This window comes from Electrophorus electricus, chromosome 3 (genome assembly GCF_041902795.1).
Source record: "Electrophorus electricus isolate QZ-2024a chromosome 3, ASM4190279v1, whole genome shotgun sequence".
Classification (NCBI taxonomy): domain Eukaryota; kingdom Metazoa; phylum Chordata; class Actinopteri; order Gymnotiformes; family Gymnotidae; genus Electrophorus; species Electrophorus electricus.
This window is the reverse complement of record NC_137499.1, coordinates 35,002,319-35,066,990: the sequence shown is the minus strand read 5'-3', so window position 1 is coordinate 35,066,990 and position 64,672 is coordinate 35,002,319. Positions and strand designations below refer to the sequence as shown.

General features: G+C 41.1%; 2 long non-coding RNA genes across 2 annotated transcripts; one reads left to right on the top strand and one right to left on the bottom strand.

Annotated features, from left to right (window-relative positions):
* Window positions 1-4,187: 4,187 nt before the first annotated feature.
* Window positions 4,188-39,919, bottom strand: LOC145653819 (uncharacterized). The gene is made up of 3 exons (XR_014120009.1): window positions 39,721-39,919; window positions 25,856-25,944; window positions 4,188-4,343 (listed from the first exon to the last, which is right to left on the bottom strand). It is a non-coding gene; the product is annotated as an uncharacterized LOC145653819 (long non-coding RNA).
* On the top strand, window positions 15,920-16,404 carry LOC145656947 (uncharacterized). Its single transcript, XR_014122627.1, has 2 exons — window positions 15,920-16,120; window positions 16,251-16,404. It is a non-coding gene; the product is annotated as an uncharacterized LOC145656947 (long non-coding RNA).
* Window positions 39,920-64,672: the final 24,753 nt, after the last annotated feature.

The window sequence follows — 64,672 nt, the reverse complement described above, 5'->3', positions numbered from 1 at the left end:
GCTCCAGGGAGGCCTCGTTTCCAGCCCTTTACCTTGAGGCGAGGGGCTAACGACACCAGCTACTAGACAGTGCTTCCTCACCTTGCCAACAGTTACCGTGACATCACCGCCGATGGCTGCAGGAGGCTTTGCTGCTGGTCATAGGGCCAGTGTCCTGAAAGAGGAATACGTGGCCTGAGATGTTTGGTCCTCATTCTCTCTCTGTCTGTGCACCTCAGTAGTTCCTCTACTCCGTCAGTCATCGCTTGTCGAATCAGTGTCAGGTTAGGGCCTTATCTCTCCTCGCGCTGAGTGTCAGCTCCTTGGTGGGACGCCTCGGATGCTGTCAGCTATCGCTGATGAGTGTTTATGTGGTGTGTGTGTGTGTGTGTGTGTGTGTGTGTGTGTGTGTGTGTGTGTGTGTGTGAGGGCACTGTCCCTCAAGGCAACAATGTGCTCCCTTAAATCAAACTGAAAAGAGAGAACTTAGAAGGCAAAAGGTCAAAGTGCATGTATAGTTATGGACTTGTATGAATATCTGTATGTTTGTATGATTGTAGGAAAGCATGCATTTGATGGAACTTGCACTGTGTGTGTACTGTACAGTGTGCATTGTACAAGGAGATATGAAAACTGGTGTATATGTGTATTTATGAGAGAGTATTGTGTGCTTGTGTGTGTGTATGCATATGTACATGCAGGCATGAGTGTGAAATGTAAGGGTTCAGCAGGTTTCTCTCATCTCCTGCTCATTAGCCCACAGGACTTCCACTGCAGCCGGAGGGGCAGGGCTGATTACATTATGATTGTTTTCCCAGCGTCTGGACACACAGTTCATTCCAGCCAGTGTCACTTCAAAGTCCAACTGGAGGTGTATACGCAACTGTCACGCATGCACCGTAAAGCCTTACATCTCTGCCAATGTTACTGTAAGTGTCACAAAGTAAAAAAAAAAGAAAGTGGAAAAGATATATTTTACAAAAAAAACATGGGGGAGCTACTCAAAACCTGAAAAGATCACACACAGAAAAGTAAAACCACCAGGTCGATTATTCTAGAAATCACAGTTTAGGATGTTCACTGTTTCATCCATTTCTCTGTTAACCTTTCACCGACTGTCTACAGCTCGGCACTCTCCAACTTTTTTTCTGTCCTCAGGCCAAAATGTATGAGCTATGTTCAGTGTTATCATATTCTCCCACTCCCCCCTCTTTTTAAGCTAACTGAAAACAGAGGAGACCATCATCGTTGGGAGGCATGTGGAGAGCTTCGCCAGTGAACTTTTCCACCAGACTGCGGCGTGCACATCTCCTCTCCCCTCCCGTCCCACCACCCTGGCAGGGGGATGATGGAGTGAGTGTGGTCCTAATGGAGGGGTCGCTAAGAGTTCAGGGCGGGATGGCTAGCCTCGGCGCATGCGCGCCGGCCTGGCCCTCCGGCTAGCCGTGTGTGACAGGTCGAATGATGAGCGCGCCGCGTTCCTCCTGCTCATCCGGCTGCCCACGCCACAGCCCTCAGGCCGGAAGCCGGCGGGGCCAGGGCTCGTCTCAGGCGTGGCATCCGGATGGCAGCCCAGCACGAAATCGATAGAAGGCCGTTGTTTGGCCCCCTGCTGTCAATCAAATCACTGGTATTTGGTTCACTTCCCACCCAGGCAAGCAGAAAACACAAGCTACTTCAGTTGCAAATTGTGTTTGTCTTTTATTATAATTCTATTTAATATATTATCTACTGTATAACCTTTTAAAATGTCATAGTATTCATCAATATAAATGGAAGTAAAATGTAAATGGAAGTAAAATTTAAATCTACAAATTACTCCTACATATTTTGGATCTTTATCTGGCACCATTTCAGTTTGAGATTGATTTTATTCCCATTTTATGAGGTCAAGTATCTTAAGTCATTTAAAACACAGTACAATAAAGCATCGCTCATATTTATGTATATCAGAAATAACTATCAAGACATAACCCACAACAGAATGAGTAAAGCCGAACACGCTGACCTGAGATATAATGCGACCCAGCCTAGGTCTCTGAACACCTGCAGAAGGAATCTTGTACTGAAATTTATTTTATTTTAATTTACATTAACATTGACCATCAGAGCTGTTCTCTTGCATACAATATGGAGATGACCAGCCTTCCAGCGAAGTGTTTTTTAATTTAATTACATTTTTTCAAGGTATAAGTGCAATTTGTGGTGTCTTTAAGCTTTGTGTGTGTCACCTTGTCTCTGTTGTATTATGCTGGCAGTTTGAGTGACTGGGTTGAAGTGGAAGGTGCTTCTGCCCACTGGTGGCATTTAGCTGAAGCAACCTAAGAGATCTGACAGCGGCAGAGCTTCTAACATTACAGCCTTACAGTCGTCCACTGACACTATGACACTTTGTCAGCGTAACACAAAATGGGCAAGACAAGACAAAGAAAGAGCACTGGTGTGTGTGTGTGAGAGTGTCAGAGAGAGAGAGAGAGGGACAGAGAGAGAAATAAAGATAGAGACAGAGACAGAGAATGAGAGGTCTAGGTGAGTACCCATTTAAGTTTATCCAAGGCATAGAACTATGATCCACTTGAGCAAGACAATATGCTTTGTAAGGGAGTGTGTATCACCTGGACCTCCTGTATGTGTGACTAACCAAATGCTTGTATGTGTGTGCATGCATGTGTTTGTTTGTGTGTGTGTGTGTGTGTGTGTGTGTGTGTGTGTGTGTGTGTTATTACCTTAACGTGAAGGGAGGTCCCCGGCTGTTTCACGGGGCATATCCATCACTACACTCACAATTCCCCCAGACGGCAAAACTCACTGCATTGTGCAGTCACTGGCATGCGGTTTATTATATGAACATTTAACGTGCTACATTTATGAGTAGGTCAGAGCTTGGACTGTAAATCTAGCACCATTTACTCCCAGGTCACATATCATGATATAATGACTATGATAATATCCAAGATAATGGCTATGATGATGTTTGTCACCTTACTATTGCCAATATCATTAAATTATATAGGCCTATGATTGAGCGCAATATGTTGGGAAAAAAACATACAGCATTTTACAATGGTACACACACATGTGTAGTCACCTGTGTAAATACAAACACCTCAGCAGACAGCTGAGCCAGTGCTACTGTTCCAGCACGTCCATCGCCAACCGCGCATCCCATGAATCATCTGCTTCATTTTTGACTCCTGAATTATGGTCCATTACATCTCCCTCAACCTTTCTTCATTTTTTTCTCTTCTTCTTTTTCCCAGAGATCTGGCAGATGAGTGCGAAGCGGCCGAGCCACAGAAGTGGACAAAGAAGAACGAGCTCTAATGAAGGCTCAGGCCGGAGTTGCTCACAGCATGTCAGGGGACATCAGGCCCTAACCGGATGATGAATACCGTCCTTTTTAGTCGCCGATAAAAGGAATATCTGCTGCGATGTAAAACCGTCAGAATTTAATTGCGCATTGGGCTGCAGCGAAAGTGAGCCGCTGTCAGATGCATCGGCCCTTCGGACAGCCCCGGGCTGACACTTTCTTGAGAGCTGGCACTAAAAAGACAAGTGCCAAATTACAGTATGACGCAACTTGGCATTAATTGTGGTCAATACTACAGTCAGCACGTTTCGCCTCCATGTAGAAACATGACCTGGAGTCAAAACCATAGATCTGGAGTCAGACAGATGGCCATCACTCGCTAATCTAAACAGACAGGATGCTGGGTAGGAAACTACTGGATTTCAGATTACCAAGGTACGGTCAGTCACAGCACATTCTGAGCTGCAAATGACATTACATAAACGAAGCAAAGACAAATAGAAATTCACAGGTGACATGTGAATGCCATTCAGCAGGTGATTTGCAAGCAAAGAGAGTGAATATTCTCATGAGGAGCTTTCATCCTTATCAAGTGAGATAGACATGCCTGAAGAGCGTTTTGCATGTGCTGAGTGAATGTCTGATGTATGACACATGCAGGATGTTAAACAGCATTTATGAATGTACATTTAGTGCCTGTGTGCATTATGCTGTAGGATGCAGTCAAACCCCCCCCGCAACACTCTGCATGTAAAACGCCTGTTTTTTCAGCTGGCTGCATGTAAATGTCAGTGTATGTGTGTGCATGCTCTGCATACATAGAAATTATCTGCAAACACACACACAGACAGACACACACACACACACACTCAAATGCAAATTTCAGGAAATGCAATATTTATTCCCAGTTCTGTGTTGTATGCAGCACTGTTGACAGTGGCCAACGCCTCACCATCACTGCTTTATATCACACTAATTTTAGCTCAAGTAGGTCAGTGAAGTCATTCTCCCTCTTCCCCACTCTTCCTTTGCTCTCCAGTTAGTATGCTCCACTCTGTGAAGAAGGGAGAGAGTGTGTGTGTGTGTGTGTGTGTGTGTGTGTGTGTGTGTGTGTGAGAGAGAGAGAGAGAGAGAGAGAGAGAGAGAGAGAGAGAGAGAGAGAGAGTTATTTTGCAATTACTCATCTGAGGCTGTTTGTGAGGAATAATTTCTGCCGCTCTACCAAGCTCTAACAAGCAGTGCCCATGACAGCCTTTAAATCCGTCCTCATTCTATCTCCTATTTCTAGAGGAGGACACATATTTCTCTCTCTCTCACCCTCCCTCTTTCTCTCTTTCTCTCTGAAAATTATGTGTAGATCCAAGTTTTGTGCAAGTAAATGACACAGGGAAGCTACTGATAATTAGTCATCATAGTTAACGTTGTGAACACTACTCACAAACTGTTTTTATGCCTAAATAAAGGACTTTTAAAACTCAACTCCCCCCCCCCCACTTCCTATCTCTTTATTTCCAGGCTCTGTATCATTCTCTTCTTCCCACCCTCTCAGCAGCCGTTTTAACATTTCAGATGATCTTTAACCTCTAGCCTGCGAGAGCCAGTCATGAGAAGCACTTTGTCATTCTTTCTCTTCGTTTACATTTCTTCATCTTCTGCAATCCATCTCTCTCTGACTCTGCCATTTATCTCTCTTGTTCATTTCTCTCTCTCTCTCTCTCTCACTTTTTCTCACTCACTCATTCTCTTGTTGGCTCTCTCTCACGTTGGCTCTCCCAAGTATTAAGTCCACAGTAAGCTTTTATTGTCTGCCAACCATAATGCTCACTGCCAGCATCAGTTACCACTACATTCATTAATCCTCATCAATATTCATTATCTCTAGTGCGCTCACCTTTAAGAACAGACTTAAAGCAGTGCCACCAGACTTTCTCCAGCCTCTTTTACTAAACTGCACCATCAGACCTACTGAAACAGCATGTCTGGTTTCAACCTATAATCCAAAGGGGTTTGTAGACTTTGCATACCCAGAGCAAGAGAGAAGTAAACGCTTGATTTTATTCCAATTGCACCAGCTAATGGGCAGAATAACTGCATGTGGATAGGTGTGCACATTTTTAGGAAATACACTGGATTATTTTATTCCCATATTACTAAGGCAGTGCCAACCACCTAATCTGTATTCTGAAGTAGGCACATCTTTGTGAAGAAGATGTAAAGGAATACACCCCATGTAGGACTAAAGATGTAATCTGAATGGGCTTGTACTACCATCAGGTCAGGTCAAGTTGGTATATTTGTAACAATGTACATCTCCATAATATTTTGTGATTTTTTTTCTGAATTGATATGCATGCAGGCTATCAAATTCAAAACTGAAATTGAATTTCAGTAAAATGATATTTAACACCAATATCAACAATTATATTTTGCAGTTACAGTCTTCTCTCTAATCAAAGGTTAGTAGTTAATTTTTTTTTCATTTGATTCACATTGATTCGTTTGATTCTAGCCTGTATTAAAGATGCTTTACAGCCCCTGAATGTAAATGCAGAGACTCTCTCTCTCTCTCTCTCTCTCTCTCTCTCTCTCTCTCTCTCTGTGTGTGTGTGTGTGTGTGTGTGTGTATCTAGTTGCATGTCTCCTGGTCCCAACCGGGAACATTTTCATGTAACTAAAGATGAGCATAAAAGATTGCCTGTATGGCAAAAGCCCAGTTTGCTTCGCACAGAGAGTTCCCAAAGTCCAGCCAGCACATAAAGCTAAGCTAAAAAGTCCACTTTAAACATCACCACAAAGCCAAGCAGGGAACAACGTTTCCCTCTGCTTCCAAACCCTTGGCTTGACTGCGGGAAAAATATGAAGCTTGCGGCAGCCGCTTGACTGATGACGCCAAGCTAAATCACTCTACTTCCTGTCGCGCCCCTCGCTGTGATGCCGAGGTTGTGAATTATTATGATGCATTATTACACTCCAGCACTACATGACATCATGTTGTCTGCCAAATTATGCCTGAGTGATGGGTTTATCTCATTAATTAATCTTGCTAATTCATATGTCGACTTTGTGTTTTTAAGATATACTGAATTTGTAAGTGCTGGTACACACAGAGCTTGTGTTATCCAAAGAAGAATTACTTTGTTTTGTGCTGCATTGGTTTGTTTGATAGATTATGAAGTCTTGTGTTTTACAGTCCTCAAGTGTAAGATATGTAGTTTTATTCCACCAGTTAAAGACAACTGGTGGGTGAACACCCGTCTAGTTGCTGTCTAGAGTCCCCTTACAACTGGGCATTTTGGAGAATCCATGTATGTGGGGAAACTGAAATTTTAAAATACATCTCCAACCCTCTTTAGTTGTCACCACTTTTCACATAAATTGCTTTAAAAACATTGCGAAGTTTCCATTGTTTTTAGGTAGCTACTACTGGTTACAAATAGGAAGTAGAAATTATAAATTGCACACACCAACACAGTAGGTGTCAGGACCATATGCGTTGACTTCATGGAGCAGTTGTAATCTGATATGTCGGAGGATTCATGGCCAGTTCAAGGCCTTAGCTAAAGAAACGAAGCACACTGCACTGCCCCTTAATGGTCAGTAACAGCAACAGCAGCAGAAATCACCTCCCATCCCCCCCACTGGTCGCTATGACCCAAGCTCACCACAACAGGACATTCTATGCAGCGAGAACTGTGTCATTTTTTCTACTGCATATGAAATCCACATTGTGATACAGAGGCAGTGACTATATCATTTTGTGTTAAATACACACTAACACACAATAAATGCAAAATGTTTCCTTTTCTTTACAATATCAAAGAAACTTATCCAGGCAAACTCAAATACATTTAAAAATAGCCCATTCGTCTACAGATATCAAAAACTGATGCTGATGCTGACTTTACTGCAGGGCAAAAGGAATTATCATGTATTTTCAAAACACAGCTCTTTTGCATGCTACAATCAGTAATATTCACAAACTGCAGTAGGCATTATATACACGCACTATTTGTACTCTGGGCAGTATACAGTGTTTCAGTCACTATGAGATTCTTAAAGAAACACACTTATTGTAGGCATGCCATCCATGCATCATATTTCTCACCACACTGTAAAATACAGTAGATCTCCTTGGAGATGCTACGGTAACTGGGTCACCTATGATGCAAACTTAAATATGTGTGTGCGTATGCTGGTGATACACACCATTACCACAGTCCGTCGGAGACTTAACACATATAGAACTCTAACATGACAGTGTGTACCACTAGAAGCACCCTACTCAGCATTCTAGCATTTCAGAAGCCAAAAATATAATTTTATAAATCCCCCTTAAAGATTTTGTTGGTCTTTTTTGCTTATAATACCAAGCATTAGCTATGCTATGACCTGCATGCTACATCTGTACTAGATCACTGCTCTAGTTAGTAACAAATGCTTTAAGCTATTGTTGTTCGTAGACCAATTCCACCATGTCTGAATAAGAACAACACTACATAGATGTTTACAAATGTACAAAGCCTACTGAAAAATGAACAAACGTTAGAATACCATCACACAGCCGTATGTAAAGATGTACAAGCTAACTTATCATCTGATTGGCTTCTCAGTCTCACTGTGACATTTGTTTGGCTTGGAAATGTCTGCCTATTCAAATGGTAGTTCAGGGTTGGCTGCAAATGATAGGCCAGGTTTTGCTTTTTCAGCAAGAGATCACTGATTACATTGCTGCAAATCCTGCACCTGCTAATATGTCGGAAAGCCTGTGTTCTTCCGAAAGGCCAGGAGCAGCCCTGGCACTGCTTCGCAATTTCAGCAGCAAAACAGAGCTCATCTGCCATGCTTCTGTTCACAGAGAATTTCATGGGAAACTTTGAACGTGCACCAAAACTATGCTTCAGAATTATGATTTTGCAGCAGTGTGCCTGAAAATGAACATGACAAACAAACAAACCAAACCTACAACTCTATCCAATATATACAATACAGTACTAGCTCAACAGTCTCATGACCCAGTTAAAACAGACAGATCCCGTTGAGAGAGATTAACAAATTATGAAATTATCATTTACCAGTTCATTGGCGTTCTGAAACATCAGCCTACAGGTGACAATTTTTTTTAAAGTATTACTTTCTTCACTTTTTTTGAAAACGTCATTTACATCAGATTCGTTATGTTTCTGTATGTGACACTCAGATTTGGAAAACACCCTTTACCTGTAGTCACCCATTCATTGTCATGAACATTCGCACTTCCTTGTTTGAAGTTCAAATCGTTTGTTGCCTGTTTATGAATTGTTATGTATTCATGAAATATGTTGTTAACTTAAATTGGCCTTTGCCCATTAAAAAAAGCTAAATATCAGTAATTTCTTACTTCATCATTTGAGGTCAGAACCTTGTGCTGCTAATCTGGGTTATCAGGATGTGGCCGGGCGGTGCTTGTCCTTGATGGGTGAGAAAGAAAAACGTCTGCCTTTGCAACCCTGGCACTAATTAAACCTTCTTTCAACAGAAGCTCTCCACGTGAGACCTGTTACGTCTTTACTCCGCACAAAAGGCCCAGAGAAAACTGGGTGCAGGCTTGTCACTCACAAAGTGAAAAACACACACAGCTTCTCCCCTTGACGGCTTGCCCGAGCGAGTTCTGCCAGTGTCCCATCCAAACAGGCCTTTAGCAGGCTTTGTTCTCCCCCGCCAACACCGAAAGGTTGCTGTTGACTTTGCTCCAAGCCGCGGTCCCTGTATTTATCCAGGGCGTCTCATTCGATGGCGTTTTTCTTCTTTGCCTCTCGATCTGTCTTTTCTGTTGCCATTCGTGTTTAATGAGAGGGTACAAGTGCTCATTGACCTCCGTGAATGAGTTGTGCCAAACCACAGAGCCTTAGAATAACTATCAGAATTGACCTGCGATGATTTTTGTCCACCACATTTTGTCGGATTAGCTACACCAATGCAATTCAAAGGCAGATTTGCTCACTCACACAGCGACACATTGTGCCTGTAGCTGCTGCAGGCTTACTCTTGTTAAAACACTGATGAAAAGATAACAGACTTATCTTTTGGGGGGGCAAGTAGTGTCAGGTCATGAAGCAAAATATTAAAGCTTATTTAATTCTCATTATTGTTATATTCACTCACATTCACTCACATTCTTTTTCTAAGTCATTCAAGAGTTTCAAGATGTAAAAAGGCACTATTTGTTATTTAAGTGTGTGTCCAATAAATGCTTATGTAAACAGCCTTTTTCAATTCAAAGGATATACACCCAGACTCACTGACAATCCATAAAAAGCTGATCTGTTCAAAACATGTAATTGTGGACAATAATAAAAAAAAAATTTAATGTAATATAATGTCAATCTGGAACAACCAGTTAACATTAATGAGAATGATGAGTGACACATAGTTTTCCATTTTTTTCTCATATGCTTAGTGCTTTAAAGCACATTGTTGTTATTAATTGCTTCAGACCACAATGCTTAACTAGATCAGTGGCTGTAATAAGCGATCTACTGCATAAAATCCCCACTGTCCATCACTCATTTGGAAGCAACTTCTGCCCCTAGTGGGAAGCCTGAGGAACCAAACATCCTGTACAACTGATAGGAAAATTCAAGCCTGTGGTTCTGAGACATGTACATGTTTTTGCAAATGTCCTGATCTAACATGTTATATGGGCAAAACTTTGTCAGTGCACATTAAATATTGCCACAAGAAGGTTTATCTTGCATTAGAGCAGGGACATTTGTAATGGTTCATCACAGTTTCAAGCAACATGTAAAGAAATGTGCAAAGAACATCTGAGGAACCATCTTCTATCTAACCGAGTGACGGAGATAGGTATATCTATGTGGCCGGTCAGGTGCTCCTGATAAAAAAGAATCCCCCATCGTCTTTGCTAGCAGAGCCTTGAGGACAGATTGGTCAGACCACCCAGCCATCCGCCTGCAGCTCGGAGCCGTTCCAGCAGGGTTTTCTCTTTCACTGCCCTCCTTTACTCTGTCCCTTCATTTTGTCTCTCATTTCCAAACCCGCCAACATCCCTCAGGATGGGTTACATGAGCGTGCGCTACTGAAATATGGAAAAGGCTCGAAGTTTTCATTGAAGGCTTTTCTGGAGACTTTTCAGTGGGCTCATGCCCTGGGGAGGATGCGCGATCCTCCGCTTAGCATATGTGCTAGCCGCGTCGTTAATCATTAGCATCGGGGTGCACTCGCTGTTGCTGTATCTTTACACACAGTAGCTACTTTTATAATTCCCCAGGAAAGAAGAGGTGACTTGAATTTATCTAGCAGAGGGATGAAACTGCCACCATGGAGAAAAGTAAGGCAGGAGCAGAGAGCGCCGGGGGGGGGGGGGGGGGGGGGGGGGGTCATGACAGACATGGGAAAGTATGTATTTCTGTCCCAAAGCTAAATATAACTCCCTGTCTCAGATTCTCTCTGTCTGCATTCATCTTCCTCATGAGTTTTAGTGTAACTGTGGGGCCATAAGTTTCAGCCTGGCTGACATGTGTATGCTGCAATGTTGGAAGATGTTCAAGTCAAAGCCTGTCCCACTAACCATAGATCTCCAATCAGGCCTTTGGTCAGGGGCAACGGTAGTGGGTAGCTAGAGTGGAAGGAGGGAAGCTGATTTGTGGTCAGTCTGATATAGAGAATTGTTACTGTGCTGTCTGGCTGTCCCACACTGCCCCTGCTGGTTATACTTCATTATACTTCATTTCAAGGTCCTGGTCCAGGTCTGGTACTTCTACTTCTACTTTTCTTTAAGAGTCTAAAGTCTGGACAAATAGGCACACTTTGATTTTTTATTTTGATTTCCTTTTTAACAATGTGTTGCATAAGTCCTGATATACTGAGAAATACTGAATGGTCTACATATTGCTCTCCAAAGACAGAAACAGGCTTGGACACTGGTAATTAAAGAATACGGATTTATGACATATTGCCATTTTATCATTTGATCTGAAATAAATGTTACTTAATTATTAGGTTTACTGATCTTAAAGTAATCTGATCTTTAGTGATCTTAAATAAAGAGTTTGCCTGCAGTATACACTGAATGCTAGATATCCCAAACTGTTCTGCAACAAACATTACAATTCTTCATAGCTGGTTAAGATTATATGAACAGGCTGAAATTTCAGATTATGTCACACTTATGTATGGAAGCGCTGTCAGGTAAATATATAATTATAATAGGCAAACGCTTACAAATGATAAACGTGTTCATTAGATCAAAGCAACATGTACATAACATGTACATATTGTCCTTCCAACAGAGGCCTCCATCTAGCAGATGGTGTTTATCAATTCAGAATGTAATGTCACGCGCTATGTCTTATCAAAATGACCACAAATGAACATATATTTAATTACCATAAACTGCTTGGAAAATGTATCTAAGTAACTAACTACCTTTAAACTGCTTCATTATAATTATTAATTAATGAATAACATCTATTTTATTGGCAATGACAACAGTTAGTAGATCAGAATTTGCCCTTTAAAACATTTTATTCAGCCCCATAATATTCATAACAATCAATCACCACACAGTTCGTCCTTTGAACTGGACAAAAAACATTATCAAGGTACTTTGCTACTTGGCAGAAAAAGTAACTAATTTCCAATTATGTGTTAAACATTTAAATTATCATAAAGAAACATATAAAGAAATGTAGCTATCTTGGTTACCTGCAATATACTTTGTGTGTGTGTGTGTGTGTGTGTGTGTGTGTGTGTGTGTGTGTGTGTGTGTGTGTTTGTGTGTGTGTGTGTGTGTGATTCTAAGTAATCGCTTACATGACTGTTTATTGGTCAAATTTACCTCAGCGTCTTCCTTTTCTGTGGCCCCCTGCTCTGTCTACATGAACCCAGCAGTCTGCAGGAGATCTGTTCTGGGCTTTTGCGTTCGCCCTGAGACAAACGATGACTTTGGGAACTTGTGGACAGTTGTTTATGCAGAGAGGACATAATTCATTTCTCGGTCAATCAGGGGCGAGATAACGGCTGAATAATGGGCAGAAAATACTGATGATATCTCTAAAGCTGTTTGCTTTAAACGCTTGTTTTAGAAGCAAGAGAAAGAAAAGAGAAAAGAAAACAGAGGAGGCTACACTTCTCTTATCGGTGTGCAGACTGGAGCTAACAAACGCAAAAGAAACACTCAGAAGGTAATCAGTGCTTTACAGAAAATGGCCATGAAGGAAGTAACTTAATACCCAGTATGTAATTCTGCAGGTACACGTGTGGTCCCAGCATGCTAAATGTAATAAATGCTTCCATTTGTTAGCATTTAGGGGCTTTCAGAGGGGGAAACGCAGCGGCTTTAAGTGTCTGAAAGGTTTGTTTCCACAAAAAGTGCAAGGGTCATTATGCTATAATATTTCTGGGTTGAGCAGGCCTGTTGACTTATTGTAATATTTGCCCCACATCCAACTGGAATTAAATATTTATACTGGCCACTTTCATATTGGATGTCCACTGAGAGAAACATGCTTCTCCAGCAGCAGGAGACACATTTCCATGCCCTCTTATCTCACCTGTGCCAGACTGCTGCTCCCACTGTGTCTACTGGCAGAAGCCCCATTAGAATTCAGCATGCCCCTCTCTTCCCTGGTTTATGGCCCTATTTAAGATTAAGAGGAGCTCAAACCAAACCTATTTATGGGCTAATTAATGGTGCCCATTACTTCAGTCTACTGAAACAAGGCTACAGAATCTACAGAAAGCAAAACGCTGAAATATGTCTTTCGGGCTGAAGGATGCTATGGGGTTATAACACAGAGCTTCCCACTACTCTGAAGATGAAAGTCCAAGGTAATATGAGGAGGTATCAGTAGGATATAGACAGTCTGCTTTCATTTTCTGCAAAAGGATGGTGAGCAGAAAGGGCAAATCCATTCCTGGTATCTGGTGACACAGTGTCAGCACGAGCAGTGCCTTAAGTGATGCCTTATTCCTGTGAATGGGCACACTAATTATTCCTGGGTAGTTTTATCGTAGCATGCTTGAGATAAGTAGTGGAGTAAACCCCATTGTGTAAGGCTATGGATTAGACTTTCTGACCTACTTATCCCCTGTTTTACCCCTGTGGTCAAGTGCTCTTCTTATGGTTGCGTCCGTATCATATCATAACACTCTGATAAGGCCCTGTCCAACTCTGTATCATTTGACAACAGTTTATTTATATTCAAGTCAGAAAACACTGATGTTATATATACAGTCCAGTATGTACAAGACATAATCTTCATCACTTTTGATACCATGAGCGTTTTTTAAAGGAACTGAGAACATGAAAAGAGGAATATGAAAAAGAGCTAAATATGTGAAACAAAGTTTTCATTAGGCAAAGGCCTAAATGTTCAATAAAATGAAAAAGGTACAAACATTTGTTTGTTGCAATGCAAATAATGTAAAGCATTCCAAAACTAATTCAACGAAGGCAGTGAAACAGTTAACATGATTCCGAGTAGACATGCTGTTAGTATTGTTTACTGCACTGCCCCCTACTGGTCTCCTTTAAGAATTCTAAGCCCTTCAAATCACCAGCGCTTCTGTGGCTTTTGTCTGATTGGCTGCACTTTCTTCAGCAACCAATCAGAACTGACAGTGTTCTGATTGAAAAATGTCCCGCTGAAGGTGGATCTAATTGGAAGAGCTCCAGTTTGTAATGTAATGGCATATTAATGGATGACTTCAAAATATGAATTAACCTTTGTTTATTGAAGTGCTTTGAAATCATACAAGAATGCATGAACAAATAAAGAGAAGTTGGATATGTAAGCACACCCACTATGTTCACATATGCACTATATAATGTGTGTGTTACAAGAATCTATAAATACAAATTTGTTTGTGTTGATTACGTATTTTTTTCCACTGCTTGCTCAAGATGATTGCAGACCATAAACATGTTAGTGTATTTGTATTGGTTCCACCCACATATAACAGTCACATACATCACAAATCATGTGTGCTTGTGGTGAGCTGTGTGTGTGTGTGTGTGTGTGTGTGTGTGTGTGTGTGTGTGTGTGTGTGTGTGTGTGTGTGTGTGTGTGTGTGCCCGCCCATGTGTGCAGCACTGAGGCAAAGACCTGATGGTTTACAGATTCATCATTTGGGAAGCTATATGAAACCAGTTATGCACAGATGCATTTCTGGCGTGTGTAGAGCTGCACAATCCCTTTATCTTCACTAGAGTGGGAATGGGAGGACAGGGGTGTGGAGGAATAGCAAGACAAAGGTTAGTGGTATTATGTGTGTGTGTGTGTGTGTGTGTGTGTGTGTGTGTAGGACAGACAGGTTTGTGGTTGTACACAGTATGACTCAGAGTGCAGGAACTAGGCGGATGTGCGGAGCTGAACCCCCTCCCCTGTGTGATTGGCAGCTGAATAACACTCCTGCTCTCCACTCATCACTCCACTCCTTTATTTGCTCTTCTCCCTCCATCCTCTCCATGGGCTACTGCAAACATGCATGGCCAACCCCCCACGCAGACATACAAACACACTCACACCTATATATGTAGATAGGTGCAAGAACTTGTGCAACAACTTCCCAAAGCCAACACATTCAGATTTAAGTGCAATGTACACAGGTGCACACATGCTTCAAAAAAGAAGCATCCAAATTTGCACACGCGCGCACACACACACACCTCTCTCTCTCTCTCTCTCTCTCTGTATAATTATATCTATATATATATATATATATATATATATATATATATATATATATATATATATATATATATACAGGTGCATGCCCACAAGTGTGAACAAAGGCAAGCAGACTAACAAAGGAGTGGAGAGAGGTTTGACCTTTCCAGGTAAACACTCACCACAGAGGATTTGAGTGCCTCATGAAGAAAATGTGATGTGCTCCCATGTGATGTGCTACCATGTGCAGCAAGGCACCCCCCCCCCCCCCCCCCCATCCATTCTCAATACTGCCCCTGCACTCCTACCACTACTGCAGTATTAAATATCACCTCATCTGCTTTTCAATTTTCTACATATTTAGTTTCTTACTTTCTTACTCTATTCTCTACCAAAACAATTTGACTAAATTGTAGTGAACGAACGCATGGAAAATACCACCATCTGTTATTGTCAAATAAGCAAATGTTTAGTTGATCTGTTTAAAAATGGTGTAAATGAAATAGATGAAGATGCTGTCCCAAGTGACTGGAGCAGGGGCACAACTGAAGCTTTGCCTCAGCTAGATTTTAGTAAAGTTTGTGACTGTCTCCACATGCCTCACTTCCGCTTCCCAACATGTTTACACACAGCAAATAACAAAAAAAGCAGGTAACAAGAAAACGGCAGCTAAGAATCTGTTAATAAACTAAAATATTCATCGTAGCAACTAGGCCTCGCGTTCCCTCGCCCACTCCATTCGTTCCCTCGCGTTCCCTCGCCCCCTCCTTACGGTCTCCGAATATTTCGGCACACATTCATAAACGCCTCGGCCTGAGCTTTATGGTTTGGAAGCGAGTTTCATGTTTCTGAACGAGCTTGTTTGTTTTAAAAACACACCGGGCGTTCCCAGAGGACGTAGCTCTGAATGACCCAATTGAAATGCCGGACGAGGAGAGCAGCCGGGCGGCTCGTCGTGCTCGCGCTCCGAGACGGAGAGCTCGTTGATTCCAGCGATTAATTTTAATTGCATAGCTAATGCTGTTTACAGCGCGGCTGAGTGGTGCGCAAAACAGCCCAGGAACGCTAACGGGCACACTGAAAAGTCGGCACGGAAACCTCTGATGGATATTGGCTAGAGCGAGTGGCTAATTTGATGCGCAAATCTTGCCATTAAAAGAAGGTGAAAAGGAGAGAAGGGATAAGCCTGGAGCGCTAATGCCAAAAGGGAGCATATTGCTGCCCTTCCAATTAACCTTTGGGTTTACTTTTTACTGTACACAGCTTTCTCATTTTGCCTTTTCTTTCGGTAGGGCGAAGAAAACAGCTTTTTGTGCTGACTGCGAAAGGAGAAAATAGCTCTTAAGATCTGTCAGCTGTGGTCAGACAGCTCCCGCATGTCATCAGGGAAAATTTAACAGCGGCTAATAAAGTAGCAGCACAAACCAGTCAAACACAGGCTATGAATACAGGTGTCTGTGCCCATGTCTATAATGTGTGTGTTTTTCTGGGCCCTTTCTTATGCAGATCAAGATTTTTTTTTTTTTTTAATTTTGTTTACTTGACTGCAGAAGCAAGGTCTGGTTAATCTCTTTTGAAATGAGGAATGTAATGATTTACTGCCCCTAGAGGCCAACTACGCAAAAACAACCTCAACCATTTTGAAGGTGGCTTTGTCCACTCTAAAGGGTTTAACAGTGTGGAACCAGGAACTAAGCCTGATCGAAACGTAAAGGACGCACCGAGTAGATGTGCCTAATTTTCAAAACCGTAACAGCATATTGCAAGCTGTTTTCCTCTTCTAAACACATTTCACACACACACACACACACACACACACACACACACTCCCTCACTCTCTCTCTCTCTCTCTCTCTCTCTCTCTCTCTCTCTCTCTCTCTCTCTCTCTCTCTCTCTCTCTCTCTCTCTCTCTCTCTCTCACACACACACACACACACACACACACATGTTTCGGGTTTTCCCTAGTCTAGACACAGCTTAAATAAATCTTCCCTCTTTGCGTGGAAGGCATACAAGTGTAGGTGGTAAGTTGAACGTCAGCAACAGTACAAAAGACCACCAAGATAATGCTACCTATTGCCTGTCATGAAGCCTGTCTAGCCAGATAGCTAAAACATTAAGTGTTAAAATTAACATTTTATAATTTTATAAAATAAAATTCACAATTAAAATTTTAATTAAGAAATAAGTGGGCATTGGTGTTTAAATCAGGTTTTATGAATTAAATTAATCTGATCCTTTGTGTGATGTAATACATTTGAATTTATTTAAAATGTAAAAATGTTAAAATGTTTTAAACATCAAGGGCCAAAATTCCAAAAAATTAAATCATATTTTTTTGGAGTTGCCAAATTCACTCAAGACTCAAACGTCAGATTCTATATTTTTTTGTATATTGTGTATTTTTCGTATTTTTCCCTGAGATCTTCATCTTATCTTTGTTTGTGACCTTTAAAGCAAATTGAGCAACTTGAATAAGAAATTGAAGAAATTAAATGTTAAAAAAGCTTATTAAATTCAGTTTAATTACAGTCACAAGTTAAATAGTTTCATTGATATTCACACCAAGATTAAAATATTGATAATATAATAAGATAATCATTATCAATCGTTAATAAATGATAAATATAAAATTCAAAATGTCAGATGCTACCTGTCTATACACCTTTTGCTTTACCAAACTGAGTGCTTTGGTTGAATATTTCGGAGAAGTCAAACTTTCCCCAAAGTAGTCAAATGTCATTTTACACTTGGCTCATATTACACTGTTACACTTTCTTTGATAGACTTTTATTCTTTAAAGCTGCTGTAGGTGATCTGTTTCATTCTTATGAGATTGGCAGGCATATGCTATGACAGATGGTAAACCTATAGGGCATCCTTGCACTCTGTGTTTCCGGGATCTCAGCCCTATCCATCCATCCTAAGGAGCATTTGTTTTCTCCTCCCAGTGTCAAAAGTAAAGTCTGTTTTGCTTTCTTCTGAGCCCAAAGCCCCCAAGCCATTGGACTGACTCTTTTGATTCTGACTCTTTTTGCTGGCACACACACACACAAAGGTAAACACCTGGACCTGCCCACAACTAGATCTATTTATTAGGTGTTGTGGGTAATTTTCCCACAGTGTGTGTGTGTGTGTGTGTGTGTGTGTGTGTGTGTGTGTGTGTGTGTGTGTGAGAGAGAGAGAGAGAGAGAGAGAGAGAGAGAGAGAGAGAGAGAGAGAGAGAGAGAGAGAGAGAGAGAGTTGATTCCTTTTCGGTGTGTTGTATAGCTCTCTCTAGTGGTTCAAGACATAAACTCCCTCTCTTTTTGGCAGCATGTTATAGCAGTACCTTCTTCGTATTATCCTCAAAGTGACTTAAACATGACATAGTTCCAAAAACACAATCTGGATGTCTTTCTACACAGTATGCTAAATTAGTAGGCTAGGAAATGATATTCTTGAAGACGAACAAACAATGAAACAGAGAAGGTCTGGCACAGGACTCATTCTGTCAACTCCGACGCTTTGAAGGAGTGTGCACTCTCATGCACTCTCACACCCTGCTCTTGCACTCTTCCCGCATGCCTCTAGGATAAGTGCCTACAAAGGGCTCGCTACTAGAGTTCCAGGGCGATCTGAGCTTCATTATGCACTAATCCACTAACTGAAACTACAACAGTGCATGTTTTTGATGCCCTGAGCGAGTCTGGCAGGCCGAGTGGCTTCGCAACTAGAGCTTGTGACACTGTAGTAACAACATAAATAAATGACAGGTGACCCAATGACTGTGTGCTTTTACAGGGCTGGGCACACCACACCTGCATGTGACAGCTGGGCTTTCGTTGAGAATGTTTTATTAGGGCTAAAACTGTTTCCTCAATGTGCCTCATTTAGGATGATAAACAAACCTGGTGAGGCATGATGTGGTATTTCCTCTGTTAGTGCTGAAATGCATAACTTCTTCATAAGATAAACGTCACTACATAGAATATTTGCAAATCTCATTTAGAATTCTTTATACCTTTCATATTCTTTAGAATTTTAATTTTCTACACACAGCACATTCAGAAGCCTTCAGGAGCACTTTGTGTGGGATTTCACCTTGTTCTAGAAGTTGGATTATTTTTTGTTCTTTTTTACTTTCTTTCCTATTAGCTGCTTAGATATCTTGTTGCATTTTTATATGCTCATATAATACTGGCTTATAAACATGGTGATTAGGTTAATCAACCCCCTTTGTTAAAAAAGCAACTCAGTTACAGGGAAGACTTATGCAGATTTTTAAGATGGCCTGGGCATGTTAAGAGTGGTTATATTTATAAGGCTCTACTGTCTAAGATCTGTTTTTACCGTTGGTCTTCTAACAAAGGCAGTTACATGGTGAGCAGAGAGACCTCCGACTCTTTTAACATGCAGACTCCGTTTTTAACAGCCCGGCTCTTCTGCTAACTACTATGGGTTGAAAGAAGTTATGTCTAATCTGCACTTAGGTAATATCAACTCCACAGCCGGCACACGTCTCTTATCCAGCTAATCAGTCTTCATCGCTAATGCAAACATTACTGGACGCTAATGCTAATAGCTAACGGCTGCGTCTTGAGCCCGCTTCTTCATGTCTTTCTCCTGGTGATGAATGGCGAGGGAATGGAGGACCACTCGAAGAGAAGGAAGACAAGACGAGCTTTGGTAAGACTCTGCATAGGAAAGCTTTTACTGTACAGCTCCTCGTTACTGCTATAGCGTTGAGAGAATGTGTGGGAAGGCTCGGGCTTTCTTGAGAGTGATGAGGTAGGATCTGCTAGTGCCCCATGGCTCCGTCTGTCGCTCATTGGCTTTTGCTCATGTAAAATGGCCAGTGCCCTTATCATGTGCTCCTCCTCACATCCATCTGCGGTGAGAGGAGGAGAATTGCTCCCTCACACCTGAGTAGCTGTGATCTGGAGATGGACGAGGGCGTGCGGAGCTCCATTCCCCTACCCCACCCCTGCTAGCCTTCCCCCGCAGGCCTGCACCTTCCCAGTGTCACGGCCAGGACATGTCCAGCCCACTGACTAACTGATGGATGAATGTACACTAATGTGTGTGTGTGTGTGTGTGTGTGTGTGTGCTAGCATATCTTTGTCTTTACATTGTCTTTATCCAAAAATATCATGCTCATGCAGATGAGAAGAGTGACAGACAGAGCAGACAGCACCTTGTGTGGTAGTGAGACGAAAGGGTACAGGACTCACAGCATTGCAGTTTAATCTCGCTCGCCAACAGACTGAAAGGCGCAAAAAAAAAATAAAAGAACAGCTGCTGTAGTAGCATGTGCTGCTTCTATGGAAACGGGGACAAAAAGTAAATAAATCAAAGGGGAAAAATAAGATGGAGAACGATCACATATAAAAGCAGAGTGCGGGGAAAAGGACATAGAAAGCAGGAACAACATAAAGGATGCCCAGAAACCTCAGACAGGCAGCCTGGGTTGCGCTCAGGCGATTAAAGCCAGCAGCGCTGGCACTGCCCCGCACGTAGCAGCCCGCATGCCATGCTGGCAGGACCAGGGTTGCCTGCTGTGTGCCCATAAATCCTACACGGCTGGCGCAGAGGAACTGCTTTCACTTACACAAAGCACTGACCTGGGAACAGACTGGTGGAGGTTCTACTTGCAGTTATGTTTAGGGGTTCAGAACAGTTAAAGGGAAATGTCTATTCCTGTCTTCCAGCAACCTTGACCAAGCTTCAGGTGGCATCGATTAGCTGGATCTAGGTTAGAGCTCAGTTTTACAGGAAGTAGTCTCATCAACAATGTAGACTTTTATTTATTTATTTAATAATAATCTATATCAGGTGTGCTTTCCTGCTCAAGCTTTCTTTTGACAGCAAGTTGACATATGCTACCAACAATCTAAGATTTTATACCAAGCACTCAACATCAGAAAATGTGGTTATATTTATATAGTTATAGTATTATTTAAATATATATATTTACCTTCAGGGATGTGTGCATTATCTGACCCCCCTCCCCCACCACATCAAAAATGGTATCAGGTATTGCCCATACTGTATTTGTTCTGCTCTACACAAGCTGGAAGACCCACATGTTTTGCTAGGCACAAGCTGGCATGCTTGCATCTGTGGCTGATGCTTAACATATTAGTGCTAAGGTATCTGTATCTTCTGTAACTGTGGGCTATATTCCCAGCCATTTATCTACTGTATCTGACAGCATCTAGTGTCATGATGATACCTTGGGAACTTCACAGGGCTCTCTGGACCTTTGACCTCTGCCCTCCAGGCACTGGGGACTGATTCTCTTTGAACATGAGTAGCAGGTGTCCCCAGGTCCAGGTGGCCAGTTTTGGGCCCTTGGGGTGGGTATGTGTGTGTCCGAAGATCATACATCACATATGATTACACCTGCATCTGTTAACTTCTGTGTTCAGCTCTACATCCTCTGAGCTCTTCACATCCCATCCCAGCACATGACCAAAAAAATATGGTATGTCAGATATTGCTAGAAGCACCTGCCCATTTAAAAGAGATCATGCAGTGTTCTCTTCTGATCAGAATGACTTCAGGATGATGTTGTGACCCACTGATTTTGATATCATCTATTATTTTATACACTCCGTTGTGCAAATGAGGTAAAACTAGTCAGCAGTAAAAAAGACAAAGAGAAAGGAGGAGGGATGTAACAGAGCCATGTATTACATTTTTGTCATCCTGAGTTCTTGTGATCATGCCACAGCCTGAGCGCTGTTTTACTGCTTCTTATTTGCTTGTCTTCGTTTCCCTCACTCAAAAAAAATCTCAGAAAGATGCATGAGGTCTCATTTTATAGAGTCAGAGTGAAAAAGACCTTACATTGTGAGTAATACTTCATAATGTCCGAGTGGTGCTCATTTGAGACTCCTGGGCCATAAGCCACTTCAGTAGTACTTGCATCACAAATGTTTTCCATTCTACACAGAGGTATTGGTATTAGTGATGAGCTGCTCTGAGCTCACATGTCAGGTTGGGAAGCTACGGAGGCATGCCGACCTCGTCAAACACCTTCACTGTCTGAACAGCGTCTGTGGAGACAAAGATACTTTTGTGCTCCAATGTTTGATCTGTACATGCATGTTTGGCGTGTATGTAGGTAGGCATTGTACATGTGTGTATGTGTGTGTGCAGGTATGTGTGTATGTGTTTGTTAAAGGAAGGCCTAGGGTATGTGCACACACGTGAATTTGTATGTTAAAAACAAGTGCAGAGTTGCCACTTGCCAGTCAGACTTAGCTCCACCCCTGTGTAGTCAGGGTAGAGCATGTGAGGCTAACCACTAACCTATCACGTTGCTTTGGGCTTTTGCGTTGATGTCTGTTGTGAGGACAGAGTAGCACTTTCCACACCATGCACCCCCCCATCTCACCCACCCTCAAATGCACATAGATACACAGGTTTGTTTTGCGCAGTTACAAGCAACACCCAACCCATTCTAATACTGCCACCCAATGGCTGAGTCATGCAACATCTTTTGAGCTGAGGTCCCTCTCTCTCCTCCCTCCCTCTCTCTCCTTTTCTCTCATCTCTCTCTCATTTCCCTCCTCCAAGCAAATCCAATCTGATTCGTGAAAAACATGCAGGAAAGATGGCATCATTAGAACGCCTACCACCCCCAATCAAACACACAGCCGCATACACTCCCTTCCGCAGAGGGCAAACAGAGTTCAGAGTTCATTTGTTGTTCACCACCCTCGCCAAATGACTGATCCATGCATTTAACCCCCAGCCCAAGGTGTTTCATTACAGCCTATATGTGTGTGTGTGTGTGGGGGGGGGTTGCGACGACACAGAAGGGGCCGAGGAGGAAAAAAAAACAAGTGAGAAAAGAACAGCCTAACCTCATATGAATATGAATCTGACCAGAATCACGGCGCAGCTCCATCACGGATCAGTTCAACCCTGCTGTGGCCAATAGCACAATGCCATCCACTGCTAAACACTCAGAATCTGTCAAAACGTTGCACAAAGGTTATAGGCTTAACAAACCACTCTCTTTCAGAATCTTTTGGAGCTAAGAGTGAAGAGCTACATGAAGGATTCGGCAGTAAAGATGAGCATGTGCATTTGTGTTCATGTGTGTGTGCCTGTGCATTTGTGTTGATGTGTGTGAGAGTGTGCATGTGTCTGTGCATCTGCATGAGCCTGGGTGTTTGTGTTTGTGTGCATGAACCTGTGCATTTGTCTTTGTGTGCATGAGGCTGTGCGTTTGTGTTCATATGCGTGAGCATGTGTCTGAGTGTATGCATGTGTATCGCTGACCTGGTTGTGGTAGCTGAATTGTGACCCAGCTGGTTCAAGTTCAGTTCACCAGATCAGAGCACATTCAGAGCAAAGAGTACAACTGGTCGCTGTACCATCTCACAGACCCTTCAGTGTAGGACTATGCAGAATGCCCAACACTGCTACACCTGCACCAGCACACAGCAGCGCATGCCACCTCTCAGACAACATGCACAGAAAGGCTAGCACTTAAGCGTACATTCTTCTTTTATTATAGCTTAATCATAAATTTGATAATAGCGAATAAAGTTAGACTAAGTGAGGGAAAATGGAAAAATACAGCTGAAAACTTTATTAATTCATATATAGGCTAAGTTGTACCTGATACGGAAAAATACAAATAAATAAATAATACAAGATTTAATAAAATTAACTTAAAAATAGTCCATATTTCTAAATTACCTAACAAGTGCATGAATTGAAAATGTCCATGGGGTAGCTACCATTTTCTTAAATGTGATAGAACACACTGGCCTTGGTCTTTTTTGATCAAATGGCAACTGCAGTTTTTTTATCACAAATTCCTCAATCACCTGTTTCCACCAGGTAATACACAAGAGAGGAAAAAAGGCAAAAGAGGTCCTCTAAAAAAGGAAATTGTTTGTCGCACTGTGGTTGATGGAAGACTGAACCAGCTGAAATTGTTTATCGCACTGCTGTTGGTCAAACAAGCTGATTTTCTTTGAACAGACAAAAAAAATGATGTGACCGAGGCCAAACACAGTTCATGGGTTCAATCACTGTTCACCAAACTGCTCCCTGACTCTCCCTGATCAGGAATTCACTGAACTTATATCTATATGAGTTTGTGTGTGTGTGTGTGTGTGTGTGTGTGTGTGTGTGTGTGTGTGTACAGGAGTGTTTATGTACGCATTTGTACTGCAGTGGGTCTTCTGTGTCTGAGTTAGGGGATGTGTGTATGTCTACCCTTAAAAATAAAAGAGTGTGTGCATGCGTGTGTGTGTCAGTGTGCATGCACGTGTGTGAGAATGCATGCTGTCGATCTGTACCCGCTCTACCAGGACAGGGAGCGATGGTGGCCGTGTTTATCAGACGCGCTTTATCCTGCTAATGGCGCAGCCCTGTCGGCTGCAGCCAGCCGGGTGACACCAGATTTGTAACGGGCGACAGGAACAGATGGAGCCGCCATTGTGGCTGGGAAGGCAGGCCTATAGCACAGCATGCCCCGCCCGCGCATATGCTAATGTGAACTGGGTTTCACCCACGCCACGCCAGCACTGACCTGCCCATGGCCCTCTCTGGGGCTTAGCTGACATGTGTCAGTGTACAGGCACATGCATGTGACTAGACATGCTGCAGGTGTGTATTTGTACATATAAATTGTCCTGTATACTGACAGTAAGGGATGCACACACATGCCCTGGGTGTGTACAGGAAAATCCACTTTTGTCCTTACACACATGCACACAGAGGCACACTTCCTCAAGACAAATGAATGGACGTTTAACCTGGAAGCAGTTTAGTCATAGATCGACCAATGGTGTGCTTGAAAAAACGCTGGAGGTGGGGTTGGGGTCCAGGAATGACAAACATGGCAGCATGATACAGGGTGCCTTCACAAATATCCCCACACAAATCACAGAGACGTCAAAGATCAACTAAAGACATGCCAAGTGTAGAATAGGTTTGAAGAGGAACTAGCATTTTGTTTCTTTAGCTACTGGTGGAATAGCAAGAGAGATTACTGTGCTACTATGGGTGGTAAAGGGCTCTGCCTGTTCTGCTTGGTTGGAGGGGACTCATTAAGCGCAGGTGTGTTGGTATAGTACTGCCCCTGCAGTGGAGGAGTCCAGTAAGCCTGTCTGAGCAAGATGCCGCTCTCCTCCATAGCTTTGGCTAGATAGGCAGTCAGGAATAATCTTTTAAAAATCTCTGACCTTTTCATCTCTGACCTTTACTACAAAGCTGAAACTTCCAGATTTGCTCCAGTACACTTCATCAGACTGAGAGGTGAAAAAAGAAAACATCCAAACATGATGAATCAAGTGAAAAAGCAAGGCGTGTTTCCAAATGCAAATCAATCAGCCTATCTATTGATCTACCTCTCACTATCTATTAGCAGTGTCACCCATTACTTATTTAATCATTTTGTGACATATTTAGTGGTCATACGGCCCCTTCATCATGTCACTGCTCAGTTTATTCTGTCAAAAGCCTCCAAAAAGCCTACCAGCTAGGGGTTAGAAATGTAATAACCAGGTTTCCCAGATGGTACATGTCACAAAATTTATAATACCCAGACCTGATGTATAAATGCCTCAATAAACTGTCTACAAAAGTGAATAATAAAAAGCATATAAAGAGAAATATTTAAAAGTATACAACTTGTTATTTGGAACCTCCATGCTTCCAGGTTAAATATCACTTTATATTACCAGCAAAGTAAATAGAAATACAAAGGTGACTGTACCTTATATGTAGTATTATGTGTAATTTTACATTGAAAGACAATATTGTATCCTTGAATTATAATTCTTTATTATGTAATTATGTATTAAAAGTTTGCAAAACATTATAATTAAAATCATTAAGTTTTTACTGTGCTTGTAATGGTATTTCTTACAGTATCATATGCTCTCACCTTTTAGATAATGTATGGCTTCCTTCTGCATCTTATACTTCCTGATAACCAATCAAACATTACCCATTTGAAGAGTGTCACCAGTCTTCCTGTAAATGACACATAATATATATTTATCATTATCACACATTGTCATAAAAATATTAACATAAAACTGTACCTATCAAATTCATGCTTTTTCAACTGCAGTTTTAAAAAGTCGAATAGAATTCTTCGTTTTTTGTCGGTTGGAATAATGGGTCTAAAATGATCATTTTACAAGTTCTCTTAGGTATGAAATGAGAATCTTCAGTTCAGAATGCAATGATCTCCTCATAACCCCTTAGCACTATACGAGTGGCACTTAATATAAAGACACAATAATTGTAATATTCATAACAAACAATATTTGAAAGATATTAATTGAGTATGGTGTAAATAGAGTGGGGGAGAACAGGCTATATAACTTCAGAATCACAATGGATTATGTCTTATGAAAAATTATAAAAATAAATTAAATTATTCTGCTAATATTTAATATGATAGTCATCTTTCAATCAGTGTGAGAGTGTCCAGTAGGAAAATCCTATAATAAATAGACCACATTATTATATTTATTATTATTATCATTTGGCCAAATGCACATGCTGAAAGTCTCTGCGCTGTAATCTATCCCATCTGTAAAACTTTCAAAAATTAATTTTGTGTGTTTGTGATGAAGTCAAGCTAAGGGACAGCACATTTGAGGACAGGCCCTACTGCTGAACTCCTGACCGGGGTCACGACCTGACCTGTCTGACCTCTGACTGGTGTGACCTGTCTGCATGGCTGACCTTGCAGCCATGACAACCACAGAGGTCACACAAAGTGGGAGCCAGCAAGAGACTCGGTTAAGGAGATTCCTATGGTACTCTTTTCTTTCTCTTCCCACTCTCTTGTTCCTATCCTCTGTCCCTTCGACACATCCACTTTCTTTTGTTCTGTGTGTGGGGATGGAATGGAAAATTAGCCTGCTCCAAACTGAACTATGAAATATCAGACATTCCATAATGATATAATTCCGTTCCCTTTGTTTCCTTGATTGAACATAAATAAGCTTAATCCCAGCTGGTTGCCGTGTAGTGGCCAAAAGACCTTGGAATCTAAAACTGAGTTTGTTTCAGTCAAAATGGAACACCTGATTTTCCTAAATAAAAGAAGCTTTGGAAAGAGGTGCCGATCATTTAAGCGTAATATTTCAAGATGAAATTCCACGAAAAGCATCCTCAAGCCAATAATAAAAAATATACATAAAGGGAGACAAATCAATGCACTTGAAGGGTTTGAAAAAAACAAAAGCAGAATTATCTGGACTAAAATTATAGCATGGATAAAAGTAGAAATGGAACTAAGGATAGTAAAAAGAAATACAAATACAGAATGTCTCAGAAATCGAATTTTATTACACATGAATAGATAGCAAATATCTCTGCTATTTCCACTACTTCTGCTATCGTAGTGCCCACATTGTTGCTATAGAATTTAGTCTTTTCTGCTTTTGCTGTTTTAAGTGGGAGAGAGACTGACATTCCCAGAGAGGGAAAAGTGCAAAAGCCAAAGAGTGAGACAAAGCCAGACAGAGAAGGAAAAAAAAACATGTGTTTTCTCTCCATCGTTGTGCAGGACTGAGTTAATGGACATGAAAGTGCAGCTTTTGAGGTGATGAGGGAGTATGAAGCAATCTCGGCTGAGACCACCCCAACTTTCTGTGTATGTGAGAGTGTGTGTGCCTGCCTGTATGTGCATCCATGTAAATATGATTTTCAAACATCAAAATTTATATAAAACTAATTAAATGTGGTGGTATATACAGCCAATGCTGTTTTTAAAAGTTTAGATACTGGTCTCTCTCTCTCTCTCTCACACACACACACACACACATCTGTTATAGGTCTTTAACGCTGTGTGTGTGATGAAATTGTTCGAACAGAAGCAGCTTTTTCTTAGCACTGGCTGTTATGACTGGAAAAGTGATATGCTAGAAGTTTCAGTCCACAGCCACTCAGCCAAACCAGGTTGGAGTTAAGAGCACAAGCTCAAATGTCATACCCTTCATACCGTCGAGTCTCGATATGTAAGCCGTTTACTCTTGATTGTTATGCTGTTTAGCATTTAAACTGGCTAAGAGTCCACTATTAGCCATGGTTATTCAACTAGCCTATTTCTAATTCAACAATTAATGTTACTTGACAGGAGTATTTTTATCGCTTATTTTTTATTCTAGCATATCTCAAATGAATTTGAAACTAACGTTCATATGATATAAGGAAGTCACAAATCCCCTGCTTATTATTATTAATCAATTTGAATGTCAAATTTGCAACGGGAATGCAGTCAAATGCCTTAGCAATTTACCTGTGAATGGACGTTCAGGATTATCCTAAGTTTATTATTCTCTAACAGCCTCCCCCACTTAGCCTACATTTTGTTTAGCACTATTTACAGGTCTAACTGTAATCGTTTTGCTTATTTTCGATGTTAGCCGATGATCACCCGGCTCTTTGATTATTTTGAACGCTTTCAGGTTCCTGCTCTTGTAATACATAGACGGATGGCCGGTTCAAGACAAATGCGAAACAAGTGTAAATATTGGCAGCCATCAGTGTAGTTATCTTACTCAGGGGGTGCATTTAATTTCGGAATGCTGGTTTTCCGACGGAGGTCCACGCAAGCAGACGATTGGGTTAGCTCGCTCAATCTCTTGCAGATAAAACATGTGCGACTGGAAGCCGAAGGGCGAGCGCACGCCACTGTCGCGCGTGCTGGCCTCAGCGCGAAGGCCAGATCTGCTTCTAATGGCGCGCTCACCCGACACTCGTGCGCAGCGTTTATTTATTTGCCTTCAGCTGGATGGTGTCCAACGCGCACATTTGTAATCGGAGACGCTGGCCATTAGTCGAAGTGTAGCGAGTCCTAAGAGGGGGGAAAGACGTACACTCTGTTAAAAAATATGTTGTTACGACACTTGTGAGCTTCCGTGGCTAACCGAGGTGCTGTTTTTATCGTCAAATCTATTAATCAGTAAATCTACCCATATAAAGTCTTATTTGTGCTTCTCGGTTGATAAATGTGTGGTTGGGTCATTTTTCAGACATTGTAGCCTACTGTTGGAAAGACGTAAGACATCTTAGCGAAGCACAAACAACAATCCCCACTAATAAAGCATGAAAATAATTCATTTGTACACCTTCTTTATTAATTTAATAACATATCTTTGATTGTCAGAAAATAGTGTTTTTCCTCTGAACACAGGTGCTCACTGATTTCTTTCTGTGCATGTGTGTGTGAAACGGAAATACAGACAAAGCTAGAGAAATGGAGTACAAATTATTCTAGTTAAAAGTGGACCATCAGACTAAACTATCCTGAATACTGGCATTTTTTTCGTATGTAGAGTGCATCCTTGGATTGCCAATTAATCTCCTATAAAGATTAAACAAGCGTTCGAGCTTTCAGTAGTTCCGCTGGAGTGAAAATATGGCATGAGCCCTCCCAACAAAACCTTGTCTTGAGGCAGTGCTTTGTATATGTATCAACAGCACTGCTGAGCCATGTCTGAAATATGACTGGCAGGAGACCACTTGCTGAGACAACTCCACATAAAATGTTGCAAATACAAGTAGCTCACACAGTAAGGAATTAAGATGCTGGTGTACTATATTATGTAGTATGTTGTGAATAGCACAGAAGCTTGGGACAAACAGGCTTGGTTCTGGAATAAACGGCTTTAATGCAGGTGCTTCGCCGTCTCCTGCACTAGTCGCCTAGGTAACAGTGCTCCCGGCAGCTAAAAGGAAATGAAAGTTTGAGAGGATGAGCCGCAGGTGTTTCTCACTGTTTCAGCCCAGCAGCTGCGTGTTTCATTAGGACACTTTAAAGTGGCCAGCTGTTTGGCACCATTCAGAGACAGAGGAGGAGAGGACAATGAGAGTGTGACAGCTTTGTATGAAAAAATATGAATAGGCTCATAAAAGAATACTTTAAAAAGGATTTGAGGGAGTGATGTGCTTTATTGTATATTGTAGGACTAGCAGAGCTTTTTGTTTTTTTAATTGTATGTTTGTCATAAGTCAGTAGGGAGATGGATTATGCATATGATGTAATGAGTAATTATGAATTAACTAGAATTTGTAAATCTTTTAAGGGATGTGTGATTTGCTGTTGTTCTCAATGATGTATATGAAGAAAAGGAGAACAAATCATGTATTAGACCCACCCACTCTGAAGTTACCCTGAGTGGATATTTTTATCAAGGAAACATTGTGTATGTATGTATGTATATAAAGACACATATATGTATGTATATAAAGACACTGCCTTTCTTTCTTTTCAGGAAGCTTTCTGCACATTAGGCTTTTTTGTCATTCACCCACAATCAACCCTTAATTTTCTTTATCCCTTTATCCAACAAAAAGAGAAAGGGAAAGAGAAAGAAAGAGAGAGAGCAACCAAAGAACCAGAGAAAGAGTGAAAGGACATTAATATTCAAAAGAATGCATCCGTGCATAGATCCAATAAGCCTCCGAAGGTATCCTCCATTTGCCAGAGCGCATGGCGAGTGGTAAATGGCTTGGGCTTCTTCTGATGATGCCCCCTCCTCTCATCTCCTCCCTTCCTCTGCCTCTCCTCCTGCACTCGGCCCTCCTCCCTCCCTCGCTCCCTGTCCTTAATGAATGGAACGAGACGGAGGGCAGCGCAGGGAGCAGTCCTGTCCGGCAACGCCCACTCTTCTTGACGTGACCCGGGTTCAAAAGTTCACCCAGCACCCTGCAGGCAGGTCCGGGCCACTGCTCCCCACACCTCCGCTGCTTCTCCCGTTACCCCTGCCCTGCTCTCTGCCGACCTCACCCTTTATGCTGTGCGCAATCTCATCCTCTCTGCGCTTCATTTTTACCCCCTCCGTCTCTCTCTCTCGCTCTCCCTTTCTCATTTTTCCCTCTATTCTTTCTCTCTTTTCTTTCGTCCTCTCCCTCAACTGAAAGAAAAATGGATAATGAGAAGCTGTAGTGGGTTTTTCCAGTTAGCTGTTACCTACACACACAGCACACGGTCAACTAAAAAACACTTCGCACTGCAACCATGCTGAAACTAGAACAAGGTCATAGGATTCTGCACATTTATCACTGAAATCCAAGTCATATTAATCCCCACTACAGTGATGAAAACCTTGTGCACAGCAGACTACCCTAAAGCAGGTAGTTTCAGTATAGCCAGGAGGGTGGCCCCACTTCAGCAATGACAAAACGCTTCCATCTGGTGTTCCTCCAGAGTCTAATATTATTGATCCATCAGTGCTGCAAAGCAAGCAGTAGAAGCCCGTGACCTCAGTTGTGCAGCTGATGACTGACAGGATAAATAAACGCAAATGTTCTCTCATTTGCAATCCAAAATCCCTGCCAAGGACTGTAAGCCATGGCTCACTGGCCACTTTATTAGAAACGCTGACTTAGCAGAAAAACCTTGTAGGAGTACAGTTAAAGATTACTGCTCATAGGAGTACAGTTACAGACTACTGCTCATAGGAGTACAGTTACAGACTACTGCTCATAGCAGTACAGTTACAGACTACTGCGTGTAGGTTTATAGTTACAGACTACTGCTCGTAGGACTACAGTTACAGACTGTTACAACAGTTACATCTGTTTCCTTGTAGTGCCTGTGTGAGCCATGCTCGAACTCTTCACTGCTAGTCACTTTCTCATCGTTGGCTGGATATTTTTGGGTGGGAGAACATTGTCTCCCCAGCAGTGATACTTATGTGTGTAATAACACCTGCAACAGTCCTGTGATTCGCTCATACCAGCCTACCGTGCACTAGCATGCCACTACCACGCCAGAATATAACACAAGCAATATCTTTTAGATGACAGTCTATAACTGCACAATTGTAAAATGTGGATATAAGATAGGTGTACCTCTGAAAAAGTCCATTGTGGATGTAAAGTATTTCTAATAACGTACAGAATAAGGGTGCTTCTATTCATTGACATGCCACATGAAAAGATTATCTTAGGTACTAGAGAAAGCTGCTCTGCCATCATTACATTTATATTATGGCACTTGACCTAAAACAAACCTAATGAACTTAAGTTTCAAACCGTACACTTTGCTGGTTTATCTCTTAGTGTTACTGTTTCTGTCTATAATGAAGTATTGATCTGATCTTCAACTCATTATTACAAATAATGGTCATGAAAGTGCAAGCAAATGCTTGAGCAGATAATTTCAGAGCTAGTAGCTAAAATTAGCCAAAATACAAAAGCATAGAACTCTACAGCATAGAGAATAGCAAGTCCAGTTGGTAGTGGCTTCAGGTATACTAGTACTGAGATGAGGTGAACTGGGGTGGAGCATATTAGGGAGGGTGTGGCCAAAGAGGGTGTGGCTGCATACCAAAATGCATACCTGCATGTTCAAAATGCACTGGTCCACCATCAGCAATGAAGTAGTAAATATTTAAAAACTATTCAAAGGTTTACTGTTTAGCTTTTTAGAAGTAAATTAAATTGTCAAAAAAAGAAAACATTTACCAGCAAACATCACATTAGTGTTCTTGCACTGCAGTCTATCGCTTCATGTTTCAGGGTAGAATCAGATGAGATTCATACATGCTGTAGGTCAAGGTCAGAACATTTTCTCTCAGCTTCATTTCAGCTGTTATTGTACTGGATAATTAGACTGGTCTTCTTATAAGGTTCAGGCTTGATGGCAATGTGTTCATCATTAGAGCATGTGTGAGGAGATATTGCATGATATGTTTGCATCTCTGGAATAACGAGATGCTACCTCCCTTAGGTCAGCCCTGCGATATTCAACCAAGAATGAAGAGACCCACTGTGATGGGAAGAGAGAGGAAATCAAACACACACACACGCGCACACACACACATATGTGCATGCACACACACGCACACACACACACACACACACACACACACACACACACACACACACACACACACACACACACAATTCTCCCTTCCTGGTGCTAGAAAAATGTCAGCCCAGCGGTTTCCAATCAGGCCTGCTTGCTGTCTCCACTGTAGATGAATCACTGAACAGAGCACGGCTGTGGGTTCAATTGGAGGTCAGTCTTACCAGGTACCTCGCTTCTCCTCTCTCTCTCTCTCTCTCTCTTTCTTTCTCTCTCTCTCTTTTTTCTCTCTCTCTCTTCTCCTCGTTCTCTCCTTTTTTTCCCTCCTCATTCTCTCTCTCCCTCCCACTTCTGATCTCTCTTTCCTCCTCTATCTCTCTCTCTCTCTCTCTCTCTCTCACTTGTCCATCTCTCCCTTCCTCAGCAGGCAAATGAGAATTTGATTTTTCAGTGCATGGGCTTGTGCGGGGTGGAGATGGATGGCGCTTGGCTGCGAGCACCAGGTGCCCTGGCTGCTTTGTTAGGGAAATGAATGAGTGGAGCTTGCTGAGCACCGCCTGCCACAGAGCAGAGTGCTGGAGCCGCCACCTTCAGTAAGTGACATGGGGGTACAGAACTCTTCAGTGGTTTTCTTAGTGTGCAACTCTGTATTTTCCTGTTCTGCATGGACATGCAGCCATGTAAGAAAACTAAGCTTTTCCTGAAAGGTTTGTGAAACATGTCTGGACACACGGATTTGGCTCGTCTTGTCTTGTAACCTATTGTTAGAAAATCTATAATACTGCAAACCAGCCAACAGGAGGTCATCGTACAGGTGTCCAATATGTTACTCGACACCAATGTCAGTCATCATGTTTTGGCATGATTAAGAAACTGCGTCAGGAGAACAGAAGAATCGTCCTTCTCCTCTAAAGCTTCATGATGGAGCATTATAGGTAGTTGTCACTTTCAGGAAGAGAACTGAGAGCAGGATGTGTAGGAATCTGTCAAGACAATGATTCAAAATTTACATACAGTCCACAGCAGTCACAGCCCATATAAAAATCAATTTTAAATGCTATGTGAGGACATACACATCTAAACGGAAAACCAAAATCTCACAATTAATAATAAATAATTCTATTATTCTTAATAAAAATATTATTTTATTTAATGATAAAATGCTATATTATTAAAATATTACAAGCCCAGAAATAATGGTTGTATCTTCATTTGACCTTTCAAATACACCACAACACCACAGTTTTTTTGCTTTAGATTTTGACTTTTAGTTTTTAACATAAGCCGTACTTAAGGCCAGAGGTGGAATCCAAGACTTAGATTAAGTTTAAGAATGCTGAACTAAAGAAACAGTAGTAACAGAGTAATGCCATGGCCTATTATGGAAACATTTAGGTTTTCTGTTTGATTTTTCCCTGAGGGAAATGTGTTTCTGTGTGTGTGTGTGTGTGTGTGTGTGTGTGTGTGTGTGTGTGTGTGTGTGTGTGTGTGTGTGTGTGTGTGTGTGTGTGTGTGTGTGTGTGTGTGTGTGTGTGTGTGTGTCTGTGTGTGTGTCTGTGTCTGTGTCTGTGTTTCCCCACCCACGGGGCATAATCATGGCAATGACCTTCCGTCTTAAACAAACATAGCATCCATTAAACTGGCTCCCAGCTTAAGGTTAAGTCTCTACTCTTACCATATACTTTTCAAACAATATATATGCTATGTATTGATATAAAACTGAGTACACATACACACACACACACACACACACACACACACACACACACACACACACACATACACATATATGCATGTACTTATACACATGTGCACATGTGTATATCAGCTAAAACTCTGCCTGAGGACACCAAATAAAACTACTTTGTGTACTTTGTGTATTTGCTGACAGTGCTCTGCTTGCCTGTGTGTGTGTGTGTGTGTGTGTGTGTGTGTGTGTGTGCATGACCCCACTGCCTCTCTCCTCTCTTTAACAATGGGGAGGCGTGCCACAGATTGTCACGCTACTGAAAAATGAATTTCCTGTTCAGTAACAAACACCAGGAAGTACTCCCCCAAGACTCACAAAAGACAAGATGGAAGAGCATATCTGAATGTGTGTGTGTGTGTGTGTGTGTGTGTGTGTGTGTGTGTGTGTGTGTGTCTGTTTGCGTGCGTGCATGAGTGTGTGTGTCTGTGTGTGTGTGTGTGTGTGTGTGCGTGTGCATGTGCGTGCGCGTGCGTGCGTGTGTGCGTAAGAATAGTTTGTGTACAACTATATATGTTTTCCTCTTTACTTTAAATTTCCCCTGTTCTCTTTCATCAGCTCAGGTCTCCTGTTCTCACTATCTTTGCTTGCTTACAGTGTTGGAGTAGAGGTTTGCAGGTTTGTGGTTTTAACACACTGTGCTGTTGCCTTCACCTTTATATTATTCTGTGAGTGACACAGAGAGAGAGAGAGGAAGGGAGAGTGGTGGCGGTGGTACCTTTGCTGTAGACAAGAGGAAACGGGGTAGAGGTGGAGACATAAAGGAGGAGAGAGATTTGAATACTAGTTATAGTAACAGACGGTAACATCAGGATATGGAGAGCCTCATTTTTCAGTCCACTGTTTATTCTACCCTTCTTGCTCGCTCGCTCTCTCTCTCTCTCTCTCTCTCTCTCTCTCTCTCTCTCTCTCTCTCTCTCTCTCTCTCTCTCTCTCTCTTTCTCTTACACACACACACAGAGCCATATAGTCTAATGAATACATTACACAATACAGAAATCTAATACTAGTCTAATACCAACAGGTAGGCCACATGCCATTCATATACACAACATTCATACATAAATATGACCCTTACTATATGCCTGTGCTTATAAAATCTTATGACTCCCAAGAAATCATGGTCATGTATTTTAATGTACAGAGAATTTGCTAAAATTTTCAGGTGCAATGATCAAGCATTGGTTTTAGTACAAATCCGCTAAATCTCTCTATAATACAGGACCATTAAACATAATTGTTTTAGGCATTGTCAGTAAACCAAGAGTATACATATTAATTTATCCAGAAAATAAGCTATTATTCTACATCGAATTATTTTAATATAAAACCTTTCACTGGAGTCTATGGCAAATACTGTTCACTTTCATTATATGAATATAAATATAAATATTGTATGCAACTGATTAACCTACCTTTATGAAAGGCACTTTACTTTTAAGACATATTTAATTAAACTTGGAGAATGCAAACTGTCTATATATTTATTTTTAAGACACAAAAGTTCAGATTACATGACATTTTGAGTCATAATGTACATTCACACTATATAAATTATGTGCAATTATGTTTGAGATTACAGTTACTTAAATTATCATTTATATGTAATCTCATATAAAGGACACAAGTCCTTTAAGATGGCAAATGTCAAATAAATAGGTCATGTGATCAAAGGTTATAACTCCAGAAAGGAAAAGGACATCTCCAGACTAAAGCAAAAGTTCTGCCTTCTGATCCTATGTACACACACACACACACACACACACACACACACACACACACTCACACACACACACACACACACACACACTCAGTTCACTGTGTTTCATAATTCTATGCATAATTGCATAATTCTATGGATGTTTGCCATCTTTTGCACGTTTTGTGTTTTTTGTATTTGTCTTTGTGAATGTACGTGTATGTGTGTGTGCGTGTCAGTACGTGCTGCTTACTCGTTTAGCATTAAGACTCCATCACAGATCAACGACAAAGTGATAACAGGATCAATGCTCACTATGAGCACAATTCTGTGTGTGTGTGTGTGTGTGTGTGTGTGTGTGTGTGTGTGTGTGTGTGTGTGTTTTAAACAGCGAAGGAACAGACTGCTGGCCACCCAATCCCCTCTCCACATGCTGGCAGGTGATTACTAAAATCAACCAGAAGAACGGAGGCTCACAGGGTTCCGTTAGAAACACTCAGAACTAATCCCACCTGTGTTCATACACATTACTAAAATGTGAAAAAATCCAGCTTACCCACCAGCTGTGGGTAGAGATACTCCTGTCACAACAAAGCATGCTTTAGATACTGAACATGAGTAACTCATATAAAATGCTGTTATGACAAAAAAATGTAATTACATTTTACCCTGTGTTATTATAATGAGAATTATTATTATTGTTATTGTTTCTGTTGTTGTTGATGATACTTTATTGTCATTCTGATACTTTATTGTAATTTATTGTATATACTACTAATATATTATAATAATAGATAATAGCAATATCCAGAAATAATAATGTAGTTCTATATTATATATTGTATATTATATAATGATTTTGAAAATTAGTTTTTAGTGATTATATTCTCTTCTTGCATAGTCTTAGCACTTGATGGTATATTTGTTGTGTGTTCATGTGTGTAGGTGTGTGAGTGTCTACACACACTCACAAGCAGCAATTTTCATATTTAGCATTAGATTAAGTGTAAATATTAAGTATTAATCTCCATCCTGAACTCTGAGAGACTGTAGATGGAACTATCACCATGTGTGTGTGTGTGTGTGTGTGTGTGTGTGTGTGTGTGTGTGTGTGTGTGTGTGTGTGTGTGTGTGTGTGTGTACGGTATACATGAGAGCAACAGAGAAACTAAGCTTCAGGCACTCTTCTATAATCTCTCACACTCATTTTAGATAAACACACACACGCACACTGAACTCTTCACAGAGTTGGGTCAGGTTCAAATTCATGGCAAAGTTTAAGGGGGAGATATAAATTAAAGGAAGGAGGGGAAAAGAGAGGGAGATAAAAAACAAAGAAGAAAAGATGTGCTATCCCTGTTGCTCTTCCAATCACACATGGCTACAATGCTCACCCTCCAACCTGTATCATTTAAAAGCTATTTTTATTTTACACACACACACACACACACACACACACACACACACATACACACACATACACACACATACACACACACACACACACACACACACATACACACACATACTTACACACACACATACACACACACACACACACGCATACACATACACACACACACACACACACACACACACACACACACTTAGATATGCTTTAAATAACCCTTACAAATCAACTAGAATTTGGGTCCAACAACTAGTTCAATATTAATTAGGCTACACTATGCACTTCCCTAAACTGACCCTGCTATGTGCTAATAATATCCTTGTTCTTACTCTTTGACCCCCCAAAACATACACTTTATTTGCCCTTTGTCTGTCCTGGCTTTGACCTCTACACGTGTTGACCCTTGACCCTTTGACCTACGGAGTGAACCTGGTGTAGATGTCTATGCCTAGAGTAGTGATACAGAGCAGCTCTCCTCACAGAGACAACAACTAAAAGGAATGCTAAAACTAGGCTGCCTGCCTCTCTCAATTTCAAAACTACACAGGCAAAAGCACATTTCCCTGTGTCGTTTTCCATTTGTTAAGGTTTAAATCCTGATTTATCCTAGAGATAATATTGCATAGGTAATTAATAGTGAATCAACATTTAACCCAGTAATTTTCTGCCAACCACACTAAGCCCCTCTCATACAAAAGCAGTTAAAAAGATTATGAAAGTAAATCTTTTTATGAGATAAAGAAGTACAAATGCAAATAACCTTCTGCGATATATTTTATATATTGCTCATTTAAACTAGATAAATTATCTAGTGACAAGTTACACAATGTCACCAGCAGTCATGACTACAATGTAAAATAAAGGCAGTCCCTTAATCTATTTCAGGTAGTTGTGAGCTATTCATTTATTTGATTGATTACTGCCTCTCATTTTATTTATATAGCAGGGATATCCTTCAAGCACCTTCATGACTCCTGGTTCTTTTACAGGTTAAACCCATGTGGGAATGTTCTTGCAGTAGCAAAATGTTTCAAACTAATCTTTGCTGCATGTGTCTTTTGTTTTAAAGAGAGAGAGAGAGAGAGAGAGAGAGAGAGAGAGAGAGAGAGAGAGAGAGAGAGAGAGAGAGAGAGAGTTGGACAGAATGAGTGAGTTACGACTAAAGTTCTGCCGTTTCCTGCGACACATCTGGGCCACATAAACACGGTCTTGTGCACCAGTGACCTCCATACACAGATGCCTGCATCCGCCCACCATCCAACCACACAAAAATAAAGAGAGACCTCGCACACATTAAAAACCCCATTCACTAATTTAGTCTCCATTTATTTTCATTAAGAGACAGACATTTGTGAGCTTAGGCGTGTGTCTGTGTGACTCTGCACATGCATGTGTATTGCGTGTGTGACAGTTGAAGATGTGTCTATTGTGTGTGTACACACATTTATTTCTATAGTGCATTTTGCATATTGTCCTCTCAAATATAGTGATACTAACATATTGTGTGTGTGTGTGTGTGTGTGTGTGTGTGTGTGTGTGTGTGTGTGTGTGTGTGTGTGTGTGTGTGTGCGCATGTGTGTGTTTGTGCAGGTTGTGTGTGCAGCTTCTGCATGTGCATATGATGAATCCTCTGTTCATTGTGTCCATGTGTGCCCTTGTGGTGTCTATAACCACACTGAAGCCACAGTTAAATTTCCGCACTCGCCTGCACACATTTAATAAATCAATCCACCACAAATACCAGACTGAGAGCTCACTGTACACACTCCCCAACTTCTGCCACTGATCACTGTAAAGGCACACAGAGCTTGCTCTCTCTCTTACACACACACACACACACACACACACACACACATACACACACATCAGAGTCAGTTTTTGGTATGTTTCCATGATGGGCTTGCATTCATTTCAAATAATAATACATACGGCATATGCATTTTCCAATTTGTATCATACGGAACAGGGAGACATCACACTTCAAACATTTCTGTCCTACTGAGAGAACACATGCTTCCATGTGAACTGTGTATACAAAAGGCTGGAACACCTAGCATATGGTATTACCACAATCGAGCACTGCTTACATTAGTGGCAAAGAACAGTAAGGTTTTTACCTGCTAGAGAGTCTCAAGTTGTGTATAAAACAGTTGTTTTGACAATACGTGAGCTTTAAATATCAGGCCATCAAATAGTTCCGCCTAGCTGAGCTTCCACATATCGACGTAGAACCTTTAGCTGCAGTTAGCAGCTTATTTATGTGTGCTTGGAACAGCATTTTAAAAGCCACAAAGCAGAAAGAACACTGGAAATATAGCGTGCAGCTTCGGCTCGTGTATGAGTGAACAGAAACCTCTGCGCTGCCAGCCACTGCCCACACGACCACGTGCTCATGACCACTGCACACTTGGAATGTTGAAATGTGCCCACTGTTGAACTCCTCCAGGCTTCATATTCCCATGAGGGCTTTTCTTTCAATGTCACCCCCTAGATTTGACAGCATTCAGCACTGGTTTATAACTATATTGGCTACACAGTATATCAATGATATAGTCTACATAGAATAATGTTGAATCACCAGATATTGCCTGGAAGATCTTTGTTCCTCACAGATATGAAAGACAATGCAGTACAATTTGAACCAGTCCAAAATAATACAAATAAAGGAGCATTATAAATACTATATTTAAGCAGTGGTCTGATTGTTTATGTCTGCATTAAAACCTATTTGGCATTCCAACAAGGGTCATGGCTAGGTTAAGGAGGGTTACTGACAGGTCATAGATGCCCTTTGTGTGTGTGTGCGTGTGTGTGCGTGCATGTGTGTGTTCGGCAGAAGAATGTCAGAGGCCCTCTGCCCATCAGTCTACTGTGGAAGGAGGGATGAAGAGAAGGCAGCAGAGGTGAAGGATGGGAGGAGAGGGTGAAGGGGAGGTGAGGGGGCACCCAGGGGAGGTCAGCACGCGGTCAAATGCAAAACACACATACACACACACACACAGTCAAACCCCTGCTCTCGCTAACCCCACATTCCTCTTCACTAGAAAACTATTTCCTTTTGACAGACCTCTCCCTCTGAAAACACACATACCCACAGGCACACACACAAGCACACACGACATAGGCCTGGGGGCTATATTTAGTTTTAAAACAGGAAGACAACTAAAGCCCAGTGTGGGTGTGTGGCAGCTTGTCCTGTCCTGCTCCCCTGCACCCTCACTCCCTATAGCCACACACACAATGCTGGTGTCTCAGGCCAGATGAATGAACAAGCAGGACACATCTCCTAATCTGGGATGAATGCACAAAGATGCTTCCTATCTTTCTGCATGGCACCCACCAGAAGGCTTCAACTGTCCCCTACACCCGTGAAACCACCCTTAATCTGACCCCAAGCCCAATAGCTAAAAAATGAGGCTGACCTTTGACCCAAAAGACGTTCACGCTCTTCCTTCACTCCTCTCTCTCTCTCTCTCTCTCTCTTTCTCTCTCTCTCTCCAGTTCTCTCTCTCTGAACAGTGATGACAGATCACAAATCAGAGGTGCTGTGCCAAGCCTGGTGCACATCTGCAGAGTGTACAGGGAGAGACAGCACATACTTTAGGACCTTCATGCACATTTATCTGCTACCCTTTTATTTTGAAGGTCATCATACAATTACATCATGTGTACATACACTGCATAGTGTGTCCAGGAGTCAGCCATCAGGCTGTTTTGTTTACCTGATGATTTGGCATGTTGATATTGGCGTACAAAATACAGAAGCTAGAAATAAATCCTTCCAAAAATGGACCTAAAAGAGAGAGGAAAAACTCAACTGCATATTGTGTATTCTTACTGTTAAATGATGGGATTCTTCTAGAGATGTTACTGCAGTCTATCTGTGCAAGTAGAAAGTCTCGAAAGGACTGCCTTTAGAAATGAAATGTGTTCTGATCAGAATTTATTCTCCTTAACACTTAAAGCAGAGGAGGAATGAAAGCCTAACATTTCATACCTTTATTACATTTTATTAATCAGGAGAGATAAAAAAATATATATATTTTACAGGAGGAGTCCTGACCAAGATAGCAGGACATGTAAAAATCAGTTTCCACTTAGATAAAAAACATAAAACACATCATAAAACAGCAATACATTTACAGCATTAAAGGACATTTAAGCCCATTCCTTGCACAATAGACTTTAAAGGAATGTTTAAAGTGGGATTGTAAAATAAGGCCCTGGACAGCATTTCAAGAGAGACTAGAGAAGTAAAAAGAACGAAGGAAGAAGTGCAAGGGAGTGGAGAGTGGAGGAGAGGGGGAGAGAGACTTGGGGCAGAAGCAGAGTCACAGATACGCTAATTGTATTTACTTTTCCCTGTCTCCTGCTCTCAGCTCTAATAGATATCTGGTGGCATTGGGTGTGCAAGTGTGTGTGTGTGTGTGTGTGTGTGTGTGTGTGTGTGTGTGTGTGTGTGTGTGTGTGCGTGTGCGTGTGCGTGTGTGCGTGTGCGTGTGTGTGTGTGTGTTTGTTTAAGAGCATATGTTAGAGTTTTAATTGTCTCTCAGCAGTCTTATCACTCCAAATCATGTTTAAGTTTGCTACTGTTATATGGATAACATGCGAGGGTGCACACACACACACACACACACACACACACACACACACACACACACACACTTCTGCAGGTGGTTTTCAGAGAAAGAGGAAGCGAGGCTTGGTAAATCTGTACATCTCCAGACCCAGATACTATAATAACAAAACTGAGCTGTAGTATATCATCATTGTAAACTGTGTGTACTTTTGTGTGTTATATAAGCCTTCCAAACCTCTGAGGACCTGCAACGAGACAGCTCACCAGTGTGGATCAGACATATCCAGGGACTCACAAGCACAAGAGTGCATGCATAGTCTAGTGTGTAAAGCAGACACACAGGAGCTTGTCTTAATGTATCTTGACTGAACATGTTCCACATCATACAACCACCTTGTCCTGAAACCCTATAGACACACACACAGCCCAGTAACAGCCACCAAAGGCTTGAGGGACTACATGCATAAATCTAAATGCAAACAGAACATGAACAGAATGGGTAAGAATGGCTAATTCTGTTATTTCCATTAAATACAAACTTGTTGAAAATTGACCTGAGTAACGCCCCCTACTGTTTGAACCACATTTGTAGAAGCAACCCCTAGGTAATGGCCAAGTTCTGTGTTCACATTTCTGCTTCTTATTCTATTAGGCAGGATATCTGCAGATTACATTAGAAAAACATTGTTGTCAGTGGTGTAACTGTGATGTCAGTGATTGACCATGATGTCAATTTATTTAATAAAATGGACCTACTCTGGAAAGACAAGTAATAAATTAGCAACTCTACTACAGTATACTAAAAAAGTGCACTTAATAATAAAAAAAGAATTCCAACTGTTTTTATTTTAAACACAGTTTTGGGTTTCTGTGTAACCCTTTTCAGTTTGAAAGCATAACTTGAGGGTAAATAAATGTTTGCATAACCAGAACAATTATTTAGCTAAATCATGCTGTCTTGTTACAAACTAGTAGTGTCATCTACACGTCATTTTACTACACGTTTTGGAGTTGGTTATTTTAAACCACAAACCTTACGGATTTAGCATGCTAACTTTGCAAGCTATTCTTGCTTTTGGAAGATCGTCCCACAAAATGCCTTTATTTCCCTACCAGTGCAAAGTCAGACGAAAATTTTAATTCACTATAAAACTAAGGCAATATCCCAGAGTAGAGTAGCCTACGTAAGCTGTTGCTAGTAGGCAGGACATAAAAAGTTCTAAACCTGAAGGCGACGCACACACTGGTTCCGCAAGAGCGCGTGCAGAATATTTGAGCGGTCCTTCGTTCTATCAATTAGCTTGATGGTCTGTGGACACAGTTAAGGCTGGGCTACTGAAAATTATATAGATAGGCCTAAATAATTAGAGACACGTCGAATTACTATTTAATGACGAAATGTGAGTAAATATTAATACTTAAACGTAATAAATACATTTAAATAATTATACCTATAAATTAAAACCTATTATATTAACCTATTATAATAACTTTGAATTGCGTGTCTTAATTTCCTAAGGTAGTAATGATTATTTTTAAATTAAACTGAACTAATTTTATTTAATCGCCTAAACGCCGTATTTTCCAAATATTTTTCAATATATTACTTTTCCGCAAGGTATTCGGTCTATTTCCAATTTCAAAATGACACTTTTAATAGTTTGGACTTCATTATTCAATAAACATCTGAGGTTATAGTTGAGCAGTTTTTAATATTCAGGATTAGCCCACATGTATTGCCATACTATGATTTAAGATATTAGTGACCACAAAAGAAAAGCCGAATGCGACATGTTATGTGAATTAACTGCCTGAATGCCTGTAAATGAACGTACTTTTAGGGAAAGGCCTATTCACAATTTGAACGTAGCCACAGGTTTAGTGCAGGTATAGCGTCATGTAATAGGAAATTATTTTCTTCTCTTATAATAAATAAAATCATAGCGGTATTGCTGTCATAAACGCCAAATATATTATTTATAATGTATCAATTTATATTTATATTATTATTATAAAATATAGCCACGTAGCCTAACCTAAGTAGGCCTAGTTAATTAGTAAGAGGATGCCACAAGGACTTGTAACATTCTACTGCATTCTCTCATTCTAGAAAGAGCTGCTGCAAATAGCCAACTAAAGGTAATCAGAGCCAAAATGAGTCGCAGTTCTAACCCATGGATGCAAATGAAAGTGCGTTAATCCACCGACCTATGACATCACCTCCCACAAACTCAGATGTTAGTATCGATATAGCTAGTATATATATCTTGACAGACAAACAGAAAATACCTACTATTCGGATTTATTCGGATTCATTCGTATACATTCTAATTTCCCGCTGAACAGATCTTAGACTTCTCTAAACTTCTAAATTCTCATCCACAATTAAGATACAATGAATGAATTCATCTTAGTTAAAAGGTTCAGAAGAAGCACAGAAAGTCTCAGATTTACACCTTAAGGCATCTCGTCTTTCGGGAATTTCATCTCCCTCGGCAGACAACAGGGTGAAATCTGTATATTGTAACTCTGAATCAGATTCTTTGAACACCGAGTTGCGCCATCTGCTGTTTGCTGTCAGCATCTACCATCTTGCGGAAGCATCCTCATAAAAATGTACTTCTCTTGTAATACAATGACCCGTGGACTGGGATGGATCAGCCATTAGCCTACATCCTATAATATTTAGGAATTCCATATGTTCAAAAACTATTTTTCTTACTATGGCGCACTATAATTCTTTGAGACAAAGTTGCTGGGTAACCAAACTAAGTGTCGGGGTCATTAGGTAGTCATAAATATTTCAGCTTGCTTGAGTCCTCAGAAGTCTGGTATGTCAGTTCATCAGCAGTGACAGACCACTCACGTCCTCTTTTTGATATCCCGTAATTATCACCCAGACGAGACATGGATTTATTGTTTCCGACAAAACCCACGTGTCCTGATCTCTGTTCCCTGTTGACTGTAGCAGCCATAAATGAAAGTCTTTCTTGAATTAGACGGACAATCGACCAAGGCAAGCGTTTCTGCTTGTACACCCCATTGCCTGTGAGACGTTATCGCCTTTAAAATATGTGGTTCACTGGGACACCCACCAGGCCCACTGCCCGGATTAGGAACGTAAAGGCCGCTCACATTAAGGCCTATCTGTAGTTCGGCCTACACAAAACTACCCAGGAAGTTCGAAAATGATTTTGATCCTATGTGACTAACCAACGCTTGATGACGATATGCTTTGTATTTGAGTTTTGTAGGCTATTTTCTCTCTATTTACCTGTGCGTGTGTGTGCGCGCGCGCTTTAGAGAAAGAGGGAATAACGCAGGCTATATAATGGAAATTATAAAACGCGAAATAGCAACACTTCAGCCATGTTGAAGTGTCAACAAAGAAGTGGAATACATGCTGGAATATAAGATTCCTCTTTGTTATGAAGGTTTAATGATGGTTTAAGTAGGCTAACTGTCTGCCACCCAATCGTCGACAGGAAAATTACAACATCTTCGCGACAAACCCAAATTACATAGACACTTCTGGAACAAAATCAATGATGAAAATAACAATTTAAGCCCCCATTTTATGGGTTTATCTTTACTTAACATGGAGATATTGATTAGCCAAGAACAATACAATAAACTTAACAAATACTGATAAGTTAAAATCATCAAAGTAACACTGAATACAATATAAAAAGCTTTTTCTATAAGAATAATCTCTAAACGTCGGTTAATAAATCTAAAGAAAAAGAGTGTTATTACTGAAACAATCGTAAAATTAGCATAACGGTCTCACAATTGTTCTAGAATTAAATAGCCTGTTTTTAAAAACAAGATAATAATGGACGGAATTTAAGACTACTGCTTGCATAAATGTCAAATATTAATTTAGAATTCGGTCGACAAATACTAACATAATTGTATGTTTGACGTTAAGCCTACCAAAGCCTATGCAAACTGACACAGCAGTCTAATGTCAGAATGCATTATGAAAATTAGCCTAGTTTTCTTGTCCATGTTCCTTGCCTTTTATGTTCCTTGAGAATTGAGCTACAGGATTTTGTAATGCTCTGTAATTATACCACCGTTTATTTTAATCAGAACGATTTTAATGTATTATTTAGCGCTATTTAAAAATATTTAAATTCAAACATGTAGTCTAACGATAAACAGAAGTATGACATTCTGTAAAAGCAGCCCAGATCTGTACAAATGTAAACTTTAAAGAACTCGTTAACTTTATCAAATTTGCATTAGACTGAAGAATTTGAGTAAGACAAAAATCATCCTAAGCCAAGACTATAACACGTTTACATGCTTAGATCAACATTGCATTTTATATTTTGATAACATACCCTGTTATGACCGCAAAATAACTATATTAAGAAATGTGTTTGAAATCACCTGAATTTTCACATACATTAAACATCTTTAATAAGATGAATTGTTAATAATATATACATGAACTGAGTATTTTAAAAGGTGATTGACAAGAAAGAAAGAGAGAAAAGCTGTACTGAAACTATACAGAGCAGACAGTTTAAAATAGCTCCTCGTAGTTAGCGTAAAAGCGAGAAGCGCTGAGAGATCGCAGATGAGGGGCACTTTTTTCTTTCAGGAGAGAAGCCGCATCCGTCGCAAGACTAGCAAAGTTCGAGCAGCTTGTATAGAAACTCTAAAGAACACTTCCCCAAGAATTCTACGAACAGCAAAGGACAATCGAAAGACTCATTTCGAGTTCTAAGGCAGATTTCGTTTCCGAGGTCACAGCAAAGTGGACTTTGTTTGGTAAGTAGTGATCCATCATCCGCCCGGACCGGGCCATTATAGAAACATCAGCAGATTCATATTATAAAGCAGACTACAAGATGACTTCTTTAGACCTACTCCTGATTATAACGGGGTTATGCCAATGTTCAGAACGGATAGTCTATATATGGGCTATTTGCTAGGACATCACTATTTTTCATGAGCAATAAAAATTTACCAACTACGTAAGTCAGTTTATTTTAGCATCATTTTTATGTATGATTTTGGAACTATAGACCCATTTTCAGATTAACGCTTCTATTTTACCTAGGATATGGTTAAACGTAGCTTATTTACTATAAAATAAGTGCCTATAAACATTTTAATTGCCCTTAGAAATGTAGTAATTAATTTGCTTAAAAAAATGCAGTCACAGACCATTTTTCAGTTTGTATCAGTTTGGGTAATTTTGCATTAACACAAATCGAGTCTTATTTCATTATTCACAGTATTATTCTTTTTATCAGGGAAGTATAGATTTTACTGTTGGTCTGTTTTTACAGAAAGGGATGACAACTTGAACTAATTAAACTCTAAAAGCAACGAAAATAAGAGAAAAGACAGCTATTAGCTAAGACACTTAGGTTCTTGAAAACATTTTAACATTTACTTTAATGCAATTTGTAAATATGTTACTTTTAAAATGATACCATTTGGGGGAAAAAAAATATTTTAAAGGTTTTTTATGTTTTGTTTGTTTATTAATGAAGATTTAGTAAGCCACAGCCTTTATCCAGAAGCTTTCCTCTTTTAATGTTTGGAAATGACAGGATCAATTAAAAATGCAATTCTATATAATTTTATATTATATCTTACATAATATATTATTATATATGGGATATTTCCATAGTATTTTTGTGGGTAGAAAAGAAATCCATCTTCCTTTGATTATCTAATTGCCTTTGGCACCTTTTATGTTTAACTATATGTCCTCTGAACCAAGATTATGAGCCTGTCTGTAAAACAAAGGTTATAGAAAAGCATGTAAAAGCTAATAAAGATGCTCTTCTGAAGATACCTGAGTTGGTTTTGTGATCTTGAAACAGCACTCATGCAGTTTTAATTCTCATGTGAATACCTGAGTCAAAAATGAGACTTGTTGATGGTACAGACCCCTTCCTCTGAAGCTTTCTGAAATCTCCCGCCTGGCTGACTCAGAACCATAGTGCAACCAAGCACATGCTCTAGGTGAACCTGACCGTCGTACAGAGCAAGTACACCATTGTCCGTATTGGATTAGCCTTGACATAATCTCAGCTAAATGATTGACATTGTTTTGTGACTCACTGTTAGCGCACCTCCCCTTTACACATCGTACCATGGAGACCAGTAGTGTCCTACTGAAACTACTCTCAGGCTTGCAAGTGCACATTAGAGCAGGTTCGTATATAAACACACAGTTCAAGCCCCTGTGATGGCAACCAGCAGGATTGCATGGTACATGAGAGGCTGATCAGGACAGACTTTGCATTAAAATACTCCTGCAGAGGCTGGTGATCCTATGTTATAATATCCACAAATTATATTTGTATCCATTTAAATGCATTATTAATAAAGCTTTTGTAAACCTTTTCTGCTACTGTGACAATAAGTACTATATGTCCCTATGTGTATATGTTCTTTGCATATGTGTTTGGAGTAAATAATCAAATAAAAAATAACCTAACAGATATATTTAAGTGCCAAAAAAACAAAATAAAAATTAATACCCACCAGTCAAACCTTGGATTTAAAATTGTGCATAAGCCTAGTAAATAAATGCCAGTGGCATCTTGCCAGTAAACACAAAATTGGAAATATCCCCCCTTCTCTCTCCAGAAGTGGCACATTCCCACCTAAGAGTGGGGTGATTGGGGTTTAATTATCCACCAGCCTTGGGGGAGGGCTGTGTGAACATCTGTGCAGTCTGGAATGGGTGATTGGCTCTGGTACAGAGACCAGCAGCCCAGCATCTTGCTGTTACTTATTCGCATACATACAAAGTGATGTTTTTTTTCTTCCTGATATTGGGTAGAAGCAGGTGCATAAGTACATAAGGGGCTGTCACTGTTATTTTGCACCTAAGATCTCCAGGTCTTTCCGGCACTTAATTTCTCTTGAGTTATAAGAAGTCATATATAAGAAGAAGACACGTGTCCGATATTATGAAATGTTTATATACATGGTACACAAATGTCTTAAATTAATCCATGTAAATACTACATATCTTAGTATATTATCTTGAGTTTACAACTTTCACTCTCTTTCAGAGATTGGTCCATGTGAGTGAGTTATGCACTGAAACTGTAACTACACTTTCCATGTCTCCTCTCTTGCAATGGCAAGGCAGATGGAAAAACAGGTCCACCATAAATGTTACCCTCCCTACTCCCTCCCTGTCTATATGGAGCATATAGTCAGACCTTTTCCCAGGCCAAGTCAAATACAGACTCCAAACCCATGGCCCATGTACGCATAATGTAAGGAGATCCTACGCAGCACGTACACAGCGAGTTCGAGCCGGCTGTCCCTCGCACGGTCCAGTCGTCATGACGAGAAGGGCCTGCTTGTCTGCGTAAGTGTATACAGCTGGGTGGAGGTGGGGTGGAGGCTGATTTATGTTGCTCGTATTTGAGGCTATGGTGCCACTGCTAACTGACTGAAGAATGGAAAAAAATGAAAGAAAGAAAAATAGAGGAATAGGTGTAAAACAAAATAAGACAAGGAATATCAACATGAATTTATACTGGCTAATACTTGATGGAAAATCACTACTGGCAGCATATTTATTCAAAGCATGGTATTAGTCTGTGGCCAGACAGTCTGGCAGTGTGAGCTTTGGGTGTGTGCCTCGGCAGGTTCCGAGCAAAAGCATGTGCACAAGTAAAGAGCCATGTGCAGGAGGGAGCTGGCCCGAGAGCAGCATAGATGATGAAATGCTTGTGTCTTAGCTTGCTAATCATGCATCGTCACAACCTCCCTCTCTAAAACTTTCCGCTGTTGTCATTTCCACACCCCGCTGTACTAAGCCAAATGAGTTTCCACACACGCTGTAATTTACATCCAGGCCGATTTAGTTTATTTTTAAACTGTGGAAAACCCAGCCCTGTGGGGTTTTTTTTTCTTTTTCGCGCTCCTTAATTTCACTGTGCTCTCCACAAAAGGCTCTTTCAAAATGGGCATTCAAAGAGAAATCTTCCGCACAAGCAATCCCACAACTATAAATTACCTCATGACACAAGTGTGAAGCTCATTGCTTCGTGGCAGATCCAAGTTACAGAGTATGTCTACAGAGCAGGCTGAGGAGCACTGCTATTCTAAATGAGACTGGGAAGTCGCTGTGTTAAAAAGAACAGAAAGGGAAAAGGGATTTATTGCGGCTGGACAATTTGAATTACTGCACACACGATGTTCTACATTGGTAAATGTCACTGGAGCATGTTGCCATTATTCCAACCCTTTGTAAGCAGTCTGAAAGCTAAACTGAACTAGCCAAACAAAGCCTCATCCTACTCGTCATCATTCTTACCTGGTGTAAGTCTTCAGTAGTGTTGCTAAGCTACAGCGGCATTTTGACGAGGTTGACTGTGATATTCACAGTGACTGATTCCAACAGTACGTAAAATTACTTTATGTTAAAACTGACTCCATATTGTGTTTATGCTTGTGTGTGTGTTTATGCATGATTTTGTGTGTGTGTGTGTGTGAGAGAGAGGTAGTCAGAAAGAGAAAATGGAGAGAAAGGAATTTATGACACTGCCATGAAGGAAAGTGTGTGTATGTGTGTGTGTGTGTTTCGGGGGGGGTGGGAGGGTGTTGGGGTGGAGCCTGGGGAAGCAGCATCCTGACAGCATGCTGTTGTCTTTTAGCTTGTAAACTGTCAGCCATTTTGTGCCTGGTGGCTTGACTGTTTAGATAGTTAGGTGCACATTTACATGTAAGGGGTCCAGGGAATTGTATGGGAAGCACTGGAGAGAAGGTGTGACACTGTCCACTTCACACATATAAAGCTGCTTGAACTGTGACCTGAGCATGTGGGAACTCAGCAGACACATCACTTTTTCAGTGAGCTTGGCCCAGGTCCTGCAGTGCAACCTCACTCCAAAAAAGCCAAGCAGATCCATCTCAGGTATGAAGGATTGTTCCCCCCAATTACTCCTCTTTAAAGGTGCGTGTCTGTATTGCCAAATGTCCAGCCCTTGAAACAAAATGTTAATGAAACCCAACTTTAGATGAGCACCAGGAGCAGCGTTAATGCTTCGGAGCAGCACTAGAAAAAAGCCACTAAGCAATGTTAGCAGCGCACAGCTAGGTGTAAAAGCACACAGCTCCTTGTAACAGTGCACAGCTACATGTAACAGCACACAGTTCCGTGTAACAGCGCACAGCTCTGTAACAGCACACAGCTCCATGTAACTTGTGCACAGCTATGTGTAACAGCACAATGCTTGGTGTAACAAAGCACAGCTATGTGTAACAGCACACAGCTCTGTGTAACAGCACACAGCTATTGATCATTACCTCAAAAACATTGAAGTAAGCTGGTTTACACAAGCCTCTTTAATCTACAGTGACTATAATTTTTTGTGCAGGTCATATTTGGTGGAAAAAAAACCTTGATATTTTACATCTAAGACTTCTACCCATGATTCCGAGCATAAAATATATCTCTATTGTTATATATCTAAGGTTATTGGCTGTAGTTCAAAGTCTTTGCTGAGGTTTTACATTGAAGACCATATGATTGAGCTGTTTATTCTGATATCTGTTGTTAAATTAGTACTACATACAGAGTATAGTTTTTTGTATTTAGTAAGATAGAGCGACAGTGAAAGAGTGTGTGCATGTGCATATGTACACATACACGTGTGTATTTGCGATTTACTGAGCATGTGTTTGTTCTGATTTTTTTATTGTCTCTGAATAGTTGATTCAGCATCAGCTGTGTGTGTGTGTGTGTGTGGGTGTGTGTGTGTGTGTGTGTGTGTGTGTGTGTGTGTGTTTGTGTGTGCACGCGTGCGTCTGTGCATGTGCAGCTGTGAGTCAGTGGTGAGTGTGATTTTGTTCTTGGTTACTCATGTGAATGGAGATGCTGTAAATCTGCAGGAAGAGATTTAGAGAGCCCTCGGCCCATTGCCGAGCATGGTCCAAGGGGAGCTCTTTCACTTACACACACACACACACACACACACACACACACACACACACACACACACACACACACACTCACTCACTCACCCCAGGTCATAAATTCTTCGCTGAATTTCTCTCAGAGGCAGCAAGCTCAGTTTTGGCTCCTGTTCTTTCCCTCTTTCTAACACTCTTTGACTTGGTCTTTCTCTGTCCACATATAGTTTTCATTTTTATTCTTGCATGTTAGAAAACCCATTAGAGATACCCAGTAAGGTTTAATAATTATAAAGTGTAACTGTATCCTAGGAAAATCATGCCTGCATGGCAGTATCTATAGCTAGTCTAATAGCTTATGATCTTATGCATTACATCAGATTCTTATGTTGATTAAAACAACAAACTGGCTCTCTCTCTCTCTCTCTCTCTCTCTCTCTCTCTCTCTCTCTCTCTCTCTCTCTCTCTCTCTCTCTCTCTCTCTCTCTGTGTGTGTGTGTCTGTGTGTGTTTGTGAGATAGAGTGTGGTCAGAGGAGAGTATAAGGACAATGGTTTTCAGGTTATTATAAATACCCAAATGCCTTCATATCACCTGCATTCAGCTCTTAGAATCCACCCTAGTGTGAGCATACACTTGTATAGTTATCTGTAGATAGTATGCACACTTATTGATTAGGTACAGAGAGAGAAGAGCTAGTCAGTCTGTGCTTCAGTTTGACTACAGGGACATTTCATTTGAAGTGTAAGTGTATACTGATTTGGTTTGCTGTTTCCATTAGAGTGGACTAATGTCTCTTTTTGACATGCCACAATGGCTCACTGGTTAATCCAGGGAAGCCCTTTTACAATAAACTCAATTTTCCAATAAAGATCTGTTACATACAGAACACAAGTTTTTTAATGCACCATTCTGACTCTTTTCTGTGTTGGCCTAATTATTTTATGAAAGATTTTGTTCCCTACAAAACTCCGTGCTATTACGATCATCTCAAGGCTGACCTGTGTAGTTTACAATTTACAGTTGGATGTATTAGTTACCTTTCATGGAAAAATGGTTAAATTCATGGTGCTCCTACTGTGAATAATACGGGTTATAAAGAGAAATTCATAGGAATTAAAGAAAAAAGTTTTTTTTTTTTAATTATTGTTATTTTACTATTATTATTTTTTGGTGGTGATAATAGAGTATCATGTTTACATGCATGCATGACTGATCATAAATGCAAAAGATTAAATACTATTTGTTTAATAAAAACTATAAGGTAATGGTAGAAAGAATTTCAATTAATAAAACTGTGCTATTTATGAATTTACTTGGATAAACTCTTTCTTCCCCTGTGTGTGAATTGACTGAATTCCTACACAATATTGAGAGAATTATTCTGAACAACAAAAAAGGTGAAATCAAAGCAATGCCAACAGTCTGGCCTACTCCTACTCCAGGTCTACTGCCTCCACTCAGACTCCAGGTCTACTGCCTCCACTCAGACTCCAGGTCTACTGCCTCCACTCAGACTCCAGGTCTACTACCTCCACTCCTACTCCAGGTCTACTACCTCCACTCCGACTCCAGGTCTACTGCCTCCACTCAGACTCCAGGTCTACTGCCTCTACTCCTACTCTAGGTCTACTGCCTCCACTCCTACTCCAGGTCTACTGCCTCCAATCATACTCCAGGTCTGCTGCCTCCACTCAGACTCCAGGGCTAAGCTCAGCTCTCTCTTTGCCTTCTGTTTTAGCTTGGCACAGGATTTCAGACCACAGGTCACTTCCTCTTAGGATACATACACTTCAGAGAGAGAGAGAGAGAGAGAGAGAGAGAGAGAGAATTGGTAAGACAGGCCTACAGTATAGTAAATACCTGAAAATCAAGGTATACAGGACAACAGCAGAAACAGAGGTAAATAGTACAAGAGGCTGAAATTGTGTGTGTGTGTGTGTGTATATATATATATATATATATATATATATATATATATATATATATATATATATATATATACACACACACACACACACACACACACACACACAAAAAGGTCTATTTACTGAAAAGCACAATAGTTAAATAGTTAAGTTTGTTTCCTATTCTGAATAAAACTTTAATCTTTAAACCTTAATATGTAACTTTACTTCTTTTGATGGCTTTGTAAGTGAGCAATGCTAAGCTAACTCAGCAGAACTTGAAACTCCCTACACTATGAAATCTTCAGTTTTTCCTTGTCACCCCCCTACCCCAGCACACACCCACAAACGCACACCCCTGTGTGCACACGTACACACACTCCCCTCAAGTGGTGAATGTAAATGAGGTGGAACAGCTGAATTTGTAACGCCGGCGACAGTAATGCTAATGGCGGGTAATAATGGCCGCAGTGGACGCGTCAGCATTAGCGAGAGCGCTAGCTGAAATATGGCTCGTGACGAGGATCTAAATCTGCTTAGCATTGATTTTGCAGTTTTGATGAAAATGCACGGTGGACCTGGAGGGCTCCCTTAAATCAATTGAGCTCCTCAGAGAGAGAGAGGCCCTGTGGTGCTCTGACAGAGCAGCCGAACAGTGAGTGGCCAGACGGGCCGAGGCATGCTGTGACGCCAGTAGCATTAGAGTTTCAGGACAATGTCATGTATGTATTGAATGGCACATGTACACCTGGTCTAAGTGTTCCTGAAAGTGGCTAAGTTTGGTTTGGAGGCAGTAGAGACTGAATTTGTGTGTGTGTGTGTGTGTGTGTGTGTGAAATAACTGAATTCCTGCATGATTTTGAATTAATTATTTTGAACAAAAGAAGCCCCACCACTGGTTTAAATCAAGACAAAGCTTAAGGTATTACAGAAAAATAAATTCCATGTGTATTCACTGTGGCATCTTTTACGGACTTCATTGTGGGTGGGCATTTGCCTGTCTACACGCATGCATGCTCAGTAGAGACTGTGTGCTCATGACCTTGCCATGACCCCGCTGCGCAGGTGACCTCTGTGTGACCTTCATGAGAAGGAGTAGGGGAGGACAGATGAGCTTCCAGTGAATAGGGGCAGTGAGAGCACACAGCGCCACCCAGACGCCATTGTACTCATACCTCTCTCTCACCCACTCCATCACACGTGCACGCACACACACGCGCACACACACATGCACGCACGCACACGCACCTACACGCACGCGCTCACGCACACACTCACGCACGCGCGCGCACACGCACACACACACTCACAGTATATGCCTATACATATCAATGTCATAACTTGCACATACATTTTTACAGTGCTAATAAAATACACATTTACAGTGTGTATTATTATAAACAGCCATGCTGCACAGTGAGTAAATATCAAAGTATCAAATAGTAGTTTGAAGTCCCACTGGAGAATATATATATATATATATATATATATATATATATATAGAGTCTTGAGCTTTGGAGACTGTCTCCTGTCTGTTGTGCAAGCCCAGAAGGATCTTATCTTCATTCTGCAAGTTTTGTTAAATTATCTCATTCTTCCAGCCCTTCGTAATTCTGTTTTAATCTACTTCCATCTTGAATGCACATGGGTATTAATAGGCCTCCATAGATATTCTGCAATCTCGTAAGAGTACCAAACTAAAAGAGCCTCTTTAAAAGGATAAGGTATATTGCGTATAATACCATACCAATTTGAGGCTAAGGAAGTAATTCTCAGGGTGTGATTTGCTCAGCCTCCAGCAAGGCCACTGATTGACTTGAGTCTCAATTAGGGCCGATGTGTTGAGTCCCCTGGGTGCTCTTATGTAAATCACAGCCTCAGACGCTGACAGTGCCATGTGCATGCTCGCAGATCACATGACATGAGCGCTTTAATTAGGTCTAGGTGGGTATACAGAGAACTCACTGACAGCTGTGTGTGTGTGTGTGTGTGTGTGTGTGTGTGTGTGTGTGTGTGTGTGTGTGTGTGTGTGTGAGACTGCATGTGTGTGTGGATCGGTGGGATGGTGGGTGGGTTGGCAGAGCTCATTGTATGTCAACAAACATATTAATAAGTCTTCTTTGTGTCTTGGTATGTATGCATTTAATAAACCTGAAAACAAAAACTCAATGTGTGTGTGTTTGTGTGTATGTGTGTTGGGGGGGTGTCTGCATGAGACAAAGAGACAGACAAAGAGGGGGAGAAAGGGAGATAGAGAGAAGGATATATATATATATAGAGAGAGAGAGAAGGATATATATATAGAGAGAGAGAGAGCGAAAGAGAGAAAGACAGAAGGATATATATATATATATAGAGAGAGAGAGAGAGAGAGAGAGAGAGAGAGAGAGAGGATATATATATATATATATAGAGAGAGAGAGAGAGAGAGAAGGAGATATATATATATATATATAGAGAGAGAGAGAGAGAGAGAGAGAGAGAAGGATATATATATAGAGAGAGAGCGAAAGAGAGAAAGACAGAAGGATATATATATATAGAGAGAGAAGGAGATATAGATATATATATATATAGAGAGAGAGAGAGAAGGATATATATATATATATATAGAGAGAGAGAGAGAGAGAGAGAGAGAGAGAGAGAGAGAAGGATATATATATAGAGAGAGAGAGAAGGAGATATATATATATATAGAGAGAGAGAGAGAGAGAGAAGGATATATATATAGAGAGAGAGAGAGAGAGAGAGAGAAGGATATATATATATATATATATATATATATATATATATATATATATATATATATATATATATATATATATATATATATATATATATATATATATATATAGGGTGAGAGAGGGTGAGAGACACAGGGGAGAGAGTGCTTTTTTTCCCCACAAAATGGCTGACGTGTTTCCTGCACTCCATGTGCTCACTTTGCATGCTCATAATTCAAAATAAGCCTTAGAACCGCTCTCTGCCGCTCTCCCTCATCTAACACCCAAACAGTCAAGTCACTGCATAGGTATTTGTTTTTAAAAATAATCAAAGTTTTGCTGGTCATTCTAATTAAGGTGAAAGTTTATTTTCCCTTTCCCATGATCTATAAAATTGTAATACTAAATATAATACTCCAGAAAACCAGAAGAGTTGAGAGATTAATTTAAGAGACAAGTGAAGGTATTTAAGAACGGTCTCAAGCAGCAGTGAGGCATATATACACAAGGTTTCTAGAGAAACACTATGTTTTGGACAGAGGTCCTTTATCAGCTGTGCAAGAAATATATATTAAATTCCGCAGGGATGCAGGGAAATAATCTTTGTTTCTTTTGATTGATATCATAATCAAAGTAATTAAAATGTTATTAGCAGGAAATGTACTTGTGGCTGACTACACACATAATGGTGATTCATCAGACCTACTGCAGAACACACACCAGGATCTTCTAATGACGGTTAGCAACCACTTATATTAAATGTCGGTTATTTGTTAGGATGCTCATTTTCTTGGTGCTGCTGTTTAACTAGGGATGCTTGGTTTTGATGCACTGGGCATACTTTAAAATGGTATGTATTAATTGAGATGTCAGCCCATATCATACTACAGGGTGAGTCCATTTCTGCTTAACATACAATATGTTGTGCATTAACATGCATACACACTTGTGTACACTCTCTCTCTCTCTCACACACATACACACACACACACACACACACACACACACACACACACACACACGCAAACACAAACACAAACACAAACACAAACACAAACACACACACAACAAGCTAACAAGCAGATACCCAGGTTAATTCTAATGCTTTTTAATGCCCTTTCAGAGACCAAAGAGCCTTTATGCCTGTCAATTAAATAAGCCAATAAGTGCCTATTAAATAATATATGGCTGTTATTTAGTGCTACAATTAAAGAAATGCACCACAGTTTAAATTCAGACAGGCAGAGCAGCAGACAGCTCCAGCCCGTTTCCATTTAGATGGTAAAGATAGCTCTCTGGGTCCTAGAGCTGCCCTTACAGCTGAGCGCCAGTGGTGACCACACATATGCCCGTTTAAAACCCTGTAAAGCAGCGGCTCTTTTTAATGGGCCATGCTGGCCTATAGAATGGACAGAGGGAGATGATCAATCTTCACTCCTCTTTTTTTATAGGAACCAATAAAGGTGTCTGTCATAAATTGTTTGGAGATCCCGCACTCTTGAAAAGCTTTGCAATAATGAAGCTGCAATGGACAAGCTAAATAAATCTGCCCCTCCGCCTTCCCCCACAGCCAGCCTCTGATATAAACCCATGCAAACACGCGTATATACACAAATTCAAGTGAGCACAATGATGTGGCAGCTTGGAGATGTGAGAAAGCATGTTTATGCACTAATTATGTTTACTTGTATTATACACCGAGAAAATTGACAAAAGACATCTCAATATGTTACAGTTTGTCAGTCCTATGGGACATACGTCTATAATAACTCACCTCTATGCCTGTGTTTGCTGTGTTTCAATCTGGATTTGGGAGACATGTGTCTTTTTGGACTGAGAGGGCAGTGTCTTGCATAACATAATCCCTGTAGTAACATGACAGTGTTTAAAACATACTACTGGCCTCCTCCATCTTAAAACTGGTTTAAACTTCTCTCCTCGGCATAGTGTCCTCCATAACACAACACATACACATGCACACACCCCACTTTCCTTCAACACGCTAAGCTGCAGGTGGGGACATGTTTTAGACTGAACTTGAGGTGATTAAAGTGGCCATGCTATTTCTCCAGTGCCCTTCTCTCTCCTCGGGATGTTTAGAGATAATGTGAACTAGGGTCACAGGTCACACACCAGTGAATGTGCCCATGTCTGCCTATATTCAAGGTCCAGGGCAGTGTTAATGTGGACTGAACATGGAGTATTGTGAGATGTCAACAACACCAGCACAAGGTTGTACATATCCATGCATGCGCGACACATTTTCTCATCCCATTTCATAGGCCCCCGTTTTTCTCATGTCGCACACATGCGTACACACATACACACACACACACACACTATTAGCTACTTAGGACAACACCATCAGTGTGTGAGGGCTATCCCATGACACTGTAATCGATGCCGAGACTTGGCTTGCAAACAACACAAATCAGGCCAAATGAAGTTGAAGAGGCTGTCGAGCTGCTAATGTGCGCGCAGTGTGACATGGGCGTGCCGCCTCAGTCTGCCAGGGAAATAATGGTGCTGGGGGGCCTGCTGAATGTCACTCAGGCCTGATGAATGCCGGGAGCAGTCACATGGCCTGTGAAAAGAGCACTCTACGCTTGGGCTGGACGCCATGGTGACGAGTTCTCGCTGCAGACTGCTTAAGTGCTGCAAGGTGACCAGTGATCACACACTTTCCTTATTGTCAAGTCTGATGGTCCACAGACCAGCATTCAGCATGGTTCAGATGGTCCAGAGAGCAGCATTCAGTTTGGTTTGTGTTTTATGAGCTATGGTTCATTACTGAAAAGGCCAAATGATATGAATGTGGCCTCATTTCCCCAACTATTCTGTGAAGTAATTATCATAATTAAATGACACAACATGCTAACAGTATGAGCATCAATTCAAACTCCCTACAGTTCTCACCGTACCATCTACCAACAACCTTCCAGCTTAATCAGCTTTGCCAAATGGTGTCTGCTGCTCCTTACATGGAGATTTCTGAAAGGATACTTGATAAACAAAAAAAGACACCTTCGTCTTTATCTTCTGTGTACTAAATAATTGTGCTCAGACTAAAGTTTAACCTACTTGTATAAACCATTTCAGAGTTACCAAAATGGTGCCAAAAATGGACACTGTGGTCATTCATTTCAAACATCGAAGTGGTGGAATCCCTTACTGCATGCCTACCAGCCTTCCAGCCCCAAATCAAACTTTATCCCGGAACGAATCACACTGGCACTAGTCATGCGCACCAGAAAATTCCTTCTATTCCAAAACATAAACTGGGCCTGGAAAACTGGACCGTAACTCTTGAAAGAGACAGAGGAAAGGGAAGCAATCTCTCTTTCTCTGCCTCTCACTCTTATCTGCAGGGGTTCTCCATTGCTTGTGTCTCCTGAGTGTTCTGTGAGTGCTGGGCTGATAAACCCTTCTAAATGACTAGACATAGACATCAATAAGATACTGGAACAAATCCCATACAGCTATGAGGACACACAGCAGCCCAGCTACTGGCCCCTGGAATGACACTGCTATAGCAATCACTTTACATATGCATACACTGTACATTTACCATGACACCATGAACTTTACATTAGTTCCTAGCTACTTTCATGCAGCCAGTATCTGCTTTGGAATAGTTTAGCTATTATGCCATACAGAGGTTTTCTTTCAGCAATTTTCGATTTCATTTGCTGATCATCATTTTATGCATGCACATACATAAGTGCATATATGCATGCACACAGATACTCTCACCCAAACACACATTCGTGTGAATTGGATATCAGTTGAGTTGGCTGCATAGGGAGGGCTGGATGATCTAATTATCTGCATGGGGGAGAGAGACAAGAGTTAGTTTACACATAAATGAATATTCACATGCAGAGGAGGAGCCATCAAAAAAGGGTGGGGAGAAGATGGGGTAGAGAGAGCATGATGGTGGGGGTTGGGAGTGAGAGAGAATTCAGATCAAAATTGAGCCTACAGTGCTATCCTGTGGAGGACTTCTAGATTGCAACCTGGGTACCTTCCAGTGCGTGGAAACAATCTGGAATGGTATTCTATCCAGATTGTTGTTCTAATTCTGGAGCTATATCTCTTTAGCCAGCTATTTGTCACAGTAAAATCACAGTCCATAAGGTTATTTTGTTTGGTCGATTGTTTGGTTGACCAGTGTCTCCTGCTATTACTTCTAAAACATCACCTATGTGACAACTATTTAGACACCTGCTGTTGATTTTACCTTCACCCTGACAACATATATAAATCCAAATTTATATATAATTTCACATATAAATTCAGCTAATAAGTTCTGCTGGTATAATTTCTGTTAGTAGCAGTGTTATGACTTAAATTGAGTGGGCAGTGAATTTGCACTCTCAAGAGTGTTTACACCTGCAATGATTCATTTCTAACACCAACATGTGGAGGTGATGGTGCTTCATTAATTGAATGCAATCAGAATGCTTCAGAAGCCTGTATTATTCTCATATGCCCTCTGTCTGGGTGATCATGGGCAACTGGTTTTGTGAAGTCTCCTATATGAATGCTGCCTTTTTTCATTTTAAGCCTGGAAGGCTTAATGTGCAATCGGTCACTGACAATACCCTTACATCGCAATTATGCATTATTATGAGGAAAGATGAGTAAGGTTTTGGGACAAAACTCCACTTGAATTAATGTCTCTATTAATCATGGTTATGTCTATAGGAGGAAAATTGGTTTCTCAGCCTTCTCTATCTATCTGTTATTTATGTATTTCTTGAATGGAGACTTAATTACAGACTTGGCTCTCCAGGTGACGGCTGAAGCCTCAGACAATGTGTTCCGCTATGCAGGCCTCAGAGTCACCTCGAAGAAGGACGGAGGGAGTAGTTTTGTTTGTTCCATTACCAGGATAAAATCTGAGGTGAAAGAGTATATAGAAAGGCAAGAAGGTGGTGCTTTTTGATGCGTCACATGTCAAGACAAGAGAGAATGTGAATGTTGAGCACCGTGTAGGAGTGACATCCTGCTTCAGGTGGGGGAGGTGGTGGGCCTGAAGGCTCAGTGTTTGTATCTCTTCATCTCCAGCTCGCCCTGTAGGGCCTGGGCGAGTGCTGTCTGTGCCAGGCTCCGAGGACACTGACTAACGGGCCAACAAGGAGCTCGGTGACTCATTGTCGTGACAGTAACATCTGATGCTAAAAGGCGTGGGCTTCATTTGCACAACTCCCAAATCACAGTGCAGTGCTGGAGCGGAATACTGAAAACCCATACCAGACGACACCAAGTAAACAATGTGCTTATCACAGAGCCAGAGTCATGGAGACCATCTCCATGGAAACATCCACCAAGATTCTGGTCGAAGGCTGAATATGAAGGGCAGGCTGCAGCATCATGTGTGTACAGCAGGTGGCGCAATGATGTGTCTATTATGGATGTGGTTTAGCATCTAGGATTTGACAGTGACACAAGATTATGGAAGCATTAAAAAGGTGGAAGTAAACAGACATAGAACACAGACATTAATTGTGATAACAGTATCAGTAATCCCACTGAGACTAACCAAAACATTTCAGAAACTTACAATCATCAAACTAAATTATTATACCCTGCCCTTGAAAGTCTACTCTTTGACTGAGGGATGTTTTCTAAAGGTCTTGAACTGAATGAAAGAAGTGACATTTGGGACAGTGCCAAAGTTTTAACTCTGCTCGTTAGTGCAAATGCTCTCAGCGAAGATCCATTTGGAATTTAAACTCAATAGAGCACCTACTTTCTACCAGTGGAAAAAGGAGATCAATGCACCGTCTCTGCAATGTCATTAAAGATGTCCTCAGACAGAGAGATGGATGTGCCGCTACGCATCCTCTTTGAGAGGCTTAACGTAAGGAGGACTTCTTCACTCTTTATCCACTTCAGAGGGTTCGGGGCTTAACGGAAAGCCTTGCTCTGCCACCCGCACACGAGAGACTTGGGCTAATATTTACACTAGGGCAGGTGCTAATATTTACCCTCGTTAATTCCCCAGGCCCTCTGCACAGAGTAGGCCACGCCAGCTTTGAGGCGAGCTGCCCCGTGCCCTCGCACCTCGGTGCCCTTTAAAGTGCGGCCTGGCGTGTTTGGACAGCACTAATCCCGCCATGCATCAGGCTGACATGGGGGCTCGCTCCAGTCAGGACGCAGGGAGTGGCCTCTTCCGTCTGGACAGGGAGAGTGCTGATGGGTGCCCCGCTGAGGCAGAAAGCAACATGGAAACACTGCTTTCAACAGTTGGTCAATGGTGTTTTGGTCACTGGGTTTGATACTCTTTATGCAGTTATCTGCACTTTTAATGATTAGATAACTGAGAATTTAGAATTTTTCTCAGATCTCTGTAATTTATGTAGTTGCCATGCCATTTCTTAATCTTTTTAGCACAGGAGAGTAAACTGTGAAATAGTGGGATTAATGAGATTAATGGGATTTATTATGCTGAGATTATGCTGTTGCTAAAAGGAGCACAAGTACAAAATGATAACACAAGTACAAAATGCACAATCACAAAGTGATAACCCCAGTCGCCATAGTGATGAAAGCGTCACCAAAGGAAGGATGAGGACCCAGGTCAAGGGTTACTGTCAGGAAATGTCAGCTTCCTCCACCCACAACGCCAAAAGAACACTCACTCACTCACTCACACACACACACACACACACACACACACACACACACATACACACAAAATCCACTCAGAACACCGCCGGAAGGCGTTCATATTTATAACTCTCATTTCGACAGTGTGTTCCCCCCCGAAGCAGGGGCAGGCCGTCTCTGCACCAGCCTGATGAGTGCCATAAAACTCAGCTGCCATAAAAATTGATTTGAAGCGAAAGAGAGAAAATGGAGACATACTCGAAAATAATTATACACATGAACGCTTAACCGCCGCAGCAGCAGCAGCCTGTGAGTTATGGCACATATTTACCCAGAACACAATGCAAAAATCTGACCCCCCGCACCAAAGCAGAAAACATTTTAAACAGCGTCTTTATTGTGTTTGTCTGACTTTGTGTTTTCAATTCAGCCTGCCTTCCCTGTTTTGAGTCATATTTGTGTATCTTGCACTGTGTTTATCTTGTCAGTCTGTGCTGCAGTGGTGATTACTATATCCACAGGGGCCACGGTGAAATTGCACACACTCGATAAACTCGATACACTTTACTAATGAACGCAGCAGTATTTCAACTGAGAGACATCATTAGTTTTAGCTCGCCTCTGAGCCAGGGGATGAGGAGGCGGAAGATCGGATCGTCTGGGTGATACAGCCCGTTGTGGTAGACATACTTTTACCCGAAGAATTTTTATGTAGTTTAGAACCTTGGTAGTCGCTCTGTGGACACGGGGACAAGGAAGGAAGGAAAAGAGCAAACTTGGTTGATGACACTGTCAGGATTCAAGTTTTTTAAAAGGTCATTAATCCTCACTCTGATTAGAAATTTTCTCTCATTTGGCTCTTTTCATATTCTCTCTCTTCCTCCTCACATCATATCATTCTCCTTCTGCTTTCTGTCTTCCCCTCTTCACCTCCCTTCCTCTCTCCTGAACCTTTATATCATCGATAATCTGCCACATTAATCAGCAGTCTGTGCCCTCTGCTCGACCCTATGCAGAGTTCAAGTAAACCTGGGCATGTCCTTGATTTGACTCCCACCTCCAGCCCCTTCACGCCCCACCCCTCCACATTCATCAGTCCCTATAATACTCACCCATCCATTCTCTGTTCCCCCCAATTCACTCCACTGCATGTTTTTTGGCTGTACTGATTCTGAGGGATCATGAATGCTCCACCCACCTACAAAGAGGCGGATTCTATTTTGGAAGCCCCTGATTGGCTTGTCCTTCTACAACACTCCCCCAATCCAGAAAGATCATGTACCATTCCTCCTCCCTTGGACACTTGTCTTCATTGTCAGTTCTTCCAGCAAGGACTT